Source organism: Ornithorhynchus anatinus, chromosome 1 (genome assembly GCF_004115215.2).
Source record: "Ornithorhynchus anatinus isolate Pmale09 chromosome 1, mOrnAna1.pri.v4, whole genome shotgun sequence".
Classification (NCBI taxonomy): domain Eukaryota; kingdom Metazoa; phylum Chordata; class Mammalia; order Monotremata; family Ornithorhynchidae; genus Ornithorhynchus; species Ornithorhynchus anatinus.
The window spans coordinates 8,568,742-8,640,830 of record NC_041728.1 but is presented as its reverse complement, the minus strand read 5'-3'; the positions used below and the strand labels follow the sequence as shown (position 1 = coordinate 8,640,830).

General features: G+C 44.4%; 1 non-coding gene across 1 annotated transcript; it reads right to left on the bottom strand.

Annotated features, from left to right (window-relative positions):
- Positions 1–43,222: 43,222 nt before the first annotated feature.
- On the bottom strand, positions 43,223–43,358 carry LOC114816557. Its single transcript, XR_003764347.1, has one exon. It is a non-coding gene; the product is annotated as a small nucleolar RNA SNORA7 (small nucleolar RNA).
- Between the last annotated feature and the right edge of the window lie 28,731 nt (positions 43,359–72,089).

Genomic DNA, 72,089 nt, shown 5'->3' with positions numbered 1-72,089 from the left:
CTCTCCGAAGTACAGCGCTCTGCACACAGTAAACACTCAATATGATTGATTGATTGATTGCTTATGACGGACCAACACTCTCCCCAACTTCAAAGCCTTAGAAGCAGCATGGCTAGAACAGGTAGTCGAAGGGATTCTGAGCTTGGCTTCTGATTAAGTGCTCTGTCCGTCTGTCTGTCTCTCTTTCGTCCTACCCCCTCCACCTGCTTCTCTACCTCCCTCCCTCCCTTCTCTCTCTGAACTGTAACCGAGAGTATTCAGGCTGGCTGCAGAAAAAATTCTTTAGAAAATAACGGGTGCCGAAAAAAGATGAAGTAAGCAGTTAGTAAAGCCCTCTTTTAGAACAGCTCTGAAGTCTATAGATGAGAGAGTCCTGCCTTACCTTGGAACTGAGGAATATACAGGATGTCCTTTGTAGAACTCCTCCACTCTTATTGTCCATAAAGCTGGGGGTCTTGTTTTCATACTGGAGCTAATTCTAGATTTCAATCTCCTCTAAAATAGGAACAGTGTCTCCTTCCTTTGTAACTCACCAAGCTTTTAATTTGGCGTTCAATAAACACAACTTCTGCTGCTATAATCATTATGTTCTTGGTGATGAGGATCACGGATGACGATGATTTTGATGAATCTTATGATGAGGGTGATGATAAAGATTTTGGAAGAATTGTATTTTCATGTGATAATATGAACAAGCCATGGTCAAATTCAGATTATAGGGTCATCGATCAATCATTCAACCAATGGTATTTTTGGAATGCTTACTTTATAGAGAGCACTGTACTAAGTACTCGGAAGAGTACAGAAGCAACAGAATTAGCGGACCCTGCCCATAATGAGTCTACAGTCTAGAAGGGGAGAGAGACATTAATATGAATATGAGCCCGTTGTGGGCAGGGATTGTCTCTATCTGTTGCCGAATTGTACTTTCCAAGAGCTTAGAACAGTGCTCTGCGGAGAGTAAGTGCTCAATAAATACAGTCGAATGAATGAAGGAATGAAGAAATAATTTATAATGTATAATTTAAAGGTATGTGTGCATGTCATGTGAAGCTCTATTTTAATCTGAAAATTATTGAATAACTAAGAAAATGTCTCAGTGCTAAAAAGAAAATACTGAACAGAAAATACTGAATACTAATCTAAAACTATGCTAGTTTTAGAGGAAAAAATCCGGAATTTTTTTTTTTACCATAACATATAGTGAAAGGGAAATCAGTACTCCGGTGGCCATAACAGACGTTGAAACTTCTGGAATAACTTTACTTAAAATGGAGTTGGCGCTGAAAAGCGGATTTGTGACTGAACAGAGCTGAGTAATTTGGTTGCTTCTTAGAGTTGATGTCAAGCGGGGCTTAATTCAGTCGCATTTATTGAGCACCTGCTGTGTGCAAAGCGCTGTACTAAGTGCTTGGGAAAGTACAATAAAACATCAGCTACATTCCCTGTCCACAAAGAGCTCAGTAGGCTGAATGTATCCTCTTCTTAGTGAAACAAAATAACGAATCTGATTTTTAACTGCTAAACTGGCCTAGAAGACTTATTTGGGATTGTTGGATCAAATACTTTGTTGTTGGACTTTTTTCCTTTGGTGCTCATATTTCTTATCCTTTTTCACTCCCAGAAGAAAAGCTGGAATCAAGCTATTTTACCATTTCAGAGAATTCACAAGATGTTTTGGGGGCTTCCTTACAATTTGTCCCCCAGGAAAGGGTTGCCTGTTGCCTACAACTACCTGCACTCAATCAATAATATTTATTGAGCACTTTCTGTGTGCAGAATACTGCATGAAGAGCTTGGGAGAGTACAATATAATAGAGTTGGTAGACAAGTTCCCTGTCTAAAACAAGCTTAAAGGCTAGAGTGGATCTTAGAGTTTTGTAATCTTCCAGTCTACTTTCCACTATTCCCTGGTAAACGGGATGTGTGGTATGGAAGGAGGTGAAGTGGAGTGTTTCGTTTTTCCCCTAAAGTTAAAGTTGCTTTCTGTTGTTGTTTTTTTCATCTAAATTTTAAATTTCTTCTCAAGGGTCTTCCTTAAAGGGAAGCAGTTTTCTGCTTCCTGAAAAAGTGGTGATTATTGCCCCTTTAGAATGAAAATGATTCTGCAAATCCGGAAATGTGAATATGAACTACAAATATGAAAATTAGTAGTAATTACTCTAAACTGAGCCCCACTAGATACAATGCACTGCCCTCAGCCTCGGTCAGCTATGCGTAAAACAAAGTGACACATTCCCCATCTGCGAGGAACTGACACTGTTAGAGTTAGTAAGAAAGAAGAAATAGAGTTGATATATTTTGTCTATTCAGTGTGAGGGAAATGTTGCAAAATTTGCCTTGTTTCAAGCACTTTCCTTTCTCTCTAGTTAAAATATTTTGATTTGAAAAGAATGATGGCAACTTATTCCAATTTAACATAGAAAATGGCTTGTAAGCCCAGTGCCGCTTTTTTCCTGACTAGGAAGTGAAAACTAACATGAAATGTTAATACTACATTTACATATGTACACACAAGCAATCAATACAGGGATTTGTTTACCTTACATTAGGCTATTTGATCACTTAATTATATTGTTTTCTTGTCAGTTAAAAAAAAATACGTTGTCTCTGTTTGGGCCTAGTTTTTTGGACCTGGAGTACATATTAATGCGATCTACGTTATTTCTTATGAGAATCTACAATTTTTACTTTTCTCTTTCATTTAACACCCCGTTTTTTATGGAACCAACCAAGAGTTTAACTCAGGCAGAGCAGTGTCTGAATTCTTTCCCCTCTGAGTCACCCATCTCCCCATTCGATTGTAAACTCCTTGAGGGCAGGAATTTTTTCCCTAGACTGTAGTCTCCACAGAGTGAAGTGAATGAATGGAAGAATAATGGACAGCTAAAAGCTAAGTTTTTAAAAAGCTATAGAGATATGACCTTGAATATTACATTACTGTATATGGATGGTCTAAAATGGAATGCAATGGGCTCTAGTCTAAATTTATTACTTGAGCTGTAGTTTATGTTCTGGTTGATAGAAATCTACAAAGGCAACAAGATAAAACATTTATGGGAATTAGAATATTTATCAAAACGCATTGCATTTCTCTATGACTTCACTGAGCTTAAATGTTAATGAAATTCTTCCTTACAAATCACATCCACAAGGCAAACATTAGATAAGACCTCCTTATCAAGGATAAAATGTGATTGCCTTGCTGCTTTTACACTCACTAATCTGGAACAGCGATGTAGGTCAATGAAAAAAGGGTATTCAAGATGTTACCGTTGTTTAGATATAAAGTGATACTTCATTCGAAGACATAATCACCCTTGCACACATTTGGAAAATGTTCCCCCCCGCCTTTCCTCCCAAATCTTAACTGAAGAGGAATGTGCGAAATTGTCATGCAAAGTATGGGTGGAATATTTTCAGGTTTAAAGGCATAAATAAGGGATTAAAATCCAGTAGTACCCGGAGCCTTAGGTGGTGTATGAGACAGTCTTATCTGGCTGTTTTGGCAAAACTGTTTAGATTATCTCCACACAATCTCTATTTGTTCCTCTGGTAAGGGACAGCTAACTCAAATCTACCGCCATCAAGGAGCCTCCTGGATATATTTGGATTCAGTTTGATCTCAGAAAACTTTTCCATACCCTCATAAAATTAATTCAGGTTCACTGTGGTTTGAATTTAATCCATAACTGTAGTATTTGTTAAGCGCTTTCTAGGTGTCAAGTACTGTTTTAAGCGCTGAGGTAGATACAGGGTAAATCATGTCAGAGATATTCCCTTCCAGGCGTGGCTCACGGTGGAAGGGAGAGGGAGAACGGGGACTGAGTCCCCATTTTACAGACAAGGAAACCGAGACACAGAGAAGTGAAGTGACTTGCCCAAGATCACACTGCAGGCAAGTGTCCGGGTCAGGATTAGAACCCAGATCCTCCGACTCCTAGGCCCATGCTCTTAAATTCTCACGGTGGTGCTGTCGCGGAGTATTTTGGGATATCAAGTCCCGCAGGGTTTTATGGGGGCATTTAATTGTGCCATAAATCCTAGATCGTGAAGACTTCGATCGTGCCTTAATCCTACTTCTAAGCCTACCCAGCTGGAACATCAAACTATGATGATGTTGAGAAGCAGCGCGGCTCAGTGGAAAGAGCACGGGCTTTGGAGTCAGTGGTCACGAGTTCGAATCCCAGCTCTGCCACTTGTCGGCTGTGTGACTGTGGGCGAGTCACTTCACTTCTCTGTGCCTCAGTGACCTCATCTGGAAAATGGGGATTAAGACTGTGAGCCCCACGTGGGACGACCTGATTCCCCTGTGTCTACCCCAGCGCTTAGAACAGTGCTCTGCACATAGTAAGCGCTTAACAAATGCCAACATTATTATCATTATTGTTATGTCCTAACCCAGCTACGCCCAGTGAGAAGCATCATGGCCTAATAGAGAGAACACAGGCATGGGAGTCAGAAGGACCTGGGTTCCAATCCTGGCTCCGCTACTTGTCTGCTGGGTGTCCTTGGCCAAGTCACTTCACTTCTCTGTGCCTTAGTTACCGCATCTGCAAAATGGAGTTCAAATCTGTGTGCCCCACGTCCAACCTGATTAGCTTCTATCTACCCCAGGACTTAGAACAGTGCTCAACGCACAGTAAGCGCTTAACACATACTGTTATTATTATTATTATTATTATTATTTTTAGACTAGTCCAGGAGAACTCCAGAAGCAAATTGAGATGTGGAGCTCAGCTCCCTTGCCTCCTGTCACCTCTGTCCACGGAGAAAGGGTGCCACACTGGAGTAGAGAGGAGGGGGACGTTGGTTCCATGTTATAGCCAGGGCTAGTCGGGCTTTAGTAATAATAATAACAATAATAATAATGATAGCGTAGTGTGGCTCAGTGGAAAGAGCCCGGGCTTGGGAGTCATAGGTCATGAGTTCAAATCCCTGCTCTGCCACTTGTCAGCTGTGTGACTGTGGGCAAGTCACTTCACTTCTCTGTGCCTCAGTGACCTCATCTGTCAAATGGGGATTAACTCTGAGCCTCACGTGGGACAACTTGGTTATCCTGTTTCTACCCCAGCGCTTGGAACAGTGCTCTGCACATAGTAAGCGCTTAACAAATACCAACATTATTATTATTGTTGTTATTAAGGGCTTACTACGTGCTCTCCCCCCTTCTAGACTGTGAGCCCATTGTTGGGTAGGGATTGTCTCTATCTGTTGCCAAATTGTACTTTCCAAGTGCTTAGCACAGTGCTCTGCACACACTAAGCGCTCAATAAATACGATTGATTGAATGAATGAATGAATGCCAAGCACTGTTCTAAGCGCTGGGGTAGATGCAAGGTGATCAGGTTGTCCCATGTGGGGCTCACAGTTTTAATCCCCATTTTAGAGACGAGGTAACTGAAACACAGAGACGTTAAGTGTCGTGGCCAAGGTCACGCAGCAGACTAGTGGCAGAGCCGGGATCAGAACCCATGTCCTCTGACTCCCAAGCCCGTGCTCTTTCCACTAAGCCTCGCTGCTTCTCAATCTGACCTTGTCTACCTGGCAGGCGCTGAAAAGGAACGGAGGCTTAGCTTTGTTCCAGAAACATAATCATTCCACATTCCAGTGGTGTCTTTGGACTTTGGAGAAGCAGCGTGGCCTAGTGGAAAAAGGTCAGGCCTGGGAGTCAGAGGATGTGGGTTCTAATCCCGGCTCCCCCACTTGTCTGCTGTGTGACCTTGAGCAAGTCACTTCACTTCTCTCTGCCTTAGTTACCTCATCTGTAAAATGGGGACTAAGACTGTGGCATCATGTGGGATTTGATTACCTTGTATCTACCAGAGGGTTTGGAACAGTGCTTGGCACAGAATAAATGCTTAACAAATACCATTATTATTATTATTATCATCATTATTATTATTGTTTCCATATCTGGCTTCCTGAAATCCGACCTTGCACCCTATTCATTCGGTGGTATCTATTGAGCACTTGCTGTGTGCAGAGCACTGTACTAAGCATTTAGGGAGAATACAATACAAAAGAGCGGGTAGACCATGTTCCCTGCCCTTTGTTGGGTATAGATTGTCTGTTGCTGAATTGTACTTTCCAAGCGCTTAGTACAGTGCTCTGCACACAGTAAGTGCTCAATAAATATGATTGAATGAATGAATGAATGAATGAATGCCCCTGATGAGTTTATAGTCTAATAGCTTACACTATTGTCATTTTTGGTAGCTCTGAACTCGGGCCTGGCGCTGTGGCTACAGCCCGGGCCTGGGAGTTGGAAGGTCGTGGGTTCTAATCCTAGCTATGCCAGTTGCTTGTTGTGTGACCTTGGGCAAATCACTTCACTTCTCTGGACCTCGGTTACCTCATCTGAAAAATGAGGATTGGTATCGTGAGGGACTGTATCCAACCCGATTTACTCGTATCCACCCCAGTACTTAGTACAGTGCATGGCGCTTGGTAAACACTTAACAAATGCCATAATGGTAATAATAATGACAGTAATTATTATTATTATTATTATTACCCTTTGTTCAGCAATGGATGGAAGAGCTCTGAGCTCAGAGTTTGGGGAACCTAATTCCCCCTTACATCAGCCCCGCCTCCCAGACATTTCCTGAAAATGAAGGGGAATCAACACCTCTTTATTAACATCCTCCCATAAGGAAGGGAGCTGAAAATTTCCATTCTGTGCCCTCCTTAGCCCACAGATATGTGTCTGTTCACTATTTTGGGGCTAAACTGTAAATATTTTAACAGCAGACTGTACACTCGAGACGGTGAGCTCATGATAGGCGGGGAACCGCTAATTCTGTTATATTGGACCATCCCGAGCACTTAGTACAGAGCTCTACAAGTAAGGGCGCCTAAATACCACTGATTGATTGATTGATGTGTATTTTTCTCTTTAGGGAGTAACCTCTTTATGGGCAGGGAATGTGTCACTTTGTTATTCAGTACTTCCCAAGCGCCCAATACAGTGCACCACCCCAAGTGGGTGCTTAATAAATGCCACTACTTTTATTTACTCCTCCTTCCCTCCTTTCCCTCCTCCTCCTCTTCCTCCCCCTATTAATAATACTATTAAAATGACTACTTCTTCTATGGCTATTTCTGCTATTACTGTTACTATCACCACCTCCCATTACTAGAAACTCGAAAGGTAGAAAACCTGAAGGAGCCAGTTAAGTTCAGGAAACGGAGCCAAAAGCCTGGCTTTTTGGATAAAGCATGGGCCTCGGAGTCCGAAGGATCTGGGTTCTGATTTTGACTCCACCACTTGTCTGCTGGGAGACTTTGGCAAGTTACTTCACTTCTCTGGGCCTCAGTTCTCCCATCGGTAAAATGGGGGTTAAGACTCTGAGCTACCCTCTCAGGATCACACCTGGAGAGTTTCCAGGACTCTAGCAGCCTCGGCTACGGGAGGGAGAGTCAAGCAGAGGCCTGTCCGTTCCATTCTTAGCTTGGGCAGTGGCTAGCGAGCGGAAGGCCAGCTGCTACAACTCATTCATTCATTCAAGAGTATTCATTGAGCGCTTACTGTGGGCAGAGCACTGTACTAAGCGCTTGGAATGGACAGATTGGCAACAGATAGAGCCGGTCCCTGCCCTTCGGCGGACTTACGGTCTAATCGGGGGAGACGGACGGACGAGAACGATGGCGATAAATAGAGTCGAGGGGAAGGACATCTCATTAAAACAATAGCAAATAAATAGAAGCAGGGCGATGTACATCTCATTAAACAAAATAAATAGGGTGATGAAGATATGTACAGTTGGGCGGACGAGTACAGCGTTGAGGGGATCGGAGGGGAGAGGGGGAGGAGCAGAGGGAAAGGGGAGAGAAGAGGGTTTAGCTGCGGAGTGGTGAAGGGCGGGGTAGAGGGAGCAGAGGGAAAAGGGGAAATCGAAACTCTCCCGTGCTGGGCAGCAGCGGCGTGGGAGAGAGTCGAGGGTGGAGAATCAAGTTGACCGTGCAGAAGGCGACGATGGTAAACCACTTAATAATAATGTTGGTATTTGTTAAGCGCTTACTATGTGCAGAGCACTGTTCCGTACTTTTTCCAAGAAAACTCTCCGGATCCACTACCGGAACAATTGCAGATGGAGGTGGGGCGCTCTGGGAGAGATGGTGCGTTACGGGTGGGAAACGACGAGTCGGCTTAAGACAAGACTGTGAGCCCCTTGTCAGACAGGGCCTGTGTCCAACCCAGTTTGCTTGTATCCACGCCACCCTGGCACAGAGTAAGTCCTTCACAAATACCATCATTATTATTATCATTATTGTGATTATTATTCTAGTGACCTTCATAATCCATATCCATCGGTCTAAAATGTACAGCGTGCCCAATTCTTTCCTGATTCCGAATGGCTAAGCGCGGATACTCTTTTTTCTTGGATTAAGTCGATGCCATCATTTACTGAGTGAAATAGAAAACCTAATGAGTGTTTTCTTTCATAATTCAGAACGATATAGTCATTAGGCTGATCAATTTCAGCACACTCAGATATTGCCACCTAATCCATGTAATGGCATGCATGAAATGAAAGTGTTGGAGAAAATCAATGAGGCGGGGGCATAATAACTCTTAGAAATCTGATTCACATGGATTCATTTCCTTTACACATTGGTCTATTGCTTCAGTTTCATCAGCAAATTCCGAATGCAATTACAAGACCCAGTTCTTGAGTTAACTCCTTATTCCACCCTCCTGTAATTAACGGTTTGGTCTGCAGAGCGACTCATTTTTTATCAGGCATTTTCAATCTGAGCCGGAATCTACATCTATCAATGAGAAGCTGGGCATATTTTCTTTAAGAACATCTGTTTTACACCCTGGTTAAATACGCTAAATCCCTGTTAAACCTGTTAGATTTAGCCCTGCTGGGAGAATGTATTTTCTTTGGTCACTGACCTGAATCAAGTATGAATTTTAAAACTGTGGGATATTTGTTTCCCATTCTTGGAGACATCACCCTTTCTGCCTTTTAATACTAAAGGGAGAAAACCTGGCTCGGGGAAGAGCAAAGGACTGAAAGCTCATTGTAGGCAGGGAATAATAATGACAGTATTAGTTAAGTGCTTACTATGTGCCAACCAGTGTTCTAAGAGCTGGGGTAGATACAAGGTAATCAGGTCGTCCCACACTGGGCTCACAGTCTTAGTCCCCATTTTACAGATGAGGTAACGGAGGCACAGCAAATAATAATAATAATAATGATGGTATTTGTTAAGCGCTTACTGTGTACCAAGCACTGTTCTAAACATTGGGGGTGGGGGTGGGGGTTGGTACAAGGTAATCAGGTTGTCCCACGTGGGGCTCACAGTCTTTATCCCCATTTTACAGATGAGGGAACTGAGGCACGGAGAAGTTAAGTGATTTGCCCAAAGTCACCTGGCCGATAAGTGGCAGAGCCAGGATTAGAACCCATGACCTCTGACTCCCAAGACTGGATTATTTCCACTAAGCCACGCTTCTACTGTTGTACTCTCCTGAACGCAGAGCACTATATCAAGCACTCAGGAGAGTACGCGATAACAGAGTTGGTAGACACATTTCATGCCCACAGTGAGCTTACAGTTATGATCCTGGCAGACTGCGGCTTCCAGGGTAGAATCGGGAAGGTTGGCCTTCCCTGTTAGAGTAGTAGCTCATTTTGGGGCAGGGAATACGTGTTCTTTATTAATAATTGTTAAGTGCTATAACATATGCCAGGCACCGTACTAAAAGTGCTTTAACATGTGCCAGGCACTGTACTAAACGTCGGGATGGATGCAAGCAAATCGGGTTGGACAGAGTCCCTATCCCACGTGGCGCTCGCAGTCTCAATCCCCAATTTACAGATGAGGTCACTGAGGCCCAGAGATGTGAAGTGACTTGCCGGGGTCTCAGGCAGACAAGTGGCAGAGTCGGGTTTAGAACCCGTGAACTGCCGACTCCCAGGCCCCTGCTCTATTCACTACACCTTGCTTCCCAACTTCCCGAGCACCTGGTGCGGTATACTGCACCAAGTCAGTTTGCTGTAGAGAGAATCTCGTGTCTTGTTTTTACCCCGTAATAATAATCAAAACATTTAGCACCAAGACTGGTTGGTCGGTGCAAGAAAAGTCAAAGAAATACAGTCTTACATGGGCTTAATTCAAAGCAAGAGGGATAGATATATATAACAGGGACTGTGTTGGACCTGTAGCTTCCATCTTATCTTAGAAGCAGCCCGGAGTGATGGATAGAAAACGGACCTGGGAGTCAGAAGGTCATGGGTTCTAAACCAGGGAAGGCAATAGGGAAGCAGCATGGCTCGGTGGAAAGAGCCTGGGCTTCGGAGTCAGAGGTCACGGGTTCGACTCCCGGCTCTGCCACTTGTCAGCTGGGTGACCGTGGGCAAGTCACTTCACTTCTCTGGGCCTCAGTGACCTCATCTGTAAAATGGGGATTAACTGCGAGCCTCACGTGGGACAAGCCGATTACCCTGTATCTACCCCAGTACTTAGAACAGTGCTCTGCACATAGTAAGCGCTTAACAAATACCAACATTATTATTATTATTCTAATCCAGGCTCTGCCACTTGCCTGCTGTGTGACCTTGGGTGAAATCACTTCACTTCTCTGTGCTACATTTACCACATCTTTAAAATGGAGATTGAGAGTGTGAGCCCCACGTGGGACAGGGACTGTGTCCAAACCAATTTGCTTGTATCTACCCTAGAGCTCAGACCAGTACCTGGCACATAATAAGTGCTTAACGTGTCATGATGATCATTATTATTATCATCATTATTATCTTTCCCAGTGCTTAGTACAGTGCCCGGCTCCTAGTAAGGGCTTAACAGATACCCCGAGTATTATTTAGCTCGTCCTCTAGACCGTAAGCTCGTTGTGGGCAGGGAACGTGTCCGTTTATTGTCATATTGCACTTTCCCAGGTGCTTAGTAGAGTGTTCTGCACACTGCATGGCGTGGTGGATAGAGCACGGGCCCGGAAGTCAGGAGGTTCTAATTCCGGCTCCTCCGCTTGTCTGCCGGGTGGCCTTGGGCAAGTCACCTCACTTCTCCGTGCCTCAGTTACCTCATCTGCAAATGAGGATTCAAGCTGTGAGATCCATGTGGGACAGGGACTGTGTCCAACCTGATTTGCTTGCATTCACCCCGGTGCTTCATTCAGTGCCTGCCACATAGTAAGCCCTTAAATACCGCAGTTTCTATCAGTAGGTGCTCAGAAAATACAGTTGAATGAATGAATGGATTTAGGCAGGGTGGCTGGGAATTTCGTCTTGCCGTAAAATCGTGACTTTTAGGAAATGCAGGAAAGCACCTTTGGGACTTGGATGGGCTTTAATAAGAATCGTGAAATCGACAAACTTTGGGGCTTTGAAACTGTGAGATGTCTTCTCGGTTCTCTCAGGGCAGAGAATAGAGTTTACTCAGCACGACACATGACTAGCGGTGCAGCTGAGGGGCATAAAATTCATCCAAAATTGTGTCATCACTTAAATCAGTGTAGGAGTGATAGTGATGGTTTGGGGGGCCAGTGAGTATATTTACGAATAAGCTTATTCCTCTGTTTACTGAACGTGTACTTTGGTAGCCGGCTATTATTTGATTCAGTGGGGAAATTCCGGAATGAAACGCTTGGCTCGGTTGCAAGTGATATATGGGCTATAAGATGAAGCCGGGTAGCATCAAGAGAATCGATCACTCCGAAGCTTTATCTTCACAACCCAAAACCTAAGGACTTTATTCTCCTCCAAGCAAGATTCAGATAAGGTCCTAGTTTATCTCTACCCAGCCGTTTCACCGTTAGTGGTATCTATTGAGCATTCGCTGGACGTAGAACACTGTATAAAGCGCTCGGGATTGTATAATACCCCAGAGTCGGTAGGGGTACGCTGAGCTTGTTCTCCAGAGGGGGAGACAGACCTTAAAATAAAAGAAGGCTTTGTCATAGATGATTTAGAAAAATGTACATGTTCTACCCGCTTGGCACTGAACTCCCCGCTTAATTACACTCAGCGAATTCTCATTACAGTGCTCTGCATAAAATAGATGCTCTAATACAGTGTAGGTGCCCTATATAAGATGAGAAGCGGTGTTGTCTAGTGGGTGGAACGCAGGCCCGCAAGACAGAAGGACCCGGGTTCTGATCCCAGCTCCACCAGCTGTCCTCTCTGTGACCTTGGGCAAGTCACTTCACCTCGCTGGACCTCGGTCACCTCATTAGTAAAAGGAGGATTTAGACCGTGAGGCCCTTGTACCCACCCGAGAGCTTAGAACGGTGCCCGGTTCACAGTAAGTGCTTAACGAATACCGCGGCTCTTGTTTATTACTATTATTTTGCCATCTAGTCATTCTTACATCAGATCTACCACATTGTTTGAGTGAATCGGGCCATCGGTGGAGTAGAATTGATAATAGTATTTACGAAGCACCTACTGTGTGCGTGTAAGCTTGTCTCTAGACTGTAAGCTCATTAATGACAGGGAACACGTGTGCTACTTCTGCTATATTGTACTCTCCCAAGTGCTCGGTACAGTGCTCTGCCCATAGTAAGTGCTCTATTGATATGACCCAAACGTCTCGGCTGGGGAAGCACCTGTTGAGCTGGATTTGATCCAACCTGGCCCATGATATGACGAGATCCTCCCAGGTGAAGATGCATCTGTTGAGCTGGATGTGCTGAATCTGTTCATTGTTATATTGTACTCTCCTTAGGCGTTTAGTACAGTGTTCTTCACACGGATTGAATGAATTTGATCCAATTCACCCCATGATATGACCGGACCCTCTCACCTGTAGATGCAAAGTTATCATAGGCTAGTGGATAGAGCAAAGGTTTGGCAGTTAGAAGGACCTGGGTTCTATCCCAGCTCTACCACTTGTCAGCTGTGTGACTGTGGGCAAGTCACTTCACTTCTCTGTGCCTCAGTGACCTCATCTGTAAAATGGGGATTAAGACTGTGAGCCCCACGTGGGACAGCCTGAATCCCCTGTGTCTACCCCAGTGCTTAGTACAGTGCTCTGCACATAGTAAGCGCTTAACAAACACCAACATTATTAATCCCGCTCTGCCTCTTGTCTGCAGTGTGACCTTAAGCAAGTCACTTCACTTCTCTGGAACCGAGTTATCTCATCTGTAAAATGAGGATTGAGGCTGTGAGCCCCATACGGGACATGGACCGTGTCCAATCTGATTTGTTTGTATCTACTCCGGTGCTTAGTACAATGCCTGTCACCTAGTAAGTGCTTAAGAAATACCATAAAAAAGTAAGCACTCCATAAATAGGATTGAGTCTGTCCGTCTCCCCCGATCAGACCGTAAGCCCGTCAAACGGCAGGGACCGTCTCTCTCTGTGGCCGACTTGTTCATGCCAAGCGCTTAGTACAGTGCTCTGCACATAGTAAGCGCTCAATAAATACTATTGAATGAATGAATGATTGAGTGGTAGAGAAAAAGCATAGCCTAGTGGCAAGATCACGGGCTTGGGAGTCAGAGGTCATGGGTTCTAATACCGACTCCGCCACTTGTCTGCTGTGTGACCTTGGGCAAGTCACTTCTTAACTTCTCTGGGCCTCAGTTACCTCATCTGTAAAAACAGGGATGAAGACTGTGAGCCCCACGTGGGACAACCTGATTACCTTGTATCTACCCCAGCGCTTCGTAAAGTGCTTGGCACAAAGTAAGCGTTTAATAAATGCCATAATTATTATATTCATTCATTCAAGAGTATTTATTGAGCGCTTACTATGTGCAGAGCACTGTACTAAGCGCTGGGAATGTACAGATCGGTAACAGATAGAGACAGTCCCCGCCCTTCGTGCCTAGTACTGGGATAGTCAGATCAGACCCAGTCCCCGTTCCACAAGGAACTCACAGTAAGGGACAACGTGCGTTGAATCCTCCTTTTGCAGATGAGGAAACTGAGGCCCAGAGAGGTTAGGTGACTTGCCCAAGGTCACGCAGCAGGGAAGCGGTGGAGCTGGGATTAGAACCCAGAACCCCAGACGTCCGGGACTGTGCCCTTTCCACTACGGCTCACCACTTTCTCATAAAAGAAGAAAGCCAGTGGAGGAAGCGGACTGCTTTCCGGATTGATTCTGTAGAGCCTAACTCTTTGCACTGCAGCTTCGGGCTCTAATATCTACGTGCTCCGCCGAGGTTCTGAGCCCCAGGATCAATGGGAGGGTGGAGTGAGGTGCTCACCTCCAGCAGTATATCAAGCCAAAAATAAAAAATCCTCCCAGAAGCAAGGGGCATATACCTACATCGAATAATCGAAGAAAATGGCAAAATCAATGATTTTGTCATTTAAACAAAAGCCTCGTGGGATGGGTACAGTAGTTAATTTTGTGGACCAGAGCAAATGTTTAGTCGGTGGTACATTACTGGGTCTTTTCATAACACCACTCTACATTAATCCTTGACAACAGAAGGCCAACAAATCAATCCGGTACCGTTACGCCGACACGGGTTTAGTCTCAGAAACTGTATTTCACTGGACCCGGCAAGATGGCCACTTCTTTTGAGTCGCTCACTGCCGAGAGAAGCCAGGCCTTGGTGAAACTTGGGTCTACCCCAGTGCTTAGTGGGGCACCTGGCACGTAGTAATTGCTTAGCAAATACCACAGTCATTATTATTAATTCTTTTTATTATTATTATTCCAAATCATACATGTTGCATTTGGGCCAGTGCATAGAGTAAGAGCTCAGTAGATACCAGAGATGGATTGACTGATGGATTAATTGGCACTCAGTAGTCAAGACCTAATTCATTCATTCATTCATTCATTTTTTGAGCACTTACTATGTGCAGAGCACTGTAGTGAGCGCTTGGATAGTACGATTCAGCTATAAAGAGAGACGAGCCCTGCCCACAGACTACATGGAACATTCCTTGCCCAATTCACCACCGCCCACCCAAGAAGTGAGCTGATTCTTTCGCCCGGTCATTACCAGAGCCCAAAATAAGGTCCTTTATGGCTACTGTTCACCTGTGTAACTGAAGCATCAATCATTCAAATGACTCTATATTTGTAATATGCACATCTCCCTTCACCATGTTCACTCTGAAACAGGTTGGACACAGTCCCCGTCCCACGTGGGGCGCACTATCAATCTCCATTTTATAGATGAGCTAATTGAGACACCGAGATGCTAAGTGACTTTCCTGAGGTAAGAGCAGAGAAGTAGTGGCGGAGTCAGGATTAGAATCCAGATCTTCTGACTCCCAGGCCCATGTTCTTTCTACTGGGCCATGCTGCTTCTCCACCGTACTGAGGGTTTGGGAGAGTTAGTAGACGTGTTCCCCGCCCACCGGGAGCTTAGAGTCTAAAGGGAGAGACAGATATTAAAATAAATCACGGATACATCCGTGAATACAAAGAGAGAGGTGTCCACGGCGTCGCTATGGGTCGGAGGTGACTCGACAGCATAAGACTTAAAGGATAACTGGCAAACGGCTTGAAAGAAGAAAAGGGCCACGGAATCAAACTCCCTATAAACTGAAAGCAAAAGTGCTTCAAATTCCGGGGGAGTATCCAGCTGTGTCCCCGCCCCCACCTCAGAAGAGATTCTTAAATATACACCGGCAGTTTGGGCTAAACCTCTCTTTTGCACTGCCTTCCCGGAGATAGAAACCTTAGGAATAATTGAGTTTTACCAAGGATGTCCAGAAGCATCTCTCGATATACTGCCTTGGGGTTACTCTGACACGGTAACATATGCCCGCTGTCAAAGTCAATAAAAAGTACCACTAGTATAGATTCTTTTAAAAGGAGACTTGGGCAAGTATTTGGAGGAGAGAAATACTGAAGGGTGAGCCGGCTAAATCAAAAGGATGGACTGGGCTATAAATGCCAGGCTACTGAATTCCGGGGAGATTTATCGCTAATCCCCACAGTTCACTAGCTCCACTTTTTCCTGGGTGGAAAATGAAGTTATTATAAGGCATCACAGCATATATCATGTAATGTCATGACACAGCGGTGAAACATTGTCATTTTCTGTATGGACCTCTTGAAGATGAGTTTCTGGACTGTTAGAACCCACCGTCTCTCAGCTTTACGTTCTGCTGTTCCTAGTTGTAGCCAGCGCGGGGCTTGGTTGCTCGTCATTCTGCCCTGCTTTGGAATGACAAAATTTTCATCCATTTCTCACGTGTAATTTCTCTCTTGTTGTTGTCGTTTAAGCCCTAAGTGGTTGCAATTTTTTATGGTATTTATAAGCGCTTATTACGTTCCAGGCACTGGACTAAGAGTTGGGTAGATACAAGCTAATCAAGTTGGACACAGCCCATGTCCCACATGGGACTCACGGTGCTAATCCCCATTTTACAGATGAGGTAACTGAGGCATAGAGACTAGCCCAAAGTGAATGAAGGCAAGGGACCTGGGAGTCAGAGGGCCTGGGTGCTAATCGTAGCTCTGCCAATTACTCGCTGTGTGATTTGGGGCAAATCACTTCACTTTTCTGTGCCTCGGTTACCTTCTCTGTAAAATGGGGATGAAGACTGTGAGTTGCATTTGGGACAGGGGCTGTGATCAACTCAATTTGCTTGTATCCACCCCAGTGTTTAATACAGTGCCTTCAGTACATTGTAAGTGCTTCGAAAATATCACGATTATTATTATGATCATTCATTCATTCCATAGTATTTATTGAGGGCTTACTATGTGCAGAGCCCTGTACTAAGCGCTTGGAATATACAATTCGGCAACAGACAGAGACAATCCTTGCCCAATAACGGGCTCACAGTCTACACGGGGGAGACAGGCAGCAAAGCAAAACAGAACGAAACAAAACAAGGCGGCAACATCATCAAGATAAATAGAATCGTGGAGTCATACACCTCATTAACAAAATAAATAGGGTGATGCATAATATATACAAATGAGCACCGTGTTGAGGGGAGGGGAAGGGGGAAGGTCAGAGGGTTGGGAGGGGAAAGGGAGGGAAGAAGGAGCAGAGGGAAAGGGGGGCTCAGTCTGGGAAGGCCTCCTGGAGGAGGTGAGCTCTCGGTAGGGCTTTGAAGAGGGGAAGAGAGGTAGTTCGGCGGAGGTGAGGAGGGAGGGCGTTCCGGGACGGCGGGAGGACGTGGGCCAGGGGTCGATGGCGGGATAGGCGTAAACGGGGGACCTGGAGGAGGTGAGCGGCAGAGGAGTGGACTGTTCGGGCTGGGCAGTAGAAAGAGAGAAGCGAGGTGAGGTATCATCTACCCCGACACTTAGAACAGTGCTCTGCACACTTAGAAGCAGCGTGGCTCAGTCGAAAGAGCACGGGCTTTGGAGTCAGGGCTCATGAGTTCGAATCCCAGCTCTGCCACTTGTCGGCTGTGTGACTGTGGGCGAGTCACTTCACTTCTCTGCGCCTCAGTTCCCTCATCTGTAAAATGGGGATTAAGACTGTGAGCCCCACGTGGGACAACCTGATTCCCTTATGTCTACCCCAGCGCTTAGGACAGTGCTCGGCACATAGTAAGCGCTTAACAAATACCAACATTATAATTAAGTGCTCAGTAAATGCAACCGACTGACCGACGCATAGTAAGTGCTTAACAAATACCATAAAAAAAGGTCACCTCCGTAGTGATCAAGTCTTCTGATGTAGCTGACGTAGCATATTTCAGAAACACCAGTTTCTAAAGCTGTTTATGTAGTAAAAGGGACATATGGCAAAGCTTGCCCTACTTTGAGTTTTTCAGATTGCCTGGTGTTATTACTGAAACACGACCCGCCACTTTAATATATTTATTCGGGGGTTGAGATTGAATGAAGAGTTTAAAACAGATAAAATTGAATGTTCAATTTTTAGTCCCTACTCGTTTCATGATCATGCATCAATTATATTATGAAGCAAAATGGCGGTTGTAGAAATCCGAGACTCAGTTGGGCTAGCACTGAAGTTCTCAACTGATAAAGGAAAATAGTCCAAACTTCAGCAAGAATTCCTTTGCGGCCAAAGGAACCAAACATTTAGGAACCAGGATTTAGGGAAAGTTTGACTTCCCTTATCCATTACGTCATGCATGGTATTTCCATATTATGTATTTTTTTTCTCATTGGAGAGCGAAATTTTCTCTCCGACCCACATGCAGAAAGGTCAGATAAAGGAGAGATTTCTATTTCTAAGCTTTGCCGATTTTTTTTTTTCCCTGTCTTTCTGTAATTCAGTTTATCTTTAAATTAACTCATGGGATCTAAATCGATATCTTTTTATGGCTCCGGCTGTCTTATCTTGATTTTCTTCTTCCTTCCTGAACTAAAAAAGAGGCCGCGGTTCAGGCCTGAGTTGAATGAATCCATCCCATCCTTCTTATTCATGTCTTCGAACTCTATTGTGATAATAATGATTCATAACGGAGACATTATATAAGGGTGTGTATATAAGTACTGTGGGGCTGGGGGTTGAAGAAGTATCAAAATGCTTAGGGGATAAGAAAAACCGTGCTTTTAGTAGTAAGCACATAGTAAGCACCTAACAAACACCATTATTATTATTATTATTATTATTCATTCAAGTGCATAGGCAATGCAGAAGGGAAGGCCAATAATAACAATAATAATTATGGTACTTGTTAAGCACTTACTATGAGCCAAGCACTGTTCTAAGGGCTGGGGTACATACACACAGGGCTCGCAGCCTCAATCCCCGTTTTTCAGATGAGATTACCGAGGCACAGAGAAGTGAAGTGGCTTGACCAAGGTCACACGGCGGACATGTGGCAGAGCTGGGATTAGAACCCATGACCTTCTGACTGTCAGGCCCATGTTCTGCCCAATAAGTGGCGGCTCAGTGGAAAGAACCCGGGCTTTGGAGTCAGAGATCATGGGTTCGAATCCCGGCTCCGCCACCTGTCCGCTGTGTGACTGTGGGCAAGTCCCTTCACTTCTCTGTGCCTCAGTTCCCTCATCTGTAAAATGGGGATTAAGACTGTGAGCCCCATGTGGGACGACCTGATCCCCCTGTGTCTCCCCCAGCGCTTAGAACAGTGCTCTGCACCTAGTAAGCGCTTAACAAATACCAACATTATTATTATTAAGTCATGCTTCAATAGAGTGAGGAGATGAGAGATCTGTCACGTTACCAGGCAGGGATTGCTTTCTACCAACTGTATTGTATTCTTTCCAGCGCTTAGTACGGTGTTCTGTACATGATAAATGCTCAGTAAATACCACTGCTGAATTGAATGACTGAATAGACTGTATCGTAATTCCCCCTAATCCAGACCACTGGGAAGATCACAGATCTTTGTGTGTGTGTGTGGTATCTGTTAACCACTTACTAGGTGCCAGAGTTCTGTCTTGCCTTTTTCTCTGTCTGTTAATGTATTTTCATGTCTGCCTGTCTCCTCCACTAGAATGTAAGCTCCTTGAAGACGGGGACCATGCCAAGTTGCAAAAATAAAGATACAATCAGAGTCTGTGGAGAGGAATTGTGTGTTTGGAGTAGACAGGTCTGGGCGGGCCTTTCGTAGGTCGTAATCTCCCGATACGAGTTACCCAACATTGGTCTCTGAATGCACTCGAGTGAATGAATGCATCAATCAATAAAGTATATTTCCTGAGCATTTAGTCGGTGCAGAGCACCGCACTGAATACGACGGAAGTTGTACTACTGCTCCTAGTAGTACAAGGGAAGCAGCGTGGCTCAGGGGAAAGAGCACGGACTTTGGAGTCAGAGGTCATGGGTTCGAATCCCGGCTCCGCCACTTGTCAGCTGTGTGACTGTGGGCGAGTCACTTCACTTCTCGGGGGCCTCAGTTCCCTCACCTGTAAAATGGGGATGAAGACTGTGAGCCCCACGTGGGACGACCTGATTCCCCTGTGTCTACCCCAGCGCTTAGAACGGTGCTCTGCACAGAGTAAGCGCTTAACAGATACCAACATTATTATTAGTAGTAGTAGTAACTGTTACATTCGTTAAGCACTCTCCATGTTGGTTCAATCGTATCTATTGAGCGCTTACTGTGTGCAGAGCACTGTACTAAGCGCTTTTGTCGAGCTTCAGTCTAAGCACCGGGATCCATACGGTATATTCGTATCTGACACACATTTCTAGACTGTGAGCCCTTTGTTGAGTAGGGATTGTCTCTGTTGCCAAATTGTATTTTCCAAGTGCTTAGTACAGTGCTCTGCACGTAGTAAGCGCTCAGTAAATACTATGGAATGAATGAATGCTCGGCACACAGTGAGCGCTCAACATCACCATTGGATGAATGAATGAATAAATAGTAAACGAGGTCCCTGACCTCAAGGATTTTACAATCTAGCTGGGGAGACAAACACTAAAATAAATTACAGATGGGGAAGAAACAGAGATCAAAGATACGAGCCTATTTGCTGCGCACATTCCTAGTGTGAAGATAGAGTTTTCTGTATTTGATGCTCTCAAGTGCCTCATATATCCTTCTGCACACAGAAGGCGCTCAGTAAACACTAATGAGGATGGTGATGATGGGGTTTTCTGCGTTCCAAATGGAAATTGCCCAGAAACAAAAAAGGTTGGAGAGGTAGGCCAAATTTCCAAGCGGAAAGCTACAAGTCACCCTCCCAATAGCTCTGTCTCAGTACTTGACGCGTTGTTGACATTCTATCAGAGCACTCCAGACTAACTTGGAAAACCATAAAAAACAATTACCAGGTCATTAGCGCAGACTTTTAAATAGAAACTTCAAAGCGTGGCTCACTAGAGAATTCACTTAGATAGACGGGTCGGCTCTCTTGGTGTGCTGTGATCTGGGGGATAATCTTTTCAGACTCACTCATCAGAGACGACACGATGTCATCCCAGCCACAATATGGAGAGATTTCTAGGGAGCAACTCTAATGACTAGCCTAATGAAGAGCCAGATAAAGGATGAAAGTGGTTTTTTTAGTGCCATCCGAAAGAAAAAACAGAGAGGCAGAGGCAAAATCGTTCCCTTCGTTGGCAGAGCATTTCTCTCACTTGGAGATATTTATCGCTCTGCTTCTGAGGCAGAGAAGGTGATAGGGGTTGCTGGAATAATCTCTGAGAAATTTGAAAAATCATTTTCCTGTCAATACCGTAAGCGTTTTCGAGTTTAGCCCGTGCCCTTCCAGATGGTAGAGCTGATTGTAAATTCTGCTCTTTTTATGGTATCTGTTTAGCGCTCACTATGGGTCAAACGCTGTTCTAAGCGCTGGGGTAGGTACAAGTTAATTAGGTGGACAGTCCCTGGTCCCCATGAGGCTCACAGTCTAAAAGGGAGAACAGTTGTTTAATCGCCATTTTACAACTGAGGGAAGTGAGGCACAGAAGAGTTAAGTGACTTGCCCAAGGTCACACAGCAAGTAGTTGGTAAGGTCAGGATTAGAACCCAGGTTCTCTGACTCCCAGGCCCGGGCTCCTTCCACTCCGCCATAGACTGCGAGCTCCTTGAGGGCAGAGACCAGGTCTACGAATTCCACTGTGTCGTGCTTTCCCAAGCACTTCGGCATCACCATCCTCCCCCTCCTCATAGTCATCGGTTTTTTGTGAGTTCTTATTGTGCGCAGAACACTGTACTGAGCTCTTGGGAGAGTACAGTAGAGTTGGTACATATGTTCCCTGCCCACATAGAGTTTATAGTCTAGAGGGGAAATTAAATGGCTAATAACACTGCAAGTGTAACCTCAAGAGATTTCATTGTATCGTGCTTTCCCAAGCACTTCACCATCACCATCCTCCTCACATTCATCAGTTTTTAGTGAGTTCTTATGGTGCGCCAAACACTGTACTGAGCTCTTGGGAGAGTACAGTAGAGTTGGTACATATGTTCCCTGCCCACAAAGAGTTTATAGTCTAGAGGGAAAATTAAATGGCTAATAACACTGCAAGTATAACCTCAAAGTTTGAATGTCCCTCTAGACTTTTTTGTTATTCACATCTTCCTTAATCACATCACTCTCTCTAAATCTTCTTTAAATGTTTTTTTTCTTTCAACCCTTTTCAGGAGTTTTGTTGTTGTTGTTGTTTTCTTAATGGCGTCTGTTAGGCACTTACTATGCGTCAGGCACTATTTTAAATTCTGGGGTAGTTACGAGATAGGTTGGACACTGTTCCGGCCCCACTTGGGCTCACGGTCTTAATTTCCGTTTTGCATATGAGGGAACTGGGCTACAGAATAATTAAATGACTTGCCCAAAGTCATACAGCAGATAGGTGATGCAGCTGGAATTAGAACCTAGATCATTCTGACTTCTAGTTCTGGGGTCTTTTCCCTAGGCCGCACTGCTTCTCCAAAAGCATTATTGATTAACTGCAGGGTTGTTTAGTGTCCCAATAATAAGACTGATGGTTTGTTAAGTGTTTGTTATGTGCCAAGCACTGTTCTAAGCCCTGAGATGGATACAAGGTAATCAGGTTGTGCCACGTTAGGTTCAGAGTCCTAATCCCCATTTTACAAATGAAGTAACTGAAGCCCAGAGAAGTTGTGCTTTGCCCAAAGTAGCACAGCTGGCAAGTGGCGGGGGCAGGGTTAGAACCCACAGCCTCTGACTCCCAAGCCCGTGTCCTAGCAACTGAGCCACACAGCTTCCCATGTATTTCACGTGAAATACAAGATTCAAATTTAGTGATTATTCCAACTTATTTTGAATCTTATCTTCTGAGTCTTAAAAGCGAGTTACTTTATTAAGCCCGGGGTTGGTTGTGTTAGCAGAATACCCAAATGAGAATGTGACGTCTTCCAATTTGCATTTTCCTAATTAAAATGTGTCTTTGTTACTTGCAATGAAAATTGTTTTTGTAAAAGACTAGAAATGCTCCTTCTTATTTGTTTTTTCTAATGTTCCCAAGGTCTTGGGAGAGTGCAATATAACAGAGTTGGTAGACACATTCTCTGCCCATAGGGAGCTTCGAGGCCACTTTAGCACTCACACTGCAGAACTCACACCCCCATTATAGCACTTATGGACATCAATCAGTGATATTTATTGAGTACTTTCAAACATTCATTTAATCCTATTTATTGATTATTGATCCTATTTATTTCTAAGCCTGAAGGACTATGAAGAGTAGAAAGGCTGATTGTTATGGAGATCAACTCGGAAACTCCCTTGGCCCTTATACCCAAATTATAGAAAATAGGAGCAAGTGGAGATTGCCACTTAATTGACAACTGGCAAAGAGTATTCCCAGTACCTCCCCGCTCCTGGCGGGGCTACACACCCCATCCAACTGCTATTCACCCTTAGAAAGTCAGTCAATCCTACTTATTGAGCGCTTACTGTGTGCAGAGCACAGCACTAAGCACTTGGAAAAGTACGGTATGACTATCTAACAGACACATCCCCTGCCCACGACGACGAACATATTTTAAAACGCACACAAATGACTTTTTTTCCAAATTTCTTTACCTTGCATTTTGAAACAAAGGACTTATTGGCCATTTGTTAGCCCTCCGTGGCTGGTGGGAACCCGGGTTTTTAAATAGGTTTTCAGGTGACACGGCAGCACACTGCGTATATGGAATAAAATTCGTATTATTCACATCGAGCCTCATGAATCAATCAATCAGTAGTGTTGATTGAGCTCCTATTGTTTGCAGAGCACTGAACTAAGAGAACGGGAGTGTACAATAAAATTACTATACAAAATATGTGCCATCAAGAAGCTTTGGCACTAAGCTCAACGCCTCCCTCTTTTACAACCCTATATATGCCCTTTATCCTTTACTTTTATCCCTTTTATAATCCCCAGTTGCCACTTCAACAGTCCATTAATCAGTCAATCAATCAACCAATAGTAGTTATCGAGCACTTACTGGGTACAGGGCTGTACTAAGCTCTTGGGAGAGTGCAATAGCACTCACACTGCAGAACTCACACCCCCATTTTTGCACTTAACGGACATCCATCAGTGGTATTCATTGCGCACTTTCAATCGTTCATTTCATCGTATTTATTGAGAGCTTACTGTGTGCAAAGCAGTGTACTAAGTGCTTGGGAAAGTACAACACAACAATAAACAGTGACGGTCCCTGCCTACAACGAGCTTACAGTCCAGAGGGAGGGGAAGTTACCGCGTGCAGAGCACTCTACTAAACGCGTGGGAGAGTGCAATATAACAGAGTTGATACATCTGTTCCCTGCCCATGCGTTTACACATGCTGTCGTTTCCTTCTATTTCCATTCATTCACTTGTATTTATCGAGTGCTTACTGTGTGCGGAGCCCTGTATCAAGCGCTTGGAAAGTACAGTTCAGCAATAGAGACAATCCCTGCCCAGAGCGGGCTCCCAGTCTAGAAGGAGGGAGACAGACAACAAAACAAGTAAACAGGTATCAATAGCATCCGTATAAACCAATAGATATCTACACATCGAAACAAGTAAACAGACATTAATATAAATCGATAAAATTATAAATATGTACATATATACACAAGTGCTCTGGGTTGGGGAGAGGAGAAGCAAAGGAAGGGAGTCAGGGCGATGGGGAGAGGGGGAACCTGAGGAAAAGGGGGATTTAGTCCGGGAAGGCCTCTTGGAGGAAGTGAGCCTTCAAAGTAAGGCTTTGAAGGGGGGAAGTGTGATTGTTGGGAGGATTTGAGGAGGGAGGGCGTTCCAGGCCGGAGGCGGCATGGCCCAGCCAGAAACAAGCTGGCCTAGTGGATAGAGCGCAGGCCTGGTCGTCAGAAGAACCTAGGTTCTAATCCTAGCTCTGCCTCTTGTCTTTCGTGTGAACTCCGGCCAGTCGCTTCACTTCTCTGCATCTCAGTTATATCATCGGTAAAATGAGGAGTAAGCCTGTGGTCTCACCTTCACAACATTGCCAAGATCTGCCCTTTCCTCTCCATCTAAACCTCTATCACGTTAGTATAATCACTCATCATACCCCGACTGGATTACTGCGTTAGCCTCCTTTCTGATCTTCCAACTTCCTGTCTCTCCCCACTTCAGTCTATACTACACTCTGCTGCCTGGATTATCTTCCTACAGAAGCGTTCTGGGCTTGTCACCCCCCCTCCTCAAAAATTGCCAGGGGTTGCCTATCAACCTTCATAACAAGCAAAAACTCCTCACTGTTGGCTTCAAAGCTGTCCATCACCTTGTCCCCTCTTACCTCATCTCCCTACTCTCTCCAACACAGCCCCCACGCTCTGCTCGTCTGGTGCCGCTAACCTCCTCACTGTCCCTCGTTCTCGCCTGTCCCGCCATCGACTTCTGGCCCACATCCTACCTCTGGCCTGAAATGCCCTCCCTCCTCACATTCGCCCAACAATCACTCTTCCCCCTTTCAGAGCCCTACTGAAGGCTCACCTCCCCCCAAGAGCTCTTCCCCGACTAAGCCTCCCTTTTCCTCAACCCCCCTCTCCCCTCCCCTTCGTCCCAACTCGCTCCCTTTGCTCTGCCCCCACTCCTCACCCCGCAACACTTGTTTATATATGTACATATCGATAATTCTATTTATTTGCATTAATGTCATTTACTTGTTTTGATAGACATATATATCTATAATTCTATCTATTTATATTGATGCTATTGATGCCTGTTTACTTTGCTGATGTCTGTATCCCCCTTTCTAGACTGTAAGCCCATTAGGGGAAGGGATTGTCTCTCTTTACTGCTGAATTGCACTTTCCAAGTGCTTAGTACAGTGCTTTGTACACAGTAAACACTCAGTAAATATAACAATGAATGAATGTGGGACAAGGACCGTGTCCAACTTGATAAATTTGTATCTACCCCAGTGCTTAGTACATGCTTGGTATATAGTAAGCACTTAATGAGTACCACAAAACAAAACAGTTAAATCCAGCAGTGAAGCCAGCCCAGAGATGTGAATTATTTTTTGGCCCTAGATTTTGAGCCACAAAATAGTTACAGGTAACGGAGAAAGAAAAAAATAAACTGGTTTTCTGTTTCATAAATGCCAATCGGTAAATATGATTGATGGGCAGGAAACATGTCTAACAATTTTGTTGCACTTTCCCAAGCACTTAGTAAAGTGTTCTGCACTCAGTAAATGCTCAGTAGATACCATTGATTGATCAATTTAATAATAGTAAGTGCCATGCACTGTACTAAGCATTCATCACTTTCCTTCTAAGGAGGGAAAAGGGAATACAAAGAGAGAAAGAATGTCTACACTAGCCAGCCAAATATCATACTCATGGATGCAAAATGCAGAAATCAAGCCACATGTCTACAGCTGTACAGGTTCCTGGGTATGGATTTTGGTTAGAGCAGAAATCTTGCGTCAAAAAGAACTGGTTTCCAATCCCCCTTTCAGGTTAGTGTAAAGGAGCTTGGTCCCTACTGGATCGTTCAAACATAATTAGGTTCGGGATTTTATTTTTTTCACAAACAGGCATAGGTCTCGCACTTTGCCGGCTTGGGCACTGGCTCCTTTATTTGTGCGTGTGGTATTCGTTAAGCATTTACTATGTGTCAAGCACTGGAGTACATACAAGCTAATAAGGTTGGACATAATCCCTGTCCCATGTGGGCTCGCACCCTTAATCCCCATTTTACAGATGAAGTAACTGAGGCCCAGAGAAGTGAAGTGACTTGTCCAAGGTGGTGCAGCAGACAAATGTCAGAACTGGAATTAGAACCCAGATCCTTCCGATTCCCAGGCCCGGTCATCTATCCACTAGGCCATGCTGCTTTCTGTTCTGAGTCAAAACGATATGATCTCAGTGACCTCCCTCCAACCCCGTAAAAAAGTGATCCACAGGAAATAATAATGTTGGTATTTGTTAAGCGCTTACTACGTGCAGAACACTGTTCTAAGCGCTGAGGGAGATACAGGGTCATCAGGTTGTCCCACGTGAGGCTCACAGCCTTAATCCCCATTTTTGCAGATGGGGTGACTGAGGCCCAGGGAAGTGAAGTGACTTGCCCACAGTCACACAGCTAAGTGGCAGAGCAAGGATTCGAACCCATGACCTCTGACTCCCAAGCCCACGTTCTTTCCACTGAGCCACGCTGCTTCTCTAAAGGCAGGGAGAATCCTAAAATGGAGGGAAAAAAATACCTTTGCCTTATTGAAACACTTAACTTTAGGTGGTTTCCCACTCTCGACTCTAAGTTAGTTTTGGGTAGCGAACATGTCTGTCATACCGTTATATTGTACCCTCCCCAGCGCTTAGTACAGTGCTGTGCACACAGTAAGCTCTCAATAAATACAATTGATTTAGCCTCCTCTAAGCTGCCATTAATTTTAAACCCAAACAGAACTGTTTGTAAACAGCAAGAGATGGTTCATAGTAATTAGCAGGTAATCAGCATCTGTTAAGTCCTTCAAATGCAAGAGTAAATCCACGCCAACGATGATTAATTTCTCCACTGAGATAAACTATACACTTGTGGATAAGTGGTGGATAATATTTATAGCTCTAAATGTCACTGTGCCAATAGGGATATCAATAAGGTTGAATTTATAGCTCTGGAAGATCTGACAAATGACAAATTCATTATTATAAAAGCTGCCTGTCAGGGAGGCGTGAGGGCTCTCAGGAACTACAACATTGAGAGGAAAAGGGTGATTAACAAGACATCCTGACAGATTACCGAAGAAGCAGCCTGGCCTAGTGGATAGAGTTGAAGACTGGGACTCAGAAGACCTGGGTTCTAATCTCTGCTCCGCCAAGTGCCTGCAAGTCACAGATTTGGACAATTGCTATTGTCTGTCCGTCTCCCCCGATTAGACCGTAAGCCCGTCAAAGGGCAGGGACCGGCTCTATCTGTTACCGATCTGTACATTCCAAACGCTTAGTACGGTGCTCTGCACATAGTAGGCGTTCAATAAATACTATTGAATGAATGAATGAATGAATGAAACTTCTCTGTTCCTCAGTTGCCTCATCTGTAAAATGGGGAGGCAATACCTGTTCTCCTTCCTATTCAGACTGTGAGCCCTGTGTGCCATCAGGGACCCTGTCTTACCAAATCATCCTGTATCTTCCCCAGTGCTTAGAACAGTGCTTGACACCCAGTAAGCACCTTTCAAACACCACAGTTATTATTAAACTTCATTCAGTTTTCTATTTAAATGCAAAAAGGATCATGTCATTCATCATTAGGCTTCAGCTAAATACTAACAGTTTCTCGCGTGAAAATTCCTTGTTGGAGATGGTTTCAAATGTCTGTGCTCTTTCTATTAGGCTTCTCAGTTGATTGATTAATTTATTAAGAAGGTGGATTTGACCCACATCACCACATTTTATTTATCTGTATTGATGTCTGTCTCCCCCACGCTAGACTGTGAGCTCATTGTGGGCAGGGAATGTCACTGTTTATTGTCGTGTTGTACTTTCCCAAGCACTTAGTACAGTGCTCTGCACACAGTAAGCGCTCAATAAATATGATTGAATGAATGAATGAATTTAGGACTCATCACCAATTTCTTGGCTTGGATTTAAGTCTCAAATGACCAACGGTCAATTCCGCATTCTGTGCAAGAATAGACGATCCTTTCTGCTCGGATGCATTTATCCCATTCGGATCTGTCTTTAAGGTCGAGTTTCTGCCCCCCGAATCTTCCTGAGGTCTCCGCTCGAGGGTGACTGCTATAGCCACCACTTTGGCCACCTAACAAGCCTCATCACATCATATGAATCCGTTGTATTTACCTAGTTCATACTATATGCCAAGGACCGTACTGAGCGACTGGGAGACGACAGGCACTTAGTACTCCAACTACAACCCAGCCCGTGAACTTTGCTCCTCTAATGCCAATCTACTTACTGTGCCTCGATCTCCTCTGTCTCACGCCGACCTCTTGCCCGCGTCCTGCCTCGGCCCTGGAGCTCCCTCCCTCCTCATATCTGACAGACCATCACTCTCTCCATCATCTTCAAAGCCTTATTGAAGGCCCATCTCCTCCAAGAGGCCTTCCCTAACTAAGCCCTCTTTTCCTCTTCTCCCATTCCCTTCTGCATCATCCTTGAACCTGGATTTCCTCCCTTTATTCACCCCTCCCTCAATCCCACAGCACTTATTCCAACTCCATAATTTATTCACCTCTATTAATGTCTGTCTTCCCCTCTAGACCCAAAGCTCTCTGTGGCCGGGTAATGTATCTTCCAATTCTGTTACAGTTATATTCTTCCCCCTCTCCCTTCCCCTCCCCTCAGCGCTGTACTCGTCCGCTCGCTTGTATATATTTTTATTACCCCGTTTATTTTGTTAATGAGATGTCCATCCCCCTGATTCTGTTCATTGCTATTGTTTTTGTCTGTCTGTCTCCCCCGATTAGACCGTAAGCCCGTCAATGGACAGGGATCGTCTCTATCTGTTGCCGAATTGTACATTCCAAGCGCTTAGTACAGTGCTCTGCGCATAGTAAGCGCTCAATAAATACTATTGAATGAATAAATGAATATTGTACTCTTCCAAGAGCTTAGTACAGTTCTCTGCCCCCAGTAGGTGCTCAATTAAATATGATTGATAGTACAGTGCTTTGCACACAGCCTCATTTGAAACCATTCTTGTCCTGTCTACAAAATGTTTGTTTTGCCCTCCTTTTTAGTTCGTCTGTGGCTTAGGTACGTATTACCCTCTGAGCCGTGTTGCTTACGAGAAAGACTACGGGTCTGGATGTCAGGGGACGTGGGTTCTGATTCCAGCCTTGCCACTTGTCTGCTGCGTGAATTTGGACAGATCATCCAACTAGCGATTGCCTCCCAACTTCTCCGGCTCTAACGGCAGCTAGTCCAATACAACCTGAAAGGGTTTACCAATTTCTTCTTGATTCTCCTGAGCTTTCCCTGAGCTTTTCATGATTTGCTGTCTGATGCTTTTTGTGCTGTTTTGTATTCACAGTGCCATCCTCACCTTGACTCTTTAATTCACCTCGTGCTGCATCGACCTCCTCATGGATTTTCCTTACTCGGTCGCTAACCTTCTCTCCGTTCATAAGCAGTACCAAAGTCGGGCAACCGGGATGTAAAATGTCTTAAATGATCCTGGGGTATTTTCCCTCCAGATTGGATGTGCCTCTATTCTTTTTTTTTTTTTTTTTAAGCACTTGTTAAGCATTTACTGTGTGCCAAGTACTGTACTAAGCACGGGAGTAGACACCAGCTTATCAGAGTCGGACACAGTCCCTGTCCCATATGGGGTTCACAGTCTTAACCCGCATTTTCTAAATGAGGTAACTGAGGCCCAGAGAAGTGAAGCGATTTGTCCAAAGTCACACAGCAGACAAATGGTGGAGCTGGGTTTTAGAACGCGGGTCCTTCTGACTCCCAGGCCCCTGCTCCATCCCCTAGGCCCCACCACGTCTCTGAGTGCTGTAAAGAAGCTCTGTCCTTTTATAAGAGACGAGCTGTCTGTCTCGTCGATAGGGAACGTATCCACCAACTCTGTTATGGTGTACTTTCCCCAGTGCAGGGTACAGTGCTCTGCACACAGTATGCGCTCAGTAAATGATAATGATGGTATTTGTTAAGCGCCTATTATGTGCCAAGCACTGTTCTAGATAGATACAAGGTTATCAGGTTGTCCCATGTGGGGATCACAGTCTTAATCCCCGTTTTACAGATGAGGCAACTAAAGCACAGAGAAGTGAAGTGACCAGCCCGAGGTCGCACAACCGACGAGTGGCAGAGTCAGGATTAGAACCCACGACCTCTGACTCCCAAGCCCACGCTCTTTCCACTAAGCCACGCTGCTTCTTGATCTGGGATTTGGGTCAACACATAGGCACAAGCGAGAAGGGGGGTCTATGAACTCTGTTACCATGCGAAGGAATGTGGGAAGAGCCAAAGGACCTGGTTCTTTACCCTGGGAAGAGCCCTAGACGGCCAGGCAATATTCCAGAACTTCTAGAGAGGGTCCTTGGATCCAGTTCAGCACCCTAGCTTCAAGGTGGAGTTTCCTCATTGACCGGGATTTTGATTGGCTCCAGCATGCCAACTTGACATTTCAGACTCCCTCAAAAAACTGTAAACTTTTAGGGAATGATAACTTCCCTTGCCCCCACAGAATGTATTTAACTGTACTGGATAGGTGTCCTCTAGATTTTTTTTGGTTTTTGGCCTAATAAATCATTAACAAGAATAGATCACCAGACTGAGATGAGTGGAAATAAGATCTAAATTCCTTAATTCAGAGTCTTGACTGTGTCCAGGGACTGTGTCCAATCTGATTAGCTTGTATCTATCTCAGTGCTTAGTACAGTGTCTGGCACGTAATATGCGTGTCACAAATACCTTAAAGAACAACAACAACAGAAAAAGACTCACCTGTGACTAAATGGAATCAAGATGCCCTTGTTGATTTGGAGAGGAGCCAGAAGCCCCTCTGCTCCCTCCAGGAGAATTTGTTCATTGGTTCAGTGGTATTTATTGAGTGCTTACTCTCTGCAGAGCACTGTGCTAAGCGCTTGGGAGAGTACAATACAACAATAAACAGACACATTCCCTGCCCACAGCGAGCTTAGAGTGGGGAGGGGTGGAGAAGGAGAGGCAGTGTGACCTAATGGAGAAGCCACAGACCTGAGAATCAGAGAACACGGGTTCTAATTCCAGCTCTGCCACTTGCCTGCTGTGTTTTTTTTGGGGGGGGTGGGGGGGGAGGTTGGATTTGTTAAGTGCTTACAATGTGCCAGACATTGTTCTAAGTGCTGGTGCAGATCCAAGTTAATCAGGTTGGACATAGTCCATGTCCCATATGGGGCTCACAGTCTTAATCCCCCTAATAATTATTTGTTAAATGCTTACTATATGCTTACTATAAACTCTGGAATAGACACAAGATAATCGAGTTGGACATAGTCCCTGTCCCACATAAGACTCACGGTCTTAGTCTCCATTTTACAGATGAGGGAACTGAGGCAAAGAGCAATTAACTGACTTGCCCAAGGTCACACAGCAGAGAAGTAGCAGAGCCGGGATTAGAATCCAAGACCTTCTCACTCCCAGGCCCGTGCTTTATCCACTAGGCCTTGCTGCTTCTCTTCTGGGAGCAAAGCTAATCCGTGGTTTTCGACAGGTACTCTCCATCATCGTTTCTCACACAGGTGGCTTGGAGAGAGTGATTAACAGTAATTGAAAAACATTTTTGCCAACACGGTACTAAGTTCTCTGGAAAGAATGACCGTTGGAGAGGCCAAAAGTGATCAGCAGAATTTATGGAGCCTCCATTCAAATTTAGCCTCAACACCCTGGAGGATTTCTCTGCTACTAATCAAATGGGTGACTTATGACTTGCAAGAGCATCCCGTGTAAGTACTTGTAGCCATAGTATTTTCGAAGACGTTGGGTACAGTGGGCTGTGCTAAGCGCCTGGGAAGAATAAAACAAGCAATTGACGCATTCCCTGACAGCCAACTATAGTGGGAGAAACCTAACTTATCTTCTGCTGACTTGTTTGTCCCATTTGTTCTCCGAGTCCATTTGCCTTTCTTTCCCCATTTATTCCATTTCGGTACCGTTTCTTTCCGCGAGAAAGATTTTCTCCTGAGGGGAGAGGTGGGACACCGTAGAAGGCGGAGGGTATTTCTGAATTATGTTTTCCAGGGAATAGGTGTTTTGTAATGACGTTGCTGTCATGGCTTTAAACACAGAGTTTCTCAAACGAAGCGTGCACTGCAAAGCAAGGGAGACTTTAACATTTAAATGACCCAAATGCAGCTCTGGCTCATGATCCTGTCGGAAAATTATCATGCTGGAATCACTTAACTGAGGATTTCCCTTGGGGTCAATCAGGAACTTTGCTGTCTGGCTGGTTCTACTTGGAATTCCATCAGGTTTAATTTTTTAAGTCCTAGGATATATATAAAATAAAAGGAGAGTTCTCTTAAACCAAGCTATTTCTAACCATAATCAAATTAACATTTCCTGGACAATTCAAAGGAAATGCCACAGTGGGGAGAAGCATCGTGGCTTAGTGGAAAGAGCACGGGCTTGGGAGTCAGAGGTCATGGGTTCTAATCTGACTCCTCCACATGGGACAGCCTGCTTACCTTGATATCTACCCCAGGGCTTAGAACAGTGCTTGGCACATAGTAAGCGTTTTACAAATACCATTATTATTATTATTATTATTATTATTGTTATAAGGAGAACTTGGGGAAAAAAAATCTCAAATCCCTTTCAAAGGGATCAGGTTTTCATTAAAAACAACTGACTCTTTCCACTTCTCTCATTTTCAAAACAAGAAATTTTAAAGTATCTTCGGGCATCTGGATGACATGCAAGTGCCTGGGCCAGAAAATGGAGTTCCAAAGTCATTTTTGAGAGCTATTTATTTTTGAACGTTAGTGACCCCCTCAAGTCAAGCTAAGCCTCTCTCCTCTACAAACCCCTATTAATTTCCCTTTAGATTTAGGGACATTTTCCAGGAATTTTTTTTCTCACTCTACTAATCAGTACTTCATTTCAGCCCTATTAATAAGTTTCCAAATTAATTAAGGTGAATAATTCTGCTCAAGCTGGAAAACTGGCCATTTGGACCCTGGTTACCCTCAGTTTCTGCAGGTCGTTCATATTTTCCTCTCCTGCTCCCCATTTTTACTGGATTTGGAGGAAGCAAGAATCTGAAGCCAATGAACTGAACTCCATACTCCAGATCCTTGTGAGGTAGACCAATCACTAGTGGCTATTTCCTTAAAATGGAAGAAAACCCCCCTACCTTTGAAAACAATGAATCTCAAGTCTGGGCAAATAAGAAGCACTGTGAAACCTAAATATATCTTCCCGTAGATTCCGTGTTTTTGCTGTCCATTTTTTAAAGGAACGAAGTGCTTTGGACTGATAACCTAAAGAAGTACAAGGTTATGCACCTGCTTGTATCTGTCAAACTCATAATTCCATCCTTCTCGACGCACTCTGCGTCTTTCCCCATCTCCTCAACTTTTAATGTACTTTAATGTGGAGAAGGAGATGAATAACCCTCCTCCATAGGTCTTTATTGTCTGTTCAGCAATAGGTTAATGATAGACTGTTAGTGTTTTTGGTGTCATTTTCCTGACTTGGATGATAATTATTCTCAAAGAATTATCTAAAGCATCTAATTCAAAATATCTGATATTGATACATATTTACCACACCCTTTGATCCTGTAAACTACATTTAGTGAATTTCTTTATGACTGTTTTAAGCATACTTATATGTTTCGGTCAATATTTTGCATCTTGGAAATGTAGTAATGCATTTTATTTTTTCCCATGTTTACTCTGGGATTATCTGAGAACCTATTAATAAGTGCTTAGTACAATGCTCTGCACACGGTAAGCACTCAATAAATACGATCGAATGAGTAAACTAGTCGGAGAATCCCTGTAGACAGATTAACCCCAGAGAAGTCTGGGGAGAAAGTGAGATTTGGCTTGTTCTCTTTTTTTTTTTTTAATGGAATTTGTTAAGCACTTGCTATGCTCCAAGCTCTTCCCTGAGCGCTGGGTTAGAGATAAGTTTATCAGGCTGGACAAAATCCCTCTCCCACTTGAGACTCACAGTCTTAATCCCCATTTTTCAGATGGGGATAACTGAGGCACAGAGAAGTGAAGTGATGTGCCTAAACTCACACAGCAGACAAGTGGTGGAGCAGGGATTAGAACCCAGGTTCTCCTGACTCCCAGGCCTGTGTTCTAATTACCAGGGCATGATGCTTCCCTAACTTCCCTTTTAAGGTTAGGATATCTCCCTGCCTCTTAGACTGTGAGCCCCAGAGAGAACAACAATCGTGTTTGACTTGATTATCCTTCATTTACCCCAGGGCTTAGTATGTAATATACGTTTACTATGGAAAGCTCGTGGGACTGGGAGTCGGAAGACCTGGGTTCTAATCTTGGCTTCGTCATTTGCCAGCTGTGTGAACTTGGGTAATTCACTTAACTTCACTGGATCTCAGTTTCCTCAACTTCACAATGGTGATTTAATCTCACTTCTCCCTCTTACTTAGACTGTGAGCCTCACGTGGGAGAGAGACTGTGTCTAACCTGTTAAACTCTTATCTACCCCAGTGCTTAGAGCAGTGCTTGATACATACTAAGTGTTTAACAAATACCAAAATTATACCATCATCGTTATTATTATTACTACAGATTGTCTGGTTGTTGAAAAGGGATTTGTGGAAATGAAGAACTTTGCATGTTACCTTTACTCAAGACCCAGACCTCGTAGACTCTCACCAACAACAGGTCAGGACCGTGAGCCCCACAGCTTAATGCGGTGCCAGAAACATAGTAAGCGCTTAACAAATATCATTGAAAAAAGAAACAAAGGATTCCATGCAGATCTGAAGAGGTAGGTGGGTTTCTAATCAATCAATCAATCAATCAGTCGATGGAGTTTCTAATAGCTAACAGAGGTCTGTAAAAAGTCTCAAAGGCCTTTCTTGACATCACCTTGTTCTAGGATGAAGGGGATCAAAAACCCTGAAAGGCGACTGAGCCAAAGAAGATCATTTTCCTCTTGACTCTGGCCCGGAAAATGATTATTTTATTGATCCACACAAATGCCATCAGCTTAGCTCTCGTCTCCTCAATTTATTTCCAGCGCGACCTGAACAGACCTCCTTTGCAGTGTAACTGGTCCAGTCTAGCAACTCTGTAACATTGAGTGTTCATTTCTAAACTCAAATTGTATTTGTCTTCTAATAATAATAATAATAATAATAGTGGTATTCGTTAAATACTTACTGCATTACAGGTTCCGTTCTAAGACCTGGGATAGACAAAAGATAATTGGGTTGGACATAGTCCCTGTCCCAGATGGGGCTTACAGTCTTACTCCCCATTTTACAGATGACGTAAATAATGTTGGTATTTGTTGGTATTTGTTAAGCGCTTACTATGTGCAGAGCACTGTTCTAAGCGCCGGGGTAGATACAGGGTAATCAGGTTGTCCCATGTGGGGCTCACAGTTAATCCCCATTTTCCAGATGAGGTAACTGAGGCACAGAGAAGTGAAGTGACTTGCCCACGGTCACACAGCTGACAAATGGCAGAGCCGGGAGTCGGACTCATGACCTCTGACTCCGAAGCCCAGGCTCTTTTCCACTGAGCTTATTCATTCATATGGATGTCTGTTTCCCCCAGTCCATAAGCTCATCTTGGGAACATCTCTGCTAATTCTGTTGTACCGAAATCTCCAAAGCGTTCAGTAAATGCTCTGCCCGTAGTAAGCGCTCAATAAATATCATCCATTGACTGATTACAAGCGACAGGAGAGATCTTTTGAGGGCACCTCAGAGTGTAAGGGATTGCTTTGTTACTCTATAAAGTTGACAAATCTCTGCCTCCTAAGCATTTTCCAAAGTCCTTTGGAATGTTTGGTGTGGAAGAAATGGGTTGAAACAAACAAAGGAAAACTTTTTCCCTCTTCCCTGTTGATCATTATTCCTCCATCCATGCCTCTTCTCTCCTTGCAGAGTAAAGATTTTTCTTTTTGTCGGTCTTCCTGTAAATTACAGAAGTGAATTTTATACTCAACTATCTCAGTTAATAGAGATAATGATGTTTCTAGTGGAAAGTGAAATAAAATATCCTTAGGGTATCAGAGAGATAGAAGATTGCCTGGAGATTAGAAATTTGCATCTTCAATTTATGGTGAAACTCCACTCAATTCCTGATTTTTATTTCCCACGGAACAAGTGTTCCACCTCCATAAACATTTGGACATGGCATGTTTCTGGCCTCCGCCACAAGAAACATTCTAGCAGATCTATTTTTCCCTCTTGGGAAGAGAAATATGTAATAAATCATTTCAAATTTACATTTTCCCAATGGAGAAAGGCGTTTCACGATGCCGAATTCATTTTCATTTTTTGTTTTGACAAGCCTAATCAAAAAGAGAGTTCCAGGTCAGTGGCAATGTCAACAGAACTCAGACATGATTGAGAAGGCAGGGAGCTTTTCTATCAACTTTTTGTACTCTCCCATATGGCTAGTACAGTGCTCTGCATACAGAAAACACTCGGTAAATGTGACTGATTGATGACTGAGAGCCATCGTGTCCCCACCCTGGCCTCTCATCCAGACCGTAAGCCCGTCAAACGGCAAGGACCGTCTCTATCTGTTGCCGACTTGTTCATTCCAAGCGCTTAGTACAGTGCTCTGCACCTAGTAAGCGCTCAGTAAATACTATTGAATGAATGAAACCCCATATTTTCTTCCTTTGTTAGGACAGTGCCTCTGGATCTAGGTCTGGTACATCTTGTGTTTTTTCTGGGGGGGTTTTTATGGTATTTGTTAAATGCTTACGATGTGCCAGACACTGTACTGAGCACTGAGGTAGTTGCAAGTGTTGGACGCAGTTCATGTCCCCCACGGGGCTCACACAATCACCATTTTACAGAAGAGGCAACTGAGGCCCGGAAAAGTGAAGTGATTTGCCCAAGGCCATTCAGCGGACAAGTGACTGTGTCAGGATTAGAACCCAGCTCCTCCGACTCCCGGGTCTGTATGCTTTCCACTCGCACCCCTCCCGTCCCCCCACACACTAGGTTTAAGCCTAGGAAAGACTGACTCTAGGAGTCTCTCTGGGAAAGTGAAGGGAAACAGCGGGAAATGGAGGAGGAGAATCTCAAATTGAGACCACATATCATTTTCTGGCGGGTTAGGGCAGATATAATGGTTCTGAGTCATTATGCTTTCTTTGCAAATAACAAAACTTCTACCTGATGTCTCCCATTTTGGGCTGTCTGAAGGGGCTGAGGAAAAGTCGATGAATCCCTCAGGCAGTGGCTTCCATCTCCATGGTAAATGGATAGCTGAGTGATATAAAGGCCCCAAATTCAAAAAAAATAAAAGAAAGCCTGGAGAAATACTAGAGGTTTTTGTAGGTTTTCAAGGAAAGTATCCCGGGCGAATCAGACACATTAAAACAGGTATACCGGTTTTTTTAAAAAAATCCCTTTTTGGATGACTTTAATACATTTTGACCGCCCCACTTTTTTCCACTTTTTCTTTGCAAGAGTCTCTGCCCAGCCCCCGACCCTCCCCCTGCTTTCTGCAAATGAGCTTGCTTACTAACTTTTGGGCCGCATCATCATACTTCCAAAATATAGAGCACTGGAGCCAGTCCTTACTGTTTTAAGACTCACTGAATTGACCGCTGTGTAGTTTTCCCTTCTTCCAACCTAACCTCCAGACTAAGGTTTTGCCAACTCTGGCCTAGTAACCATATCTGTTCATTATGGTCAGGGAATGCGACCACAAATTCTGTCGTACGGTGCTCTCCCAAGCTCTTAATAGAGCTCTCTGTATGTAGTCAGCACTCAAAAAATACCACTGATTGATCAGGTCCTTCTTGGAATCAGATGTGTATCTCAAGCTGATAATAATAATAATTGTGGCATTTGTTATTAATTTTGGTATTTGTTAATAAGAAGAAGCTGGTGCGTGTGTGTGTATAGATGAGGGGTTTTGTTTAGTTTTTTGTTATTTATGGTATTTGTTAAGTGCTCGCTATGTGCCAGGCACTGTTCTAAGCACTAGGAAGTGCTTAACAAATACTATCATTATTATTATTATCAGGTTGGACATTCTTTCATTCAATCATATTTCTTGAGCCCTTACTGTGAGCAGAGCACTGTACTAAGCGCTTGGAAAGTGTTCCACATGGGGCTCACAGTCTTAATCCCCATTTAACAGATAGTTAACTGAAGTCCCGAGTAGCCAAGTGACTTGCCCAAGGTCCCAAAACATACAAGTGACAGGTATGAGGTGTTTAGAACCACTCAATTCACCATAAATTAAACTCCGTGGATGAGTATTTAAATGTACGATAGACACGTTGAGTACCAAACTCCTCAAAGCTTCCATTTTGTTCAGCTCTTCTGTACAAAAGCGTAACCGACCCCTTTTGTAGAGACTAAGCACTCCACCCTCTAGGCTGCCAGCTCGTTGTGGGCGTGGAATGGGTCTGTTTGTTGTTGTATTCTATTTTCCCAAGCGCTTAGTATAGTTTTTTGCACAAAGTAAGCATTCAATAAATACGATTGAATGAATGAATGCATCCTTCCATTGAAGGCTTTTGACCTCAGACCCTCTCCAGCAGCTCCAGAATTTCCTTAATGGGAACCCTACGTGATTAGGAGGTTTAGTATCTCCTATTAATAATAATAATAATGTTGGTATTTATTAAGCGCTAACCATGTGCAGAGCACTGCTCTAAGCGCCGGGGTAGATACAGGGCAATCAGGTTGTCCCACGTGAGGCTCACAGTTAATCCCCATTTTACAGATGAGGGAACTGGGGCACAGAGAAGTTAAGTGACTTGCCCACAGTCACACAGCTGACTGGGACAGAGTCCTCCATGCCCAGGATTGTATCACAGGGACGTAGAGATGGGGGAGGAATAGATGCAGAATTTCCATTCATTCCTTCAATCAATGGTATTTACTGAGCGCTTACTCTGTGCATAGCACTGTACTAAGCACTTGAAAAGTAACTTTGGAGACCTAGAAAATGAGGTTCAGAACAATTGAAAATTTCTCCACAAGTGGTAGATCAGGTAAACCTGTCAGAGAACTCCAATTTTCTTATCGTAGTGTGGTGTTCTTTCCACCGGAACCTCAGATCCCTGTAGCTTTATGTAGAAACCAAATGCATCTAATAATATACTTCAGCAGCAATAAAGGCCAAACAGAAAATGACCCACTACAAATGACAGTGTAAAATGAAAACATCTCTGCTCCATTCACTCATTCATTCAATAGTATTTTTTGAGCGCTTACTATGTGCAGAGCACTGTACTAAGCACTTGAAATGTACAGTTTGGCAACAGATAGAGACAATCCCTGCCCACTGACAGGCTCACAGTCTAATAGGGAGGAACGCTATCCAATTCAACTGTCTATATTAGGATACTAAGAGGAAATCGCATGCCTGTCTTTTAAATATTGTAACGTTCAAAGGCACAATTATCTATTTAGCGGGTTTCCAAAGAGCAGATATTTGAATACTAAAGAGGAGAGGGGTTACCTTAGAAGAAAGTATCATTATTATTATTATTATTATTATATCTTAGTAATTTGTGATTACATGTTAAAACATATTCTTCTGTATCAAACATTTCCTCTGGCCCCTAAGTGCAGCTGTTTTTTGGATCACTCGCGAACGAAAAAATGCATTCAGAAATATTAGAGAAAGCATAGTAAATCTGCAGATTATTTTCGACCCGACTATGACGGTGTCCGTTCATAATCAGGTCTCGGAAATGAATATGACGCTTACTCCTGGTTGGGGAGGGAACCGGCATGGCCTAGTGTCTGGAAGTCAGAACAACCTGGGTTCTAATTCCCGCTGAACCACTTGTCTGCTGTGTGACCTTGACCAAGTCACTTCACTTCTCTGTGCCTCAGTTCCCTCATCTGTAAAATGGGGACTGAGACTGTGAGCCCCTTGTGGGAGATGGACCGTGTCCAACCTGATTAGATTGTATCTACCCCAGGCTTAATACGGTGCCTGGCACATAGTAAGTACAAAATGTCATCAAAAACGAAAAAATGGAGAACATCCAATGAAGCATTCCTTTCAGGAGTCCTCCCCGCTAGGTGCCGGGCTGGGACTTAGTTCCCACAAGTTGTAGATCTTCATTCATTCATTCAATCGTATTTATTAAGTGCTTTCTGTGTGCGGAGCCTAAGTAAGCGCATTACGTGCTTATTATGTGCCAGGAACTTTACTAAACACCGGGTAGATTCAAGCTAATAGGTTTGGACACAGTCCCTGTACTACACAGGGCTCCCAGTCTTAATCTTCATTTGACAGATGAGGGAACTGAGGAACGGAGAAGTGAAGTGACTTCCTCCAGGTCACGCAATGGACAAGTGGCAGAGGCAGGATTAGAACCCAAGTCCTTCCGACTCCCAGGCTGTGGTTATATCGACTGGGCCATGCTGCTTCCCGTGATGGACGAGAGCACATTTTCCTCAGCCTGACGCTGGTCATTTGAACTAAACTCTCCCTTAGACATTACTTTTTTATGGAACTTGGTAAGCCTGTGCCAGGGACTGTACTGATAGACTGTGAGCCTGTCTTCTAGACTGCGAGCCCGTCGTTGGGTAGGGATTGTCTCTATCTGTTGTCAAATTGTACTTTCCAAGCTCTCAGTACAGTGCGCTGCACACAGTAAGTGCTCAATAAATACAGTTGAATGAATGGATACAAGCTAATCAGTTTGGATACAGTTCATCTCTCACCTGGGGCTCCAGATTTTAATCCCCATTTTCCAGATGAGGTAACGGAGCTACAGAGAAGTTAACTGACTTGCCCGAGGTCACACAGGAGCCAGGTGGAGGAGCTGGAAGCAGCGTGGCTCGGTGGAAAGAGCACGGGCTTTGGAGTCAGAGGTCATGGGTTCGAATCCCGGCTCAGCCACTGGTCAGCTGCGTGACTTCGGGCAAGTCACTCAACTTCTCGGCGCCTCGGTTACCTCCTCTGGAAAATGGGGATGAAGACTGGGAGCCCCACGTGGGACAACCCGATTCCCCTGTGTCTACCCCAGCGCTTAGAACAGTGCTCGGCACATAGTGAGGGCTTAACAAATACCCACATTATTATTATTATTATTATTATGACCCCCAGGCCTTTGCTCTTTCCACTAGGTCACGCTGCTTAAGCTCTGAAAAGAACACTGGCATTAAAACTCCTCCTCAACCACTAGACATGTAAGCACCACCCAGTATTTCCTTTGGGGTGACACCCAAGGTCACCCCGACTTGAGAGCCAGAACGGAAGGAATGTTCATTTCAACGAAGCAGTGAACCCAGAAATCCCCTCTGGGCTATTTTAAAACCATCCAGGCAGCCCGGGGCTTCCAGCGGGGTCACTTCATTAACTCCCACTTTTCACCCGTGAAGTTCAGAGAGAATCAGCCGAATTAAAACGGACGGGGACACAAATCGACATTGGAATTTCTGTTTGTGACCCCTTGGCTTTCCCTTTGCCTTGGGTGTCCACTGAGCCCGAAAATCCTTTGTCTTTCATCCCTGGCCACGCGTAGAGCCGCGTTGGGGAAGCAGCGTGGCTCAGTGGAAAGAGCCTGGGCTTCGGAGTCAGAGATCACGGGTTCGACTCCCTGCTCTGCCACTTATCAGCTGTGTGACTGTGGGCAAGTCACTTCGCTTCTCTGTGCCTCAGTTACCTCATCTGGAAAATGGCGATTAACCGCGAGCCTCACGTGGGACGACCTGATCACCCTGTATCTTCCCCAGCGCTTAGAACAGTGCTCCGCACATAGTAAGCGCTTAACAAATACCAACATTATTATTATAGAGCTGTCCTTTGTGTTCGGAGATGACACATCTAGTGAAGGATGTTATGCACACGTGGGAAAAAGCATGGCCTAGTGGAAAGATTATGGGGCAGGGAATCAGAGGATGTGGATTCTAATCCTGGCTCCGCCACTTATCAGCTGTGTGACTTTGGGCAAGTCACTTAACTTCTCTCTACCTCAGTTACCTCATCTGTATAATGGGGATTATGACTGTGATCCCCACATGGGACAACCTGATTCCCTTGTATCTACCCCAGCGCTTAGAACAGTGCTTGGCACATAGTAAGCACTTTACAAATACCACCATTATTATTATTATTATTATTATTAATCCCCACTCTGCTAATTGCTTGCTGTGTGACCTTGGGTGAGTCACTTCCCTTCTCTGGGCCTCAGTTACCTCATCTGTAAAATGAGGATTAAGGCTGTGAGCCCCATGTCGAACATGAACTGTGTCCAACCTGATGATCTCATATGAGAAGCAGTTTGCCTTAGTGGATTGGGTAAGGGCTTGGGAGTCGGAAGGACCTGGGTTCTAATCCCGGCTCCACCACACATCTGCTGTGTGACCTTGGGCAAGTCACTTCGCTTCTCTGGGCCTCAGTTACCTCCTCCTTAAAGTGAGGATTAAGGCTGTGAGCCCCATGTGGGACGGGGACTGTGACCCACCTGTTTACTGTTGGCTTGTACTTTCCCAAGTGTTTAGTACAGTGCTCTGCAGACAGTAAGCACTCAATAAATGCGATTGAATGAATGAATGAATGAATGAATGAATGAATGAACTTGTATCTACCCCAGAGTTTAGAACAGTGCTTGACACATAGGAAGCATTTAAGTCTTGTCTTGGGCCTTCGAGTTATCTACGACCCATGGCGACGCCATGGATACACATCTCTCCCAGAACGCCCCACTTCCATCAGCAATCGGTCCGGTCGTGGATCCGTAGAGTTTTCTTGGTAAAAAGACAGAAGTGGTTCACCACTGCTTCCTTCCATGCGGTAAACTTGAGTCTCCACCTCTGACTCTCTCCCACTCCTCTGCTGCTCAGCACGGCTGAGCTTTGCCTTGTAGCAGATGCCCTTCCACTCGCTAGCCACTGGCCAAGCTAGGAATGGAGTGGGTAGCCCTGCTTCACTCTCCCTCCCATAGTCGAAACTGGGAGAGGACTGGAAACTCTCCCGGTGCCACCCTGAGAGGGGATTTAGCAAATACCATAATAGTAATTATTATTATAATAATTATTAACAACATCTTCTACCTCAACACTTAGTACAGTGCCTGGCACATAGTAAGAGCTTAACGAAAATCATAAAAAAAAAAAAATTCTCACTCCCCGGGGGGTGACTGGAAGATTGTGAGTGGCATAGTGCAAGCTGTTAGCTCTATGATCAATTCTTCCTCGAGATTCAGAAGCAAGGCTGCCCCGTTATTTCTGAAATTAGACTCCACCGTCACCACACGGGAGCAGACCAAAGACGAAACTCTTACCCGAGTAGAGACCTTGAGAGCTCCCTTTCCCGGAATGGGTTTTTAACTCGAAAGGAGAAAATAAATCAGGACAAGAGAGACAGCGCACCTTTTCCAAACCCCACTGACTTCATTTTTGGGAAACCTCAGCAGTTTGCTCAAATTTGGGCCTTTTGAAAAAGTCGTACCCTCCAGCTGAGAATGTGGTGTGAGGAATGTTAGCTGAAGGACAGCGGGCTCGGGAGACCGATGGTACTCTAACGTCTCCTGAGCCGCACAGGGCCCACGGCAACAATATCGTGCCCGTGCTTTTCCCACTAGCCCACTCTGCTCTCTGTCCATGCGGGACAAGACCTGTACCTGACTTGATTATCTTGTGTCTACCCCAGCGTGAAGTACAGTCCTTGGCCCATAAACAGCACTTAACAAATATTGCAACTGAGAAGCGGCAAGGCCTAACGGAAAGAGCACGGGCCTGGGAGACAGATCTGGTTTCTAACCCTGGCTCTGCCACTTACTTGCCTTGCGACCTTGGGCAAGTCACTTATGGCCTAGTGGATGGAGGATAGGCCTGGGAGTCTGAAGGTCATGGGTTAATGATAATAATAATGTTGATATTTGTTAAGCGCTTACTATGTGCAGAGCTCTGTTCTAAGCGCTGGGGGAGATACAGGGGAATCGGGTTGTCCCACGTGGGGCTCACAGTCTTCATCCCCATTTTACAGATGAGGTCACTGAGGCCCAGAGAAGTGAAGTCACTTGCCCACAGTCACACAGCTGACAAGTGGCAGAGCTGGGGTTCTAATTCCGCTTCCACCACTCGTCTGCCGGGCGACCTTGAGCAAGTCGCTTATGGCCTAGTGGATGGAGTATAGGCCTGGGAGTCTGAAGGGCAAAGGTTCTAATTCCGCTTCCACCACTTGTCTGCCGTGCAACCTTGGGCAAATCACTTCTCTGGGCCTCGGTTACCTCATCTATAAAATGGGGATTGAGACTGTGAGCTCCATGAGGGACTGGAACTGTTTTCGACCAGATCTTCTCCTATTCCCCCTCCGCGCTTAGTACAGTGCCTGGCACATAGTAAACGCTTAGCCAATGCCACAGTCATTATTATTCTCTTTCCCTCAGTTCTCTCATCTGTAAAATGGGGATTAAGACCGTGAGCCCACTGTGGGACATGAGCTGTGTCCAATCTGATAAACTTGTACCTATCTCAGAGCTTAGAACAGTATATGACATGCAGTCAGTATTCAACAAATGCCATTAAAAAAAATGTCATCCTCACCAAGAAATACATTTCTCTCTTTAAGCATTCCTGTCTAGGAAATTCTCACCCCAAAGCTCGAGGGGACAGAATATAGCAGTGATGGTATTTGTTAGTGCTTACTATGTGCCAAGCACTGTTCTAAGCGCTAGGGTAGATATGAGGTAATCAGGTTGTCCCATGTGGGGCTCACGGTTACAGACGAGGTAACTGAGGCACAGAGAAGTTAAGTGAGTTGCCCAAAGTCACATGACTGATAAGTGGAGGAGTCGGGATTAGAACCCATGACCTCGAACTCCCAAGCTCGTGCCCTATCCACTAAGCCGCGCTGCTTATGTGCTCTGTGCAAACGTGCACGAATATGTTTCCATGGGCAGAGAGAGCAGGTTTACCAGATATTCACTCCAAATGACCACTGAACTCATGGATACGACCTATCAGCAGTGTTGACTTCAAACGGAAGGTCATTCCCGGCCTGATGGTGAAGACGAGTATTCAATTCTGACTGCAGCATGAAACGAGACTGAGCCTATGAGATGAAACATACATAAACCCCTCAGATTGCATTGAATTATTCTGCCGAAATGCCACGCGGTCCCTAATAAGAGATAGAGATAGTCGAGAAGGGCAGAAAGTACCGTGGCTTTAGATTAATTCCAGAGAACAATCTATAAAAAATGTGTATGAGCCTTTTCTGAGAAATCATTTATAATCTCCAGGGAACCAGCCAAATGTATTCGTTATTCTGAAATTTCTTAGTAGGGATGGCCATGAAAAAGGGTATATAGGTAATTGTCAGCCCATTGAACCTCAAGTGAGAGTTGAACGTCCTCTACGTCCTCTTGCCCTTCAACAGCCTGGAAGAAGGTCTCAGGACACGGGTTCTCCTATGGCTCACGGCTACCTCTCATATTGCCGGGGGATAGAATATAGCAATTTGCTGAAATCAGGGCGGTCTGAACTCTTCCCGGTCACTGCCTGGAAATTCCAAGGACCTTCAGAAAGTGGAGCCTGAAGTCAGTTGATTTCAGTACCTTTGTGAATCAATCAATAAGTACAGTTGTATTTATTGAGTGCTTATTATGGGCAGAGCACTGGGAGAGTAAAATATGACATTCCCTGCCCACAAGGAGCTTAGTCTAGAGGGGAAGCCAAGAGCTATGGAAATAGAGAATCCATTAGCAGGCTAGCAAATTCCATTCCTTAGGGCTGATGGATAACTCTAAATCCAAACCAGAGTTCTGATCTAACAGTAATCATAGTATAATGATAATAGATGTAATAAGCGTGATGATGGCATTTATTAAGCGCTTACTAGGTGTCAAGCACTGGGGTAGATACAGGTTAATCAGGTTGGACCCAGTCCCTGTCTCATGTGGGGCTCTAGATTATGAGCTCACTGTGGGCAGGGAATGTTTCTGTTTAATGCGACAGTGTACTCTCCCAAGTGTTTAGTACAGTGCTCTGCACTCAGTAAGTGCTCAATAAATATGATTGAATGAATGAATGGGGAAACAGGTATTGAATCCCCATTTTATAATGAAAAAAACTGAGGCACAGAGAAGTGTAGTGACTTGTCCAAGGTCAAATCCAAATCCCACGTTTTGGGTCCCCTCAGTGCAGCTCAGAGGAACCGAGACAATTTTAGGCTTCCATAAATAGACTACCCACCAGAGTGGAATTTTGCTTATCACTAGAAAAATAAATGGGAGCAGCTGCAGACATACTGGCTTTAACAAATATTTCAACTCTAAAGAGTATTAGGTGCTGAAGATCACCAGAGTCAGAACATCATGGGTTCTAATTCTGCCTCTGTCACCAGTCTGCTGTGTGACCTTGGACAGGTCACTTCACTTCTCTGGGGCTCAGTTCCCTCATCTTTAAAATGGGCATTAAGAAAGACTGTGAACTCCATGTGGGGCAGGGACAGGGACTGTGTCCAACCCAATTATATCTGCCCTATCACTTAGAATGGTCCCTGAGACATAGTAAGCACTCAACAAATTCTTGATTCTATTTATTTTGATGATGTTGTCTTGTTTTTGTTTTGTTCTGTTTTGCTGTCTCCCCTGTTCAGACTGTGAGCCCGTCCTTGGGCAGGGGTTGTCTCTAACTGTTGCCGAATTGTACATTCCAAGCTCTTAGTACAGTGCCCTGCACATAGCAAGCAGTCAGTAAACACTATTGAATGAACAAATACCACGATTATTATTATTTTTAACAGTAGTTGTACAGTGCTTGGCACCTAGTGCCTAACAAATGCTACAGTTATTATTCTATATTTATTTAGATTAATATCTGTCTTCCCCCTCTAGACTGTGAGCTCATTGTGGTCAAGAATGTCTCTGTTTGTTGTTATATTGTACTCTCCCAAGAGCGTATTACAGTGCTTTGCATACAGTAAGCGTAACATAAATCTAATTGAATGAATGAATGGTAGACACAGATGCAAATGTACAATGGGAATAAAAGAGAAACCTTAACTGGTAACCCCAAAAGTAGGCGAACAGTGAATAAATGAGTGGAATAAATGGGCTGATTTTCCAATGGATTCTAAGAATCACTGAACTGGGAGGCAGGGATTGGTCAGAGATTTCCGGAGAGGATTTACTTAAAGGGGAGGATTGTGGTACAAGACTCCAAAACCGTTCTCCTTAATGTCTGAGCTATGTCCTCATAATATCAGCTTGGGGAAGAAGTTTAGGTAAAATTGCAATTTCTTTATGTCCCATAGAGGTCTTCCAGTAGAAATATTCGTTTCTAACAATATCCTGCATTCTTTGAGACCTATGCAGCATAATAGCTCCAAAGACTATAGAAATAGAAAATCTGCCAGAATATATTTTCATTTGTATACAGAGAACTAATACTGTTAATGTCAGCTAAAAAAATAATCAATCAATCAGTGGCATTTATTGACTGACTACTGTGGGCAGAAAACCTAGCATTAACCTTTCAGCTTGTCTGGAAATGTTCACTGTCTCTTTCAGTTGAGGAGTGTTTAGAAGTTGGTAGTGTCTCAGACGAATTTTTACAAACCTCAAGTTTGTCAATTGATGGACAAAGTAATGATTTCAGGAGACTCAATCCAGTTTTATGAAAGCACCCAATTAGGATGGGCACTTTTGATTTGATGTGAGGGGCTTTTAAATGTCTTTTGCCAAGAGACTCTTCATTTTGCCATAGAGTCAGTTTCCAGCCTTTTCCTCCTTTCTCTCATTATACGTGAAGCAACCGGGGAGGAGAAGGTCAGGGAGATATGAAGAGTAAACTCCCCCTTAACCTTCCCAAGTAATCTGGAGCATCCATACTGAGCTTTCTAGAATGCTCTGGGATTTAGGCGTGCACCAGCCTAAAGGTGGAAATCCAAGCATCTAGAATGAGCAGGAGCGACAGGGAGGAGTGCAGAATAGTTTGACTAGTTTAGCCATCAGTCATTCGCATTTATTGAACGCTTACTGTACTAAGCGTTTGGAGATTACAGTATAACAGAGTTAGGCGTCACGTTCCCTGCCCACAGTGAGGTTAACAGGATATCTGTTCATTTTTCGAGAGCTACCCAGAATATCCAACAGAAATTTAGGGCTTTTAATCAGCTAGAGTTTTGTAGAGAAAAAGCAGGCTGTTATAAAACCTTGCTGAAGAACTCCTGGAGAGCAGCTGTCTCTAGAGTGGAAGTTCATTATGGGCAGGGAATGTGTCTGCTAATTCTGTTGTGTGTACTTTCCCAAGTGCTTAGTACAGTGCGTGGCTTAGTGGAAAGAGCACGTGCTTGGGAGTCAGAGATCATGAGTTCTAATCCCTACTCCCCCACTTATCAGCTTTGGACAGATCACTCGGCTTCTCTGTGCCTCAGTTACCTCATCGGTAAAATGGGGATTAAGACCGTAAGCCCCCTGTGGAACAACCTGATAACTCTGTATCTATCTCAGCGCTTAGAGGAGTGCTTGGCACATAGTAAGTGCTTAACAGATGCCATTATTATCATTATTGTATTACAGTGGTCTGCTCATGATAAACCCCCAGTAAATATCACTGATTGATCGCACTGCTTCTCCAGGAGGAATAAACCACTTAACGTGTGCAAGGCACTACCCTAAGTGTCTCTTAGCCACTGTAGAAGAAAAGAATCATGAACTAGCAGCATGGTTGGTCTGACCCAGATAACATTGCTTGTGGCCTCGTGCTGTATACCCCGTGAATAATTATGACAAAATGACATTAAAGCCTGTCGATTTTTTCTACTTAAATTATCCCCGGGCCCTTCATTTCCTTACTACAACAAAATAATTCCAGTGAAATTGGTCCAGAAGGAAAAAAAAATCCGCCTTCCCAAAAAGAGTTATCCTTTGCGGGAAACTAGATGGTATAGCCTGGGAATGCAGTCACTGATATTTCTTTTTAATTCCCCATAAAGAAAATCTCTTTTCCCAATTAGAATCGACTCCTTAAAATAGATGTTAATAGAGATGAGTCAGGGAAGAGAGTTCTTTTTAGTGATATGCAAAGATTGCAGAAAGAGACGCTGATGATAAAACCCGCAGAGAGAATACTGGGCCAATACGTTCTCTAAGAAAATGACCGTAAACCAAAGATGAATAGAATTATGCCATGAATAAAGAGGAAAGGAGAAAGCACAGGACACCAAGTGCGAGACTAGGAAGTTCATTCATTCATTCCTTCATTCAAAAGTATTTATTGAGAGCTTACTATGTGCAGAGCACTGTACTAAGCGCTTGGAATGGACAAATCGGTAACAGATAGAGACAGTCCCTGCCCTTTGATGGGCTTACAGTCTAATGGGGGGAGACGGACAGACAAGAACAATAGCAATATATAGAATCGAGGGGATGAACATCTCATTAAAACGATAGCAAATAAATAGAATCAAGGCGATACGCCATCGAGTTGTTTCCGACCCACAGCAAAACCACGGACACATCTCTCCCAGAACGCCCCGCTCTCCATCTGCAATTGTTCTGGTAGTGGATCCATAGAGTTTCCTTGGGAAAAATCCAGAAGTGGTTTACCACCGCCGCTCTCCGGAACAGTAAACTCCAGTCTCTGCCCTCGACACTCTCCCATGCCACTGCTGCCCAGCATGGGTGAGTTTTGATTTGTGGCAGATGGCCTTCCACTCGCTAGCCACTGGTCAAGCTAGGAACGGAATGGGTAGGCCTCTCCCGTACCCGAGACTGGTAGACTGGTAGAGTGAGACCCTGAGAGGATAGGGAGTTGTGACTGAGTTATATTCCTGACAGCTGGGCACACAGGGCAAAGTTGAGTAATCTGTTGTTTTAAGTGATTTGTGTTATTTAAAAGGAACAGAAAGTGATTATAATAATGATAATTATGGTATTTGTTAAGCACTTACTATGTTGCCAGGCACCGAACTAAGCGCTGGAGTGGCTGCAAGCCAATTGGGTTGGACCCAGGTCCCTGTCTCTCGTGGGGCTCCCGTTCTCAAACCCCATTTTACAGATGAGGGAACTGAGGCCCAGAGAAGTGAAGTGATTTGCCCAAGGTCACGCAACAGACAAGTGGCGGATGTGGGATTAGAACCCTTGACCTTCTGACTTCCAGGCCTGGGCTCTATCCACTAAACTATGCGGCCTCGCCCCATGCTTGTCCTCATCTGATCTTTCTTGGCATATATTTCACCAGTTTTCACACAGGTGACTCTGGGCAGTGACAGTTCAGACCTTAGCAATGAGGTCTAGAGGAAAGAGGATGGGTCTAGAAGTCAGAGGACCTGGATTCTAATCCCATCGCTGCCACTTGTCTGCTGTGTGACCTTGGGGAAAGTCACCTAACTTCTCAGTGCCTCAGTTACCTCATTTGAACAACGGGGATTAAGTCTGTAAACCTAATCTGGTACAGGGTCTGCATCCAAACTGATTATCTTGTATCTAACTCAGCACTTGGTACAGGACCTGGCACAAAGTAAGTGCTTAAGAAATACCGTTAAAAAAAAAGTACAACTACCCTCTCGTTCCCTCTGATTTTCATGGACTTTGGAGTCAGAAGTCAGAGGTCCTGGGCTATAATCCCAGTTTTTACCTGCTGTATGACTTTGAGCAAGTTAACTTAATATCTCTGGGCCTCAGTTTCCTCATCTGTAAAATGGGGATTCAGTACCTGTTCTCCCTTCTAGACTGTGAGCCTGTGACAGACAAGATTTTCTTGCATCCGCTCCACTTCTAAGTAGGGTGCTTGGCACATATTAAGTGCTTAACTAATACCACACTAATTAATATTCATCTCTTCTCAAGGTGACATCGTACTTCTAGCTGGGCATAAAATCAGCTCCATCGTCATCTCATTTGTTTTAGCGTTTCTTAAACTAGGATGAAATCTGGCTGTCTCATTCACTGTCCTTCTTCAAAAGGTATTGACACACTGACACGTCTCTAAGAGGCCTTCCCCCCCAAAACCCTCGCTTCTCCTATTTCCTCTCTCTTTTCTGCAACTCCTGTGCACTTTGGATCAGTACCCTTCAATCCTTTGATCATCATCCTATCCTCATCCACACAGCACGTATAAAAATCCATTATTTATTTGAACGTCTGCCTTCCCCATCTAGGCTGTAAACGCCTTGGGGACCAGGAACATGTCTATCAACTCTGTTGTATTTTTCTCCCCTAAGCACTCAGTACAGTGCTCTGCACACAATAAGCATTCAATAAATATCGTTGATTGACTGATAAAGGGATTGTGCTGACGAGAGGGGATTTTATTCTCATTTCGGATTGCATGCCGGTGAGGGTGTGACCATGAATTCTCTGAAAGTTGTCCCACGTAGCGTGGGACAACTTCACTTTAATCATATCTGCCTTCATCTGACAATGACCAGCGGGGCTGCCTTTCAAAAAAAAAGTATTTCCAAATCCGTAGTGCAGATAAATATCATCTCGGAATTGATGAAATCGTCTTTTCTACCTTCCCATCCGCACTCTGTGGGACCTGAATATCTTGCTTCTACCTCAGTGCTTAGTAGGGGGCTTGGCACATAGTAAGGGCTAAACATATACCACAGTTAGCAAAACTGGATGTGACGATATGCCTTCTCATGTGGAGCCTGCTTCTAAGAACTGGAGGAAGCCAAACTCACTGGTCCAGAACCAAGAATTCCTGTTGACTTGTTTTGATGTCTATCACCCCACTTCTAGACTGTGAGCCCGTTGTGGGCAGGGATTGTCTCTTTTTGTTGCTGAATTGTACTTTCCAAGAGCTTAGTACAGTGCTCTGCAAACAGTGAAGGCTCAAAAAATACTACTGAATGAATGAAAAATGAAGAGAGGCTTTTGTCTTCCCTCTCTTTCTCCAAACCTGGAACTTGGCGATCACTCTCCCCACCTTCAAAGTCTTATTAAAAGCACATCTCCTCCAAGAAGCCTTCCCCGACTAAATCCTCATTTCCTCTTCTTCCACTCCCTTTCAGGTATCATCTTTGCACTTGGATTTGGACCCTTTATTCACCTGTTCCCCAGCCCCACTGCACCTACCTCCATATCAGTAATTTATTTATTATATTAATGTCTCTGTCTCACTAATAGGACAAGGAACGTGCCCATTAACTATGTTTCATTGCACTGTCTGTAGTGCTTAGTACAGTGTTCTGTCCACAATAAGTGCTCAGTTAATACTTGATTGACTTGACTCCCTCCAGGACACCCTCTAACCTTTTAGAGAGCAGCGTGAAGCAGCATGACCTAGTGGATAGAGCTCAGGTCCGGAGTCGGGAGGACCTGGGTTCTAAACCCACTTGTCGGCTGTGTGGTCTTAGACATGTCGCTTGACTTCTATGGGCCTCAATTACCTCATCTGTATAATGATGATTAAGAATGTGAGTCCTATTTCAGACATGGGCAGTGTCCAACCTAATTAACTTGTATCCCACCCCAGTGCTTAGTACAGTGCCTGGAACGTTGTAAATGGTCCCCCCTTCACCTCTCCGCAGCTAAACCCTCTTCTCCCCCCTTCCCCTCTCCTCCTCCCCCTCTCCCGTCCCACCCCCTCGGCACCGTACTCGTCCGCTCGACTGTATATATCTTCGTCACCCTATTTATTTTGTTTAATGAGAGGTACATCACCCTGATTCTATTTGCCATTGTTTTTATGAGATGTTCTTCCCCTCGACTCTATTTATCGCCATTGTTCTCGTCCGTCCGTCTCCCCCGATTAGACCGTGAGCCCGTCAGAGGGCAGGGACAGTCTCTATCTGTTGCCGATTTGTACATTCCAAGCGCCTAGTACAGTGCTCTGCACATAGTAAGCGCTCAATAAATACTATTGAATGAATGAATGCTGAACGAATAGTGCCATTATAATCATTATTCAGGTGCCAGTTCTGTCACTTGCCTGCTCTGTGATATTAACTCCTCTGTGCCTCAGTTTCCTCATCTGTAAAATGAGGCTAAAAAAACCTGTTCTCTCCTTCATACGGCCCCATCAATCAGTGGGGCCATGGGGCTTCCTGCCCTCAAGTAGCATACGGTCTTGTGGAACAGGAACTGTGCGTTGCCCGATTATCTTGTTTCTGCCCCAGCGCTTACCACATAAAATAGCAGACAGACACAATGCCCGCCCTCAAGGAGCTTATAATCTTGTGCAACAGGAACTGTGTCTAATGTGATTATCTCATTTCAAACCTAGATCTTACCACAGAGTAAACACTTAACAATTTCCGTAATTACCATTAAATTTCCCAATCTGGTAATATGCCTGAGGGGTCTATGGACACGACCAGTTTTTCCCGTCCGTGATTTTCTGGATGGTCGAGAACCCTGGAGGAAGTCCAGAAGCATGAAAAGACCAACCCATCTAGAGACGGAACCTGCGGTTATCCGGTTTCCCGGGTAGGCAGGCCTAGCCAGAAACACCCCTTCTTGGAGTGGGTTCTAACCCGGCTCCGCCACTCGTCAGCTCTGTGACCTTGGGCAAGTCACTTCACTTCTCTGTGCCTCAGTTACCTCATCTGTAAAATGGGGATAAAGATTGTGAGCCCCGCGTGGGAACAACCTGATTACCTTGTCTCTACCCCAGCACTTAGAACAGTGCTTGGCACATAGTAAGCGCTTAAGACCTACCATCACTATTATTATTATTACGACAGAGCAAGGTTGGCTACCAACTTCTCCTTGTGGACATTCTGCATCCTGGATGGGAAGAGAGAAGGTCAGAGGGTCAATCAGTCAGTCAAAAATCAAATTTATTTATTGAGTGTTTTCTGTGTGCAGAGCACTGTGCTAAGTGCTTGGGAAAGTTACAACAGAACAATAGAACAGCAATTCCCTGCCCCTAATGAACTTACTGTGTGGAGGGGGAGAAGGTGTGGGCTGGTATATTGATTTCTGCCACTGCACCTTACCTTATCGAGAAGCAGAGTGGCTCAGTGGAAAGAGCCAGGGCTTGGGAGTCAGAGATCATGGGTTCGAATCCCGGCTCTGCCCCTTGTCAGCTGTGTGACTGTGGGCAAGTCACTTCACTTCTCTGTGCCTCAGTTACCTCATCTGGAAAATGGGGATGAAGACTGTGAGCCTCACATGGGACAACCTGATTCCCCTGTATCTACCCCAGCGCTTAGAACAGTGCTCGGCACCTAGTAAGCGCTTAACGAATACCAACATTATTATTATTACCTGCTGGCAAAGAAGTGGCATTTTGCCCACTTTGGCTTGATGATGATTAGTGTTTAACTGGTTTGCTTCTGCTCTTTAAATCACGGCGTGGCTTTTGCTCTTTCCACAGTTTGTGTAAATGCTATTTTATTTAAATTGAAACAAATGCCCATAAATTTATTTTGTAAGTGTCTTGGAGTAAACGACTGTGATCCGGACCACTTTTGAAGTCTAGTCTAAACTCTGGCTCTCAATTTCTTGCTGTGTTTGATGCTATATTATGTGATCTCTTCTTTCCCTGAATGTCCCAGCCCTGTTATTACACTGCCAGAAAGAGCTATTCCCCCAGTCTTTTCTTATCACCACTTTCCATCTGATCCCACTGAAATCTTTAGGGTGAGCCATTTAGGAATATAATTGGGTTTTTGATGCGGAATTTATGATCACCATCTGGGCTGAGGATCAGCCAGAGGAAAAGCCCCAGGCAACTCAGATGGACTTTCAGGATTTAGGAATTTGGCCTCTCGAAGCTGAAATCTGTTATCCTTAGCGTCTCAGCCTATATTCGGTCTTTATATTAAATAAATGCATGAAAACTCTGTGTAAATCCAAACATCTAAGGTGATGAGGTGAAGGGAATTGAAGGTCCTAGTTGTAATGTCACGAAGAAGCAGCGTGGCTTAGTGGAAAGAGCCCGGGCTTGGGAGTCAGAGGTCGTAGGTTCTAATCCCACATCTGCCACTTGTCTGCTGTGTGACCTCGGGCAAGTCACTTAACTTCTCTGTGCCTCAGTTACCTCATCTGTAAAAATAGGGATTCAAAAATGTGAGCCCCATGTGGGACAATCTGATTACCCTGTATCCACCCCGGCGCTTAGAACGGTGGTCCGCACATAGTAAGCGATTAACAATATACCGTAATTATTATCACTGTGAAGCAGCATGGCCTAGTGGATAGACCAGGACCAAGAAGTCAGAAGGACCTGAATTCTAACCCCGGCTCTACCATTTGTCTGCTGCGTGACCTTGGACAAGTCAGTTCACTTCTCTGGGCCTCAGTTACCTCATCTGTAAAATGGGGATTAAGACTGTGAGCACCAGGTGAAACAGGGACTGCCTCCAAACTGATTTGCCTGCATCCACCCCAGCACTTAGTACAGGCCCCGGCACATAGTAAGTGCTTAACTACTATTACAAATTATTACTATTATTTTGAAGAGACTGGTGGTCAGGTTTCTATGCTACCAGTGTGGAAGAACAAGTGACTCAATAATAATAGTAATAATAATAATGTTGGTATTTGTTAAGCGCTTACTCTGTGCCGAGCACTGTTCTAAGCGCCGGGTTAGATACAGGGTCATCAGGTTGTCCCACGTGAGGTTCACAGTCTTAATCGCCATTTTACAGATGAGGGAACCGAGGCCCAGAGAAGTGAAGTGACTTGCCCATAGTCACACAGCTGACAAGCGGCCGAGCCGGGATTTGAACCCACGACCTCTGGCTCCCAAGCCCGTGCTCTTTCCACCGAGCCACGCTGCTTCTCCGCTTAGTAGAAAGAACATAGTACCTGACAGGTAAGAGACTTGGATTCTAATCCCAGGTCCACCACTTCATTTATTCATTCAACCAGTCATATTTCCTGAGCACTTAACTGTGCGCAGAGCGCTGTGTTAAGCACTTGGGAAAGCACAATACGGGAAGAAACAGTGACATTCCCTGCCCACAGTGAGCTTACCGCCTAGAGAAGAGGAGACAGGCATCAATACAAATAAATAAAATGACAGATACGTACGTAAGTGCAGTGGGGCCGGGAGGGGGGGGAGAGCAAAGGGAGGAAGGCAGGGCGGTGAAGAAGGGAATGGGAGATGAGGAAAAGTGGGGCTTAATCACTTAGTCACGGGAAGCAGCGTGGCTCAGCGGAAAGAGCCCGGGCTTCGGAGTCAGGGGTCACGGGTTCGACTCCCGGCTCCGCCACTTGTCAGCTGCGTGACTGAGGGCGAGTCCCTTCACTTCTCCGGGCCTCACTTCCCTCATCTGTAAAATGGGGATTAACCGGGAGCCTCACGTGGGACGACCCGATTAACCTGTGTCTCCCCCAGCGCTTAGAACAGTGCTCTGCACATAGTAAGCGCTTAACCAATACCGACATTATCATTATTAGTCTCTAGCGTGACCTGAGGCAAGTCGCTTATCTCTTCTGCACCTCCCTTTCTTCGGCTGGAAAATGGGTATGAAATACCTGTCCCCCCCTCCCTTTTAGATAGTGAGTTCTGGGTAAGACAGGGTCTGCGTCCAATTGGATTATCCACCCCAATGCTCGGCACATAGTACGGCCACCACAGCGAGTAGTATCACCGGGAAGTTTTCCCAACTCAGAAGGTTACAAGCATCATCAAAAGTCTTTGAGACAGAGACGGGTTGCTGGTGCCCTGAGGCGAATATAGAAGAAGACCAGCAGAGGATTACAAATGGCTAAGTGGAGTCAGCACTGCGCTCTGAGCGGACAATAAGTGGAAAGAAGAGATTGTACGTATGCGGAGCCCTACACGGTCTCCTAGGAGTCAGAAAGCATTCGTGTTTTCTCAGAGTGCGAACCTAACTGCCAGACAAGAATTTCAGGTCCTGGGAGGAAGGGGCTCGAGGCCTGAAACCGGAAACAAGAGCAAAACGAAATGAACAGAACACAGCTTTCGAAAGAGCGTAAGCCTTGTTTTGCCAAGACGATCGATCGCATAAGGTAACATCTTTTGTCTCAATCAAGTTATTTGGCCATTATCGATCATATTTAGGAAGGGGAGCTTTTATTAACATCTTTGGGGCGGAGATCGTAGCCACTGATTCTATCATACTTTCCCAAGCGCCGTGTTCTCTGTTCTGACCACAGTAGGTACACCGTCGATGAATCAGTGACAAGACGCAGTGTTGCCTAGTGGACAGGGCACGGGCCTGGGAGTCAGAAGGACCTGGGTTCCAATCCCAGCCCTGCCACTAGTCTTCCGTGTGACCTTCGGCGAGTCGCTTCACTTCTCCGTGCCTCAGTTACCGCCTCGGTAAAAGGGGGATGAAAACTGTGAGTCCCCCGTGGGACAACCTGATGAGCTTGTATCTGCCCCTTAGAGAAGCAGCGCGGCTCCGTGGAAAGAGCACGGGCTTTGGAGTCAGAGGTCATGAGTTCGAATCCCAGCTCTGCCACTTGTCAGCTGTGTGACTGTGGGCGAGTCACTTCACTTCTCTGTGCCTCAGTGACCTCATCTGTCAAATGGGGATGAAGACTGTGAGCCCCACGTGGGACGACCTGATTCCCCCGGGTCTACCCCAGCGCTTAGAACAGTGCTCGGCACATAGTAAGCGCTTAACAAATACCAACGTTATTATTATTATTACCCCAGCGCTTAGCACAGTGCTCGGCACATAGTAAGCCCTTAACAAATGCCATAATTATTATATTATCGTTATCTCATATCTATCCAAGTGCTTAGCTCAGTGCCAGGCACATAATAAGCTCTTAACGATTAGCATAAAAAAACCCCCAACATTCCACAATGTTCTTTCACTCCTTTTGAAGCCCTAAGTTTCAGAGCCTTATAAAAGAACTCCATCTCCCCTAACCCACAGTTTTTAGGACCAGTTTGCCAATTTACAACGTTTTTGTTGAAAACTGGTACAATTTTGACATGAGGACGAAAAGCAAATAGTACTGTTTCATATGGCTATGAAGCAGATTAAAAAAAGCCTAATTCTATTTTTAAATACATTCAGCATTTTTGTGATAAGACATGTTTCCAAACCATTTATTTGCTTGATTCATTTAAAATGGCTTATTATCCTCGGGGACGGAATGCTGCGTGTACCACATGCTAAATCAACAATTAACCTGAGTCCTGAAGCTAAAATTCACTGAAATAGAAATGCTGGATTGTCTCTGACTGGAGGATTTCCCCTGCCTGTGGATTAGAGTATTATTGAAAAGGAATAATGATCATAATATGATAATAGTATGATGATAATAGTAATCACTATTATTTTCATTTTTATTATTGTATTTGTTTAGTGCTTACTATGTGCCAAGCTCTGTCTTCAGTGCTGGGGCAGATACTAAATAATCATGGGGCTCACAGTCTAAATGGAAGGGAGAACAGGTGCTGAACCCCCATTTTGCAGGTGAGGGAACTGAGGCAGGGAAAAGTAAAGCGATCTTCCCGAGGTCATACAGCAGACTAGGGGCAAGAACCGGAATTAGAATCCAGATCTTCTGACTCTCAGGTCCAGGTTCTTTCCACTAGGCCGCCATTTGAAGAGACTCCGTCAAAGGAACAAGCCAAAGGTTTTGTTTTATGGTATTGAAGTGCTTACTATGTGTCAGGCGCTGTTCTAAGCCCTAGAGAAAGTACAAGGAAGTCAAATTGGACACATTCCGTGTCCCACCAGGGGCTCATAGTCCTAATCCCTAATTCCCAGATTAGGTAATTGAGGAACAGAAGTGAAGGGACTTGCCCAAGATCACACAGCAAAAACGTGGCAGTGGCTGGACTAGAACCCAGTTCCTTCCGACTCCCAAGCCTGTGCTCTTTCCACTAGGCTATGCTGCCTACACAGAGTTCATAGGCTAAGAGGAAGGAAAAAAAAAGAAAAAAAAATATTGAAGATGAGGAAATTGAGGCACAGAGAAGTGAAGTGACTTGTCGATGGTCACACAGCAGGCAAGCGGAGGAACCAGGACTAGAACTCAGGTACTTCCGACTCCCAAGTCTGGGATCTATCCACTAGGCCATGCTGCTTCTCCATAGCTTGGGAGTCAGGGGTCATGAGTTCGAATCCCGGCTCTGCCACTCGTCAGCTGTGTGACTGTGGGCAAGTCACTTCACTTCTCTGTGCCTCAGTTACCTCATCTGGAAAATGGGGATTAACTTTGAGCCTCACGTGGGACAACCTGATGACCCTGTATCTACCCCAGCGCTTAGAACAGTGCTCGGCACCTAGTGAGCGCTTAACAAATACCAACATTATTATTATTATTACAATCATTCATTCATTCATTCACTTGTATTTACTGAGCCCTTACTGTGTGCAGAACACTGTACTAAGCACTTGGAAAGTACAATTTGGCAACAAATAGAGACAATCCCTACCCAACGATGGGCAATTCTCTGATGCCTCTGATTCTCTAATATTGCTTGCCAAATGAATAATTGAATTGTTTGGGATTTTGATGGTAATTGCATTAAAAAATTGGCAGAAAGTCCCTATATTAGAGTATTAACAACATTCACTGCACTCCGATGTTGCAGAACTCTGTAAAAGTCACTTGGGGAACATCCAGAAGAAGAATACGATATGATCCCACCCAATCTAACAAAGAGAGGATTGGCCAATTGCTCATAATCATTAGCATTAGAGAAGCAGCGTGGCTCAGTGGAAAAAGCACGGGCTTTGGAGTCAGAGGTCTTGAGTTCGAATCCCAGCTCTGCCACCTGTCAGCTGTGTGACTGTGGGCAAGTCACTTCGCTTCTCTGTGCCTCAGTTACCTCATCTGTAAAATGGAGATTAAGACTGTGAGCCCCACGTGGGACAACCTGATTCCCCTATGTCTACCCCAGCGCTTAGAACAGTGCTCGGCTCGGCGCTTAACAAATACCAACATTATTATTATTATTAGCAGCGCAGTACTAGCTATGTGCCAAGCACTGTGCTAGCTGCTGGGATAGATACACTACAACTAGATTGAACACAGTTCCTGTTCTCTATGGGGACTTACTCATTATGGGCAGGGAATGTGTCAGTTTATTGTGGTATTGTACTCTCCCAAGGACTTCGTACAGTGCTCTGCACACAGTAACTTCTCAGTAAATATCATTAGCTTATACAAAAAGTGAGGAAAAACGGGTATTTAATCCCCATTTCACAGACGAGGGAATGGAGCCAAAGAGAATGAATGAATGAATGATGCCATTTGTTAAGGGCTTACAAGGTGCCAAACGCTGTTCTAAGCACTGGGAGAGATACAGGGTAATCAAGTTGCCCCATGTGGGGCTCACATTCTTAATCCCCATTTTACAGATGAGGTAATTGAGGCACAGAGAAGTGAAGTGACTTGGCCAAGGTCACCCAAGGGGCAAGACTGTAAACCCGTCAAAGGGCAGGGGCTGTCTCTATCTGTTACTGATTTGTACACTCCAAGCGCTTAGTACAGTGCTCTGCACATAGTTAGCGCTCAATAAATGCGAATGAATGAATGCATGCATGAATGAATGAATGAATGAAAGTGGCAGAAAGTTGGGATTTCAAACTTGAATCTCTTCACTCTCAGTCTTGTGTTGATTGAAGTTTAAGATTGCATTTGAGTTTGATAGATTCCCCAAAGGGAATAAGTCATTCCTTCCATGGCAGGTCTGGAAACCCCTGAACTAGACTGTAGACTGTAGTTTCTGGACTGTAAGCTCGCTACGGGCAAGGACTGTACCTATTATATTGTTACACTGTACTCCCCCAGGCACTTAGTACAGTGCTCTACACACAGTAGGCACTCAATAAATACGATTGAATGATTGACTGATCTATAGCCATTCAATACATGATACAACAGACGACATTCCTCGAAAATAAATAGAAATGTATCAGGAATGGCTGAATCGTGGGTTATGTTTTGTCTAGGCTGACATCATAAATTAAGATCCACTCCAGAATCTCTGGAAAAATCACTGAAATACAGTGTGTCATATACTACGGCATTCTTCTTCAAATGCCGTCGAGTCATTTCCGACCCATAGCGACTCCATGAACACACGTCTTCTGAAAGTCCCATCTTCTGTCATAAAGTCAATCTGGTATGTTTATCTGTAGAGTTTTCTTGATGAAGTTTCCGCTCCTTTCCCTCTGTTCCTCCTCCCCTCCCCATCGCCCCAAATCCCTCCCTCTGCTCTACCCCGCTCCCCCCCCCCCCACAGCACTCGTGTATATATGTACCTATTTATTATTATTATTTTTTTTAATGATCTGCATCTATAATTCTATCTATATTGATGCTGTTGATGCCTGTCTCCTTGCTTTGTTTCGTTTTGTTGTCTGTCCTCCCCCTTCTAGACTGTGAGCCTGCTGTTGGGTAGCGATTTCCTCTATCTGATGCCAAATTGTACTTTCCAAGTGCTTAGTACAGAGCTCTGCACACAGTAAGTGCTCAAAAAATACAATTGAATGTGTGAATGAATGAAGATACGAAGTGGTTTACCATCGCCTTGTACCCCGCAGTAGAAACTTGAGAGTCTGCCGTTGTCTTCGATTAACATTTCGATCGCTCGATCATCCATCTTTGATTCTTTCCTAGGCCGCCGCTGCCCAGCGCAGGTGAACCGACTTTCTCTGACACTTTGGCTAAGACTTTTCCATTCTGGGTAGCTCTATGTGGCATAGCTCTAAGCTTTATCAGTGTCTAAACTCTCCTGCCCTGATAAGGTGTCAATTCATAGACGAGACTATGCTTTTTGTCGATGTCGTTCAAAGCAGAACATGTGTTCAAGCACTTGTTTAATGGAGTTCAATACACTAAATGAGGAGGCGTGTTGTGATTCTGAATCTAGGCAGGAGTCTGTAGAACTAGAAACCTACTCTGCTGACTGCGGTAGTGTTTATCAACTTTAGAAAATAATATGTAGAACTTGATTGAAGAGTAACCTTCTTTTCTTCATGAAGTACCTTGTAGCGGGTCAACTCCTGATGAATAATCCCTCCACCCCTTTGAAGTTCTCGTGGAGCACATATCTCAGGATGAGATATATCGTAAATCAGTAATGTTCCGCTCCAGGCAACCACTCTGCCCCTGCATCTTCCAATAATATTCATCTACATAGAGTTAAAGGACCTGTAAAAAGGATAGAGTGAATCTGGATTAAATAGAAAGCCAATTCTCCTAATGTCGGTTATCCGAAAAAGGTCATTCTTTTTAAGTCTTCACGTAAGTATTTCTTGCTGATGATTTCTTTCTCGATAATAACTTCAGAATGAACGAGCAGCTCAGAAATATGTTCAACAGTAGAACATTTTATCTTCTTGAGTTTCAGGCACCTCAACCTTTTTGTCACGTTTGCCCAGCCCTCTGCACACAGTAAGTGCTCAGCCAACTGATTGATTTTCTGTTAGGCTCAGAAGTAGACTCAAGAAAGTATTTGTTTCTGGCCATTCCAACGTACCATCTTGATATGGTCAGGGAAGGTGACTGCTAATTCTGTAGTATTGTACCCTCCCAAGTGCTTAGTACAGTGCTCTGCACACAGTAAATGCTCAATAAATACCATCTATCGATCGATAGATCTTTCCAGTGAGATCGGGTGAAATGTGTGGTCGACTAAACTTTCCACCGGTGCTCACCTTTACTTGGTGTTTAACCTGACTGCAATTCTTTCATTCAATTATGTTTATTGAGCACTTACTGTGAGCAGAGCACTGTACTAAGCACTTAGGAGAGTACCATAAAATAATAAACAGATACATTTTGTCTGCCCACAGTGAGCTTAGATGTGCCTGGCCCTTTACATTTTCCCTTATTTTGGCCCTGGGAGAAATTGCGGGTAGGAGCCGCCAAGTCGGATATTTGGGAAGCAGCAATTTTGGGGGTGTTTTTAAAGAAAAATAATAAATATGGGGGCCAAAATGGATGGCCAGCAAAGCTCTTTCGGAAGCAGAGAAACACCTTGGCCCGGTGGTTAGAGCCAGGGCCTGGGAGTCAGAAGGACCTGGGTTCTCATGCTGCCTACTCAGCCACCTGTCTGCCGTGTGACCTTTGGCAAATCACTTAACTTCTCTGTGCCTCAGTTTCTTCAGTCAATTATGACATTAATCGATTAGAGTTAAATCTTGATTAGGTCTACCTAGCTGCAATCTAAGTGGAAAGTGTAAACAATTCTTGAGAGAATGAGGGATTTGAGCCTATTCTATGCAGACTAATAATAATAATCATAATAATCATTTTTAGTATTTGTTGAGCACTTACTATATGCCAAGGACTGTTTTAAGCACTGGGTTAGATACAAGGTAATCGGGTTGTCCCATGTGAGGCTCACAGTTTTAATCCCCATTTTACAGATGAGGTAACTGAGGCAAAGAAAAGCTAAGTGGCTTGCCCAAGGACACACAGCGGAGAAGTGGCGGAGGCGGCATTAGAACCCAGTCCTCTGACTCCCAAGCCCGGGCCCTTGCCACTAAGCCACGCTGCTTCTCCTAACCACCAATATAACTGGAACGCCACAGTTAGTAGGCTACGGCCCTCTTCATGTTGGCCGCAGTGACCGGCAATAAAACTTTGGGTAATTCTTCGTTCAGTCATTAATTCACTCATTCAGTCATATTTATTGAGCCCTCATTTGTGCAGAGCTCTGTACTTAGCCCTTGGGAGAGCACAGTACAACAATAAACAGTCCCATCCCCTGCCCAAGAGAGCTTACATTCTAGAAGGGGGAGGCGTACGTTTATATAAATGATTAAATGGCAGATATGGACATAAGTGCTGCGGGGCCTGGACGGGGGATGAATAAAGGGACCAAGGAAGGACAACGCGGAAGGGAGTGGGAGAAGACGAAAGGAAGGCTTTCTTGGTCAGGGGAGTCAGGGAAGCCTTCTTGGAGGAGATGTGTCCTCAATAAGGTTTTCAACGGGGGGAGAGAGTAATTGTCTTTCGGATTGGAGGAGGGAGGACGTTCCAGGCCAGAGGCAGGATGTGGACGAGAGGTCACCGGTGAGACAGGAGAGATGGAGGCACAGTGAGAAGGTTGGCATTAGAGGAGAGAAGTGTGCGGGCTGCGTTGTAGTAGGAGAGCGGGGAGTTGAGGGAGGAGGAGGCAAGGGGATTGAGGGCTTTAAAGCCAATGGTGAGGGGCTTTTGCTTGACGTGGAGGTGGATGGGCAACCACTGGAGTTTCTTGAGGAGTGTTTCTAGAATCAAGGTGTCCATCCCCTTGATTCTATTTATTGCTATTGTTTTTGTCCGTCCGCCTCCCCCGACTAGACTGTAAGCCCGTCAACGGGCAGGGATTCTCTCTATCTGTTGCCGAATTGTCCATTCCGAGCGCTTAGTACAGTGCTCTGCACATAGTAAGCGCTCAATAAATACTATTGAATGCATGAGTGAGGAAACACGATTCTGAAAAGAATTAGGGGACACAACCAAAATGGCTTGATTCTTGTTCTCACCATGTACTCGGTGCTCAATATCTACCATACGTGACTCAGAACGTGTTTCAAGAATCATATGAGCAATTTGAGGTTTTATGCAGCCCTAAATGTTGCACGTGGGAAAATTTGGAAATACCTTTTTTATCTAGTTTTTATTTGTAAATCTGTGGGGGTAGTTTGTGCTTTCATTCACATTTACATTCTTATTGCAGGAAAGGAAGTTCTTCTTCCCTACCAAAAAAGTAAGCAGTAATTCCTGTAGAAAAACTGCCACAGACAGTATTTTGGCTGAATCCAGGAGGGGTTTCTACTTTCCTCTCTCTCCACATACATAAATTCAATTACTGCTAATCAGAGCTATGCCAAAGCACACGAAGGGGGGAAATGGAGCATCTCCTGAACTGCCATGCGTACTCTGCATATTTTTGAGTTTTGGAAAGCAAAACTAAAATTTCAAGGCAGTCTTTGGGAAAATTCCAAGAAAATCTGCTCTTGGTGCCACTTAACCCCCTTCTCTCCTTCATTCGAGAGGGTCACGTTAACCTTAAGAGGAATCCCCGTGAAATAATAGCAACAATGATAATGCCGACATCTGTTATCCGCTTACTATATGTCAAGCACCGTACTAATGATCATTAGGTCATTCTCTGCCACTGCCTCACTTGGCGGTTACAGTCTTAGTAGGAGGGAGGGCAGGTATTTAATCACCATTTTACAGGTGGGAAAAATGAGATTAAGGGAAGTCAGATGGCTTACCCAAGGTCACCCAGCAAGTGATGGAACTGGCATCTTCTGGCCCGCGACCCGGGTCTTCTTGCTCTCAGACCCGTGCTCTTTCCACTAGGTCAGGCCGCTTCCCCAAAATGGTTCTGAGAAGCCTAAGAAAGCCATAGAGGGGTCTTGGTTCTCTCATCATGGGCTTGTATCGGGTGTCTAGAGTGTCAGGTTTATGGATCCGAAGCCACGTTACGATCTGAGAAACTGCAAACGATGATATCTTCATTAGCCAGTTCACTCAATCATCGCTCATCTTGCAGTACAATCTCAGGCTGCCTACTTCGTTTTCTATCAGCAACTTAGATCTACTGAGATCTACCGTGCCTAGATCCCGTCTCCCTCTTCATCGACCCCTTGTCCAGATCGGAAGTAACGTGGCTTAGTGGAAAGAGCCCGGGCTTGGGAGTCAGAGGTCGTAGGTTCTAATCCCGGCTCCGCCACTTATCGACTGTGTGACTTTGGGCAAGTCACTTCACTTCTCTGTGCCTCAGTCACCTCATCTGTAAAATGGGGATGAAGACTGCGAGCCCTACGTGGGACAACCTGATTACCTTGTATCTATCCCAGCATTTAGAACAGTGCTCGGCACATAGTAAGCGCTTAATAAATACCAACATCTTCCTTCCCGCCTGGAACTCCCTCCTCTTTTGTATCTGCCAGACCACTTCTCTCTCCATCTATAAATCCCTATTAAAATCCCTGACATCTCATCTCCCCACCCTCTTCCTTGCTCCCTTTTTGCATCCCTCTGCACAAAGCACCTTTTTACTCACCCCATCTTTGCATTCACAGCACTCATATACCTACTTGAGTAATGTGGCCTAGTAAAAAGAGCATGGGCTTGGCACTCGAAGGACCTGGGTTCCAATTCTTGCTACTCGTCTGCTGTATGACCTTGGATGGGTCACTTGACTTCTCTGTGCCTCAGTTACCTCATCTGTAAAATGGAAATTAATCCTGTGAGTTCTATGTGGGATGGGGACTGTGTCTGAGCTGACTGTCTTGCATTTATCTCAGTGTTTGGTACAGTGCCTAGTACATTGAAAGCAAACAAATGAGATTATATATATATATATATATATATATATATATATATATATATATATATCTATCTCACACACTATATATATGTATATATCATATAAATATATATAATATGAATATATATATATATATACACACATTGTACATACACATATGTGTGTGTATATATATATATACATATATATGTATATATACGTAACCTTGTAGTCTACTTCCCCTAATTGCAATTTATTTGATTGCCTCTCCCCCATTAGATTGTAACCTCTTTGATCACACCTACCAACTCAATCATACTGTACTTTCCTGAGCACTTAGTACAGTGGTCCGTACACAATGCGTGTTCAACAGATGCCAGTAATTAATTGATTGCTTGAGAAAGAGTAACACTAACATTTCACCAGCAATGGGGAAGAATTAAGACACTGTACTGTTGTCCCTTTATGCTCTTCCCCCTTTTTTCTTGATTATGGTGCTGATGGTGGCATGGATCATCATCATCAAATGGTATGAGCACTTACTATGTGCAGAGCACTGTACTAAGTGCTTGAGAGAGTAAAATACAAGAGATGACAGACTCATTCCCTGCCCACAATGAGCTTACATTCAGAGGTTTATATGAAATACTAATAATAATTATGGTGTTGGTTCAGCCAAGCACTATGCGCCAAGCACTCTTTTAAGCACTGGGGTAGATACAGGGTAATCAGGTTGCCCCACGTGGGACTCACAGTCTTATTCCCCATTTTACAGATGAGGGAAATGAGGCACAGAGAAGTTAAGTGCCTTGCCCACAGTCACGCAGCTGACAAGTGGCTGAGCCGGGATTAGAACCCACAGCCTCTGACTCCCAAGCCAGGGCTCCTCCCACTAAACCATGCTGCTTCTCAATGGCAGCACCTCCAGCTCCCTTAAGGGGAAATGGGAGAATAAAGCTTTGTACGCAAGCACTGTGGGGATGAGGGTAGGGTGACTATCAAGTGCCTAGGGGGTACAGATTCAAATGCGTAAGCTAAAGCTTTAGAAGTACTCCACGAAGTGCTTAGTACAGTGCTCTGCACACAATAAGCACTCAATATATATGATTGATTGAGAGATAATGAAAGAAGGTCAGAATAAGCCAAGATAGACCAGGGTGTAGTGATTCACTTAGTGCAGCTCAGTGGAAAGAGCCCGGGCTTGGGAGTCAGAGGTCATGGGTTCTAATTCTTGCTCTGCCACTTATCAGCTGTGTAACTTTGGGCAAATCACTTCACTTGTCTGGGCCTCAGTTACCTAGAACAGTGCTTGGCACATAGTAAGCGCTTAACAAATGCCATTATTATTATTCAAGTTGTTTTATGTAGCGGGATTGAACAAACACTTACTCTGTGCCAAACACTAAATATAAAGTGGTCAGATGAGACCCCAATCTCTGTCCCTCACTCCAGAAAGAGCATTTGCCCTAGAGACTGAAAGCTCGTTGTGGGCAGGGAATGTATCTGTTCTATTATACTCTCCAAAGAACTTAGTACAGTGCTCCGCACTCGGTAACCGCTCAATAAATACGATCGGCTGACTTACAGATGAAAAGTTTCTACAAGGGGGAGGCAAAGCACTTTCACCCTTTTTTGGGGTAGAAAAGAGCAGAACCGGGCAGCGATTGGCCGGCAACCATCAATTAGAACTGGAGATGCGTCTGAGATTCCCTTCATCCGATAAATGCTGAATGCTAAAGTCAATCTGTGGGTACATCCAAGGAAAGAGACCGGGGTCACCTTCAAAATAACCTCCACTTGGATTGAAGCAAACGAGGAAGAGATTACACCACCCCCATTGTTAAATAAGATTCCTTGCATTCTCTTTTATGATAGTCTGTCAAGCGCATATGTCAGATACTGAATGGGAATGCAGACATGAATTGCTATTTTTTGGGTAAGAATCTAAGTAACTAAAGCCCAATGGTGTCTCCACGGTGCAACGGCTGAACCGTAATTATTTCTCTTTTCTGAGTGTGAGAAGAAACACACAATTATTACGGAAAAAAATCATATGAGAAGCAGCGTGGCTCAGTGGAAAGAGCACTGAGAGTCACAGGTCATGAGTTTGAATCCCTGCTCTGCCACTTGTCAGCTGTGTGACTTTGGGCAAGTCACTTAACTTCTCTGTGCCTCAGTTACCTCATCTGTAAAACGGGGATTAAGACTGTGAGCCCCACGTGGGACAACCTGATTCCCCTGTGTATACCCCAGCGCTTAGAATAGTGCTCTGCACATAGTAAGCGCTTAACAAATACCAACATTATTATATTTTCTTAGGGAGTGTCCAATCTGCTTAATAATGTTCTACTGCTACTGCCATGGATCTTAGTATTGGCCAAAATGCAAATTGTCCTCTTATAGTAATACCATGGAGAGAATTACTTAGTTATTGAGTTTTTAAACACATTTTCCATTTCCTTTAAATATGCTTGCTTTCACCAGACCCTAAAACAATTCAGAAAGCAGATGGAATATTTAACTTTTTCCTGTGACTCTTTCTGAAGTAAGTAAATATTTCAATTAAAAAAATCTGCTTTTCTCTGAAGCTTTAAGTAACAAAAACTCCAAATAATTTTGGAATTGTATCAGCTATGGACTCATTTTATTCTTTTACGTTATCACTAAAAGCTTCCATTTTACAGTCAGTTTTGCTAAAATACATGTTTACACAGGGCAGTTTGCATAAAACACAATGGAAAAATTAGGGGAAATTCACATCTGTTCTAGATCCAAGGCATGACATAAGTGGATTTGGTGTAGAAAAAAAATGATTTTGCGCATGTTTGTGGCATCAGTCAAGTTGACGAGAATTAGTAAGGGTGACAAGAGAAGCAGTTTGGTCTAGCGGAGCAGACTTGGGTTCTAATCCCGACTCCACCACTGGCCTACTGAAAGGCCTTGGGCAAGTCATTTCACTTCTCTGTGCATCATTTACTGCATTTGTAAAATGGGGATTAAGACTGTGAGCCCCATGTGGGACAGGGACTGTATCCAATCTGGTTAATTTGTATCTACTCCAATGTTTAGTACAGTGCCTGGAACAGAGTAAGCACTTAACATATGTCATTAAAAAAAAGTGTGATGCTCCTATCCTTTCCACCTTCTGTCTCAGCCCTGCTCTCCTCTTTGGGTTTTGTCAACTAAGTCAGCAAAGTGGCAAGAGTGTGAAGCCTCCTGATAATGGTTGACATGATGATAGTATAATCATTCAATCAGTCAATGGCCCCTACTGTGTGCAGAGCAGTGTACGATGCACTTGGAAGAAAGCAGTAGAGTTGGAAAGAATGATGGGATATAGCTTGGCTGAGTGGAAAGAGCCCAGTCCTGGGAGTCAGAGGATGTGGGTTCTAATCCTGGTTCTCCCACTTGCCTGCTGCGTGACCTTGGACAACTTAGTTAACTTCTCTGGGCCTCAGTTTCCTTATCTATAGAATGGGGATCCGATATCTGTTCTCTCTCCCACTTAAACTGCGAACCCCATGTAGGACAGGAACTGGGTCCAACCTGATTATCTTTTGACAACTCCAGAACCTCATATGATCCCAGCCCTAAAGGAAGTCTAAAATTTAGTGAAGCAATAAAGTGCGGACAGTCAGAAAAAGAGAATGGGAAGATGGCTACGTGGATGAAGATGTGGATGATGTGCTTGAATCGTAGGTTTTGTCAGGTGAGAGGGGCCAAACTGCTAAGGGTAAAGGTAGTAGTCGGGAGGGACATGATTTAGGGAGAGGAAAAAAAAAAAATCAGGGAAAGGCGTCTGAAGAAGATAGTATTTCAGGAGAGATTTGGGTTCTAATCCTGGCCCTGGCACTTTTCTGCTGTGTGACCTTGGGTAAGTCACTGCACATCTCCGTGCCACAGTTACTTCATCTGTAAAATGGGGATTGAGACTGTGTCCAGCCTCATTACCTTGTATCTACCCCAGCTCATACAAGAGTGCCTGGCACAAAGTAAGTGTTTCAGAAATACCATACAAGAAAAAAAAAGTTATGGGGAGAGCTACGGTCTGGCATTGTTAAACGGGGAGAGATTCCAAGCAGGAAGAATGAGAAAGGGGTCACAGGTGAGAGAAATGAGTAGTTATCCATATGGATATTAATAAGCCGTCTTAGGATCAAATCAGAGAACCACCATTTTGAGAACAAGCCATTCACATCTTGGCTGAGACCCAATAACATTTATTTTTCTAGAAAGGTCAGTCACTCTATTATTTTTATTGAACATTTACCGTGTGCAGAGCACTGTACTAAGCGCTTGGGAGAGTACAGTGTAACAATATAAAAGACACATTCCCTGCCCACAATGATATTACAGTCTAGAGAGGGAGACAGACATTAATTAAATAAAATTAAAGATATGTACATAAGTGCTGTGGGGCTGGGAAGAAGGATGAATAAAAGGGGCAAGAAGGGAGTGGAAGAAAAAGGAAAGGAGGTCTTAGTCAAGGAAGGCCTCTTGGAGGAGACATGCCTTCAGTAGGTTTTGAAGGAAAGGAAGGTAATTGTCTGTAGGATTAGAGGAGGGAGGACAGTCCAGGCCAGAGGCCGGACATTGGCGAAAGGTCAGTGGTGAAATAGATGAGATTGAGTTAGAGTGAGAAAGTGTTGTAGTAAGAGAGTAGCGGGGTCAGGTAGGAGCAGGCAAGGTGATCGAGTAAAGCTGAAATTATTTTTTTTAGAATCTCATTCGCTTACCCCTTTTCTGTATGTTTTTTTCCCCGAAATTAGATCTTGTCTAATTTGGGAGTCCAGAATTTTTGAGGCCCTTACTATCCTCCAGAGAAAAATGAAGTTCTTGGCTAAAGTTTATTGAAATCTGCCAATTGCTGCGCCTCTCTCTTTAAGCGTGGACCTTTTGAGTGGCATTTGCTTTTCCCACCTTTCCTGATGATGCAGGAACTCCCAAAATAATAATAATAATAATAATGTTGGTATTTGTTAAGCGCTTACTATGTGCCGAGCACTGTTCTAAGCGCTGGGGTAGACACAGGGGAATCAGGATGTCCCACGTGGGGCTCACACTCTTCATCCCCATTTTCCAGATGAGGTCACTGAGGCACAGAGAAGTTAAGTGACTTGCCCACAGTCACACAGCTGACAAGTGGCAGAGCTGGGATTCGAACTCATGACCGCTGACTCCAAAGCCCGGGCTCTTTCCACTGAGCCACGCTGCTCCTCAATATAAGACCCAGAGAATTGTAGAATGTTACCCCGGTAGCCACTGGGACACCCTGTGTTTTGGCCATCAGGCCCTTATTATTTGTTTGTTTCCTGCCCTGGCTAGTACAGATGGGAATCCTGATTTCAACCGAAAAGGATTAACAATAAGGTCACCAATTTACCCTTTCCGTGTAAATAAGCAAGTGATAACCAGAGGTGTAATGCCAGACACTACTAATTATGAACTGAGTTTTGGGAGACCTAGTGATGACTTAATCGAGAATACTTTCATACACATTCCTACCTCACAAAAGCTACAGGCAGCAAGCAAAATTTCATTTAAATTGCAATAAAATGCAAATCCCTTCAGGATTTGCCTACATCCTGTTCACCCTGGGATTGTGAGGTCAGCCTGAGGATGT